Genomic DNA, 72,089 nt, shown 5'->3' with positions numbered 1-72,089 from the left:
TGTAATTATACTGCATATTGTAATTTTATGGCTATATTTACTGTAAAGTGTTGTTTATTTTTTACAATTTGTAGTTTGCTATTTTATGATAGTTTGCAGTTCATTGACTACATGTACAATTGGTCACAAAAAAATTGCTATTGCATTATGCAACATACTTTTACAATTGCAATTACATATTTCAAATAGATACTTGATGGTTGCAAATTGATGTTTATTGTTCGCTACTTCATTTTACAACATTCTTTTACCATATTTACACATTTTAATGTGAGTTGTTGTTTGCATTTTACAGTTACATGTCCCTATTTGTAAGAAAAAAAATTCTACATTGAAAATAAACAAAACAATAAAGTACGAAAAAATAGAACTATAAATTTGAAGTGCAAGCATTAACATAAAATCAACAAATCGATCGATTAGGAAAACCAATGGAATGTCTGAAATGAAATAAGCAAAAAATCTCCTTAAGTTATACAAATTATATCAATTCGTGCACGACTTTCTATTATGCTTACAAAATTTATTACATTAACTGCATCTTATTTTCGTTTATATCTTCACCACAACCGATATTTTCTTTAGTTTTGGTCCAGCGCAATGCGATTTAAATTCGAGAGGGTCAACACAAATTTCATCATCACCTGCACTCACACCTGACAAACGAATAAATTTATGGAAAATTTTACCAAAAAGATCCTAAACTCATCTCCTCATCTCTGAAATGATTGTCCCATGTCCGATATTTAAATACAACAACAAAATGAAAAAAAAATTTACTCTTCACATATAAAAATAATAATTGTTAGAATCTAATTGGATTCTAATAAACAAGGGATGAGTAAAGACTTGTGCAACAAGTCATGTGTACCGTGAAACACAAAAGGGGAGTCTCCTTGTTTACTTAAATTCTTTAATTTGTCATTAATTGTTTCTTTTATATAGGAAACTATTTTATTAATCAAAAAGAGTTTATGTGCATCAAAACTATCCAATAGTCATTGTGTGTGCGTATGATTTTTCAAGAAGTAAAAGATTTTCTTAATTATCTTTTATATTTTATTGTCATTAATTGGTTGTATGTTTGCATGGGAATTTCCATTAGATTAGGATGGCAATATTTTAATAAGGCATGGACTCTTCTTATTCCATATCTTTTAAAAAGATAATTCCTTCTACGTCTCTAACTTTGTGTAACCTAATACAGGAGTTTTCCCAGACTATAAAAGAATGAGCATGAACGTAGTTTAGGGTATTCTTTTTATCGAGAGAAGTTCAAGAGAAAATATTTTTTTCCTCTCGTTTTTATTGCTCCGTTGTGATACGTGATTTTCATAGAAAATATATCGGCTTCAAGGCTTTGTGGTGAAGACACCAAGATTCAAGGAGTATCACAAGTTTGCTTCTTCTATACAAAAAGAAGATCGGTTCTTCGGGAGAGGGGCTTAAACAGATCTCGGGAGGAGATCGATCCGCCGACTGAGGGATTCAGCGTTGAAGGGAGTTCAACCGTGCGGAGCAAGGGACGTGCTGCAAATTGAAGATTTATAATTCAGCGTAGTATACAAGAACGGCGTCGACAAAGAGGGAGTCTTTGTATTTCGATTAAGTCCTATTATTGTATTCGTAAAACTAAAAATTAGTAAATTTTATTTGCAGGTCCCCGTGGATGTAGGGTACAATTGTATCCGAACCACATTAAAATTTGTGTCTCGTTTATTTCGGTTTTTACGAACTGCTTCACGAACTGTTGCAACACTTCACGCAACAGTAACGAAAAACTGAATCTGACACAAATAATTTATATCTGCACGAAATAAATTCTAACAATTGGCATCAAGAGCCTGTCACTAGATATACTTAGTGAGATTTTGGGATTTAATTATTTTTTATTTTTTTTGTGCAGACATGAATAATCATCGTGAAGGCGCATTCCTACCACCTCTCTTGGGTGAATTAAACTACTCTGATTGGAAAATAAGGATGAAGATGTTCATCAAATCTATTGATGAATGGGCCTGGCGCGCGATTCTAATTGGTTGGACACCTCCTACCTCAATGAATGAGTCACACGAGATCATTCAAACGCCAAAAGAGAAGTGGAGTGATGAAGAAGTACGAAAAGCAGATTATAATTCCAAGGCAACCAATGCTATCTTGAGTTGTATCGATGAAGACCAATTCAAATTGATATCAATGTGCAAATCAGCAAAGGAGGCATGGGATGTTCTACAAGAGGCCTACGAAGGAACTACTCAGATAAGCGAGTGCAAACAGACTGTCGCTGAAACAGTTGCAACAGTTGGACAGACTGTTCAGACAGAACTTAGGTATGATAAGTTGCACTCAATACCTGATAAAAGATTAACTCCGTTAAATCTTGCAGGTGACGATGGGGATTCAGAAAGCAACAGCGATGATGACGAGGCAACCTTGAAAGAATTAATGACGAGCTACGAAAGGATGTACGAAAAATTTCTTCGGGTATGCGAGTCGAATAAATTCTTAGAAAAAGAGAAGCTTGTTCTAATTCAGGAAAACAAAGTGTTGAAGGTAAGAATTTCTACTCTTGAACAAAATGCTATTTCTGCTAGTAGAGAAACTGATAGTTTGAAGGCTAAATTTGCTAAAACCCAAGATTCTATTTCTAAATTAAATACAGGTAGGGTAAATCTGAATGAAATTTTGAGAACAAATCAGCCGAACTATGGTCATCTAGGTGTAAGGGGTAATAAACTATCTGATGATGCTTTGAAACAGAAAGAAGATCCAATAGGAAAAATTAATTTTGTTAAACAATGCACTGTTTCACAGACTGTTGCGACAGTTGCGCCAAAACAATCATTTCAAAGAAAACGTTTTGTGCCTATTTGTCATTTTTGTCATGTTGCTGGTCATATACGACCCAGATGTTTTAAGTACTTGAAAATGGTTAAAAGAATAATGGCCTGCTCACCACTTTCCGCTAAAATTGATCACACTTTTGTGTCGTCTCAAAAACCCAAGATAAAGGTTGATTTAGTGAATAAAACTCAACAAAAAATCTGGGTAAAGAAGTCTGATATTAATTGCTTACCTGCCATTACTTCTTTAAAATCGTGTGATGATAGTACTAACTGTTCCAACAGTTCTGTTGACAAAATTGGATTGGGGCATAAGAAACTTGATCTTCTGAATTTTGATAATTTGAGTGCGAAAAATAATTTGATGAATCCTATTCAGCATTCAAGAACTAAGCTTACTGATATTTGTCATCATTTCATAAGGGGCTTGGTTGAAAAGGGGGTTGTCTCAATTAATTATGTTGCAACGGAGAATGAATTAACTGATGCTTTTGCAAAAACCCTTGATGCACAGAGATTTGATTCCTTGCGAAAATCGCTGGGAATTTATGTTGTTTAATCTGATGCAGTTGCATGAACTGTTGCAACAGTCTGTGTGTCCAGACTTGCAACTTTTAGTGGTAGGACACTTCATATGTTTTTGCATCTCATATAGGAACTGCATTAAGCATACTGCATATGATTGAGACAAATGTGAATTTGATACTTCGTGTTCTTCTAAACTTTGTGGGGGTAGAACTTCACCAATTCCCAAAATGATTACTTAAAAGGCTCCAACTTATTTATTTCTCTGAATAGTCTTGTCATGGTTGGATGTTTTTATAGGGAAAAGCTGCCTCTTTTAATGAGTGAAAGCTACTCTTGAACTACTGTTACTAATATATATATCTACAACCATTCGGTCAGTGAATAGTTCGAAGCCTTTTTGAGTCGAGTCAGTAAATCACGTGGCCGAAAGCTCGCTACACGGCTCAATTAGAAAGCCCAGGGGACTACACATTGCACGGCCAATATAAATTATACATATGGTCAGTGAATAGTTCGAAGCCTAGTTGAGTCGAGCCAGTAAACCACTTGACCGAACACTCACTACAAGGCTCAATTAGAAAGCCCAGGGGACTACACATTGCACGACCACCATAATCCCATTCCTTTTAATTGCTCTGTTTTTCATGGGAAAAAGCTACCATTAGACGTGTGTGTACGCTACCTAATAAGAGCATCTTTGTGTTTGACTTGGGATTATTAAGTTTATTGGTTGCATTGGCGGTCGGATTTTTGGGAATTGCGCTTATCGTGAATGTGAAGATAAATCCCATATGTTTTGTTTGTCCATGCAGTATCCTATTCACATATGTCTCTTCACTCATGTTTATTTCTCATGTTTACTTCTTGTCTTGCATTAGGCATTATTTAAAAAAAAAAAAAAAAAAAAAAAAAAAAAAAAAAAAAAAGAGACGGGATTTTTGTTTATGTACCGGTTAAATTTAATTTTTTGTTGCAGCCGGATCTATTGAGTTTACTCCTCTCATCTCCACGTTTCTTATGAAGTTTGGCAAAGTCTGTAGTCTTTGTTATTTAATGCTGGATTTGATATCACTATCCTTTTGATTTCGCATTGCAATTATCGTGTGTTATTGAGTGTGTGAGTTTGTGATTTTGTGTTCCCGTCATGTATGGTGATTCTTCTTACTTACTTTCAAAATTCTCTCTACGTTTGATCTTTTTGTTAAGTGTTTGAACAGCTTGCTCGAATCATCAAGATCATTAGTCCATGTTGAGTTATTTATGCATGGTGATTGCCCAGAAAGGGGGAGAAAAGAACAGTAAGGATGGCATGAACACAGGGAGAGTTTCGACAACTATTGCGACAGTGCATCAGACAGTTGCTGGAACAGTGCAGGAATGCAGGGGGAGTTCAGACAACTGTTGAGACAGTGCATCAGACAGTTGCTAGAATAGTGCAGAAATACAGGATAAATAATGAGCATTGTGAAGAGATGTTGTTCCTGCTACCGCATATCCTTTTATCTCGTGCTTATCTGAATGAATTATCTGATTTAATTTTGGAACTGTGGTTTATTTTGCAACAGTTTATATGTGCAGATGTTATTCTGAATTTGCTAACCCGTGTTCATGCAGGTATCATATATTTAGGGGGAGTAAATATTCTGACCAATCAATGCCAAAGGGGGAGAGTGTTAGAATCTCGGTGGGATTCTAAGTCCACAACATCAAGTGGAATTCTATGGAGATGTGTATCAAATTGAGAAACACTTTTTCCTTAGTTATCTCATTAGATAACTGGAGAAGAAATAAATCATCTCCCCATATTAATCACCTGAACGTGTATCTCCAATATAGAAGGAATTTCACATTTTTAATATTGTGTTTATTGTCATTAATTGGTTTAGGTCTTCACAAGAATATAAAAGGAGGAGCTAATGCTGACGTTATTTGCTGAGTGTTTTATCACGTGGATGATTTACCACGTCGCCCTCCACTGCCCTCCAAGTCTACCAAGCCATGTAAGCAAAGGGGAAGAATGAAGTCATTTACAAGAGGAGATGCCTAAGGATCATTTACAGAGGGGGAAGCACATGCAGGGGGAGCTGACTCCATTATGAACCACCTGCCCGAAGCCACTACTGTTGGAACAGTTGCTGAAACTGTGGCACTTGCTATTGCAGCAGTTCATGCCACTTTTGTTGTTGAAAGAGATTATGATGATGAACTGTTCTTTTGATGATGAGGATGATCTTTAGTTTTATTGTTTCCTTATATCCTCTATTGTTTTATTTTCAGGCATTTTATTCAGGGGGAGAAAATGATTAGAATCAATCAATGACAAAGGGGGAGATTGTTAGAATCTAATTGGATTCTAATAAACAAGGGATGAGTAAAGACTTGTGCAACAAGTCATGTGTACCGTGAAACACAAAAGGGAAGTCTCCTTGTTTACTTAAATTCTTTAATTTGTCATTAATTGTTTCTTTTATATAGGAAACTATTTTATTAATCAAAAAGAGTTTATGTGCATCAAAACTATCCAATAGTCATTGTGTGTGCGTATGATTTTTCAAGAAGTAAAAGATTTTCTTAATTATCTTTTATATTTTATTGTCATTAATTGGTTGTATGTTTGCATGGGAATTTCCATTAGATTAGGATGGCAATATTTTAATAAGGCATGGACTCTTCTTATTCCATATCTTTTAAAAAGATAATTCCTTCTACGTCTCTAACTTTGTGTAACCTAATACAGGAGTTTTCCCAGACTATAAAAGAATGAGCATGAACGTAGTTTAGGGTATTCTTTTTATCGAGAGAAGTTCAAGAGAAAATATTTTTTTCCTCTCGTTTTTATTGCTCCGTTGTGATACGTGATTTTCATAGAAAATATATCGGCTTCAAGGCTTTGTGGTGAAGACACCAAGATTCAAGGAGTATCACAAGTTTGCTTCTTCTATACAAAAAGAAGATCGGTTCTTCGGGAGAGGGGCTTAAACAGATCTCGGGAGGAGATCGATCCGCCGACTGAGGGATTCAGCGTTGAAGGGAGTTCAACCGTGCGGAGCAAGGGACGTGCTGCAAATTGAAGATTTATAATTCAGCGTAGTATACAAGAACGGCGTCGACAAAGAGGGAGTCTTTGTATTTCGATTAAGTCCTATTATTGTATTCGTAAAACTAAAAATTAGTAAATTTTATTTGCAGGTCCCCGTGGATGTAGGGTACAATTGTATCCGAACCACATTAAAATTTGTGTCTCGTTTATTTCGGTTTTTACGAACTGCTTCACGAACTGTTGCAACACTTCACGCAACAGTAACGAAAAACTGAATCTGACACAAATAATTTATATCTGCACGAAATAAATTCTAACAATAATTGTTGTTATATTAGCTAAAATCAATCGCATTCGTTTGTTGTTTGATGAAAATGAATTCAACAGCAAACAATCACACAGTTAACAGCAAACGAACATGAAAATATGAATGTCAAACATAAAATTTCTTTCAACAAACAACAAATAATAACCAACAATCAAACACATCAAACAAACAACCAACAATAACAACTGCAAATAGAAGTATAACTTGTTAATTTTTTGAAATTCTTCTTCTACCACTCTATCGTCGGAGACGGGGCGCCGTTTAAGAACGACGACAACAGAGGACAAACGACTTGCAACGGTGCAGTGGGTAGCATCATCAGCAGTGAAGTTTGAAGCGCGCGCATCGAAGGAGCGTGCACAGTGGCCAATCGATTAGAAAGACTCATCGAAGATGGGCCCTGTTAAAGAACAACGACAACGGAGGAAAAACGACTTGCAACGATGCAGTGGGTAGCATCATCAACAACGAAGTTTGCAGCGTGCGCATCGGAGGAGCGTGCACAATGGCTAATCGATTAGAGAGAGAGAGGATTGAAAAGAGAGAGATATGTAATCACGTCGTTGGGTAGGGGGATTTGTTTTCCATATAAAGCGATTTATAGTTTGAGGTTATTTATGTCCATATACTTTTAATTTTATTTAATTTCTATTATTTTTTTTTTGGTTAAAGGATCAACACCTATATTCATCTAACAACTTGGATCTCTACCTATATAAGTTTGGATTCAAGGGTGTCTACCCAATTTCCCCATAAGTTAATTGACCGTCTTCCTATGTTTAGTCTATTTATTAGAAAAATATTATATAATAGTAGTACTATAAACTTCTCTATCATCAAAAATTTAATAGAAAATATTAAATAACAAAAAACATTTACATAAAAGAACTAAACAATATTAAAAAAGAATCAATTACAAAATATTTATAAGAATACAAAATGGATGGAATCTTTAATAATTGCAAGTCACCAGGGCCGGCCCTGGGCCGGTGCAAACTGGGCAACCGCCCAGGGCCCATTAGTGCTAGGGGGCTCAATTTTTTATGTAGTTTTCTTATATATATTTATATATACGTATAAATATTTATATTTATTTATATTTTTTCCCCTAAACTTCTCAACCACATTAAACGGCTGCAACTCCAAACATACTAAATCCATAAATCTCTCCATGAATCTCTTTAATTTTGTTCAATTCCAACGTGCACCTTTTAAATTACCGATATTTTTGCTCCCCATCTGTCAATTTAAATGAACTCAATTTCAATTTTTACTCACTTATTTTCTGTCGTTTTACTTAAACTTTTCTCCATCTTCTCTGATTTTCTCCCGTTCCAAGCCATTCTCAAGTTTTTCACATCTTTCTCAAAATCGAGATCCTTGAAATTGGGTGACTGTAGTATTGATTTTATATTATTTGTTTTCAAACCCATGGAGATTATTCTGTGTGTTCAAAGTGCTCAATTCTAAAGCTTGTGTGAATTGTGATTTCATCAATCAATTGGGTAAAGGTAACCAATACCCTCACTGTTTTTATTAATAAAATACACTACTTAATTTATATTTTCTTTTGTTCTTAATATCATTTATGTATTTTTGATTATTTGTTGTATTTTGCAGATTAACATATTCAACAATTGAAAGTGTAAGAAGTTGACTTTATCACAATTCACTGGTTAAATACAAGAAGCTTGCGTATATCAGGTTTTATTGTTCTTTAATTTTATTTTTTTAATAATTTTTTGGTGGTGTCTTTTTTTTCATCTTTCATTCTGTGTGCTTCTTTTGATTGAGTTGTACTGTTTAATTTACTTCTATAAGCATGAAACAAATATCTGGAGCTCAAAAAAAGCAAAGAAAAAAAATACAAGAAAAGATTGCCAAAAGTTTAGAGTATTCTTCGAACAGATATTTTGGTCCTGCAAATTTAGTTCGTGGTCAACAAAATAATTTTGATGCAAATGAAGAATTATTAAATAATGAAGATGCCATAAGTGTTGAATTTGTAGAAAATGAAAATGTTGTGAATGCTGAATTTGTTGAAAATGAGAATACTGTGAATGCGGAATTAGTAGAAAATGAGAATGATGTGAATGAAAATGAAGAAAATAAACATATTGATGAGAATGATGGGAATGAAAATGACCATTTGAAAACAAGCTATGTGTTAGACATTTTTGACCCAAGAGTTTGGGATGGTTTGGATACAAAAATGAAAGATTTACTTGTTGAAAAGGGTCCCAAAAAAGAATATGATCTTAAGTTTCCTTTGGATAAAGAATCTAGACATTTTTCATATACATATTATGTGCAGATGCTACCAAATGGTGAAACTCGGGATATAAAATGGTTGGTTTACTCAAAGGAGTTAGATAAAGTATTTTGTTTTTGTTGCAAGTTGTTTAAAGTAATGCACACTAGAAGTAATTTAGCAAGCGAGGGGGTTAGCGATTGGAAACATTTGGGTGATAAGTTGAAACAAGATGAACATAGTGTTGAACACCTTACTAATTTGAGAGCTTGTGTTGAATTAGAAATGCGATTAAATAAAAATAAGACAATTGATAAAGATTTGCAAGAACAGATTAGAAAAGACACAAAACATTGGAAACATGTTATGTTGAGAATAATTGATGTTGTTAAATGTCTTGCTACACATAATTTGGCATTTCGTGGTACACATGAAAAAATTTATGAAGATAGTAATGGTAATTTTTTAGGCATGCTTGGAATGATTGCGGATTTTGATCCAATAATGCAAGAGCATTTTCGCCTAATTGGTAATAAAAAGATACATTATCACTATCTCAGTCATAAAATTCAAGATGAGTTGATATCTATCTTATCTTATAAGGTGAAAACTGCAATAATTAGAAAGATCAAAGAAGCAAAGTATTTTTCAGTGATTCTTGATTGTACACCAGATGCAAGTCATAAAGAACAAATGACTCTGATATTGAGATGTGTAGTTGTCTCATCTTCTCCAATTAAAATAGAAGAGTACTTTCTAGAATTTTTAAATGTTGACGATACAACGGGATTAAGACTTTTTAATGAATTACAAGTTGTCTTACAATCTTTAGGACTTGATATTGACAATGTGAGGGGGCAAGGGTACGATAATGGATCTAATATGAAAGGTAAAAATCAAGGTTTGCAAAGAAGATTGCTTGATATTAATCCTAGAGCATTTTATATGCCATGTGGTTCTCATTGTCTTTATTTAGTTATTTGTGATATGACAAATTCTTGTACTCGAGCAAAATCATTTTTTGGAGCATGTCAATGTATATATAATGTGTTTGCTAATTCAACAAAGAGATGGAATGTGTTGCTTGATTATATTGATAAATTAACTTTGAAATCATTGTCCATGACAAGATGGGAAAGTCATATTGAATCTGTTAAGGCAATATTGTCTCAAGTCTCCCAAATAAGAGAAGCTTTATTTAAATTAGCAGAAACTAGCGAAGATGCGAAATTAAGTAGGGATGCTTACACTTTGGCCTCCGGTGAACTTTCAAGTTTTGAGTTTATTTTGAGCTTGGTTATTTGGCATGATATATTGCATACAATTAATTTAGTTAGCAAAAAGTTACAATCCGAGGATATGCGTCTTGATATTGCTATAAAACAATAAACTTGGCTTGTTTCTTTTTTTGAAATGTATAAAGAAAATGGATTTTCTTCTGCTATGATTGACGCTAAAAAAATAGCATCTCAAATGGAAATTGAACTAATTTTTTTCGAGAAACGTAGAATTGCTAAAAAGAGACATTTTGATGAGATTTCTAATACCGAAAGGGAAAATCAATCTGCGGAAGAATCTTTTAGGATTGATTATTTTCTTCTAGTAGTGGATATTGATATTGGTCAATTGAGAAGCAGGTTTGAACAAATGCAATGTTTTGAATCAATATTTGGTTTTTTATTTGATGTTGAAAAGTTGATTTCATTGGATGGTAATGAGTTGATGAGTTCTTGTGTGAATCTTGAAAATGCTTTAAGACATGGTGAGGGTTCCGATATTAATGCAAAATATTTATGCTCTGAACTAGAGGTGTTGCAAGTGATGTTATCGAATGAAACATGTGATGCAAATAAGCCATGGACATCTGTTCAAATATTAGAGTTTGTAAAAACAATTGATATGTTTCCAAATGCGATGATTGCTTATAGAATTTTGTTGACAATACCCGTCACTGTGGCATCAGCAGAAGAGAGAAGCTTTTCAAAATTAAAATTATTAAAAAATTATTTACGGACCACAATGTCTCAAGAAAGGTTGAATGGGTTAGCACTTTTAACTATTGAAAAAGATATGTTGGAAAATATTGAGTACGACGATGTCATTGATGACTTTGCCTCTAAAAGTGCAACTCGAAAACATTTTCAATTATTTCACTTATTTTTTTGATATGTAGGTGTTTAGCTATAACATGAGGTGATAATTTCTTTAAAAGCTGGTGATGGAAGATTAGGAGAAAAAACAATTTCATGATAGGATGGGAGTTCAAACATTTTTTTAGTTCATTGTGTTGTGTTAAAATTGTAATGTTATGACAATTTCTTTTTAATATGTGGGTTTTTTCTATTGTTCAGCATTTTATTGATATTTCAATTTCTTTTTTTATAATTTATTATTATTTTATAAAAAAATTTATAGAAAAATAAAATCGAGGGCACAATTTATCTTTTTCGCCCAGGGCATTAAAAGGGTCAGGGCCGGCCCTGCAAGTCACGTAGAATAAATATTGCTCTTAAAAAGAACTAAAAAAAAATTATAATTCTCATCGGCTCGACACATGTAAAGGTTTGGTGTTTATAACAAATGATATAATCGAAGTTGAAAATAGGTAAGTAATAAAAAAATAGGTTGCAAGCCAAATAGAGGATAACTTCTTAGAAAAATATCTAAATATCATCCAAACTTATCCTAACATTGAAGAAAATTAGAGGAAGAGTCGAAAATGAAAACTAAAAAAAAAGATAAAAAAATGTTTTTAACAAAACACAAAAAGTAATTGTGAATTGAATTAGAATACAAAGTACAAATTTGTTAATATATTTTGTTATTAAATAAAATTTGATTCTACAGCAAAAATTTAACAAAGTAACGACATATTTATACATTTTATAAACGTAATAATATTTTTTTAATAAAATAGAGCATGCAAGATACATAATTAAGAAGGACTTATTTCAATTAAGCCTATCATGGGCTACTTATTCAGAAAGAGGTCCAAACCAAAAACATTTTTATAAAAAAAATCAGACAATGTCGAGAGGTGTGCAAAAGACTAAAATACGCCATCACACTTTAATATGTTCCAATTTCACCTTTAATCCAATTTAACCTTAATTTGACCCAAAATTTTACGAATTATTTAATTTTGACACCCAACTCAATTTTGACTCCATTTTCAATTATTGCTGCCTTTGACCGCCGATTTCAGGCGTTGGCTTCTTATTTTTGTGGCGCCGTTGGGGTTGACTTTTTTTTTTTCTTCTTTAAACATTTTTTTCCTGAATATTTTTTTGTCCGGTTAAACAGTATTTATTACCTGATTGACTGTAATATTAACTATATCACTGTTTAACACAGTAATATTGTTATATTACTCTCTAACACAGTAATATCAAGACAACAATCACAATTATTGTGTAATACAATAATATTAATATATTAACGTTCAAGAAAGGCAGACATAATATAAAGCCAAAATAATTAATATTGATGTGGTTGACATTAATATTATTGTTACTGTGACGACAATAATATTACTATCAACCATAGTAATATTATTGTGTTTAGAGTAATTTTATTGTCAACGACAGTAATATTATTACGTTGACTGGTCAACAAATCAAACAAAATAAAAAAACCAAAAAACAAATGATAATATTGATGTGGTTGACAATAATATTATTGTGTTTATAGTAATTGTACTGTTAACGACAATAAGATTATTGTTAGTTGACAGTACAATTATTGTTAACGACAGTACAATTACTATCAACATTCAGCGGCATGCGTAAAAAAAAAATGGATAAAACCATTCGAAAAAAAGAAGTCAACTTTGGTCAACGCCTCAAACCGGCGGCGTTAAAGACAGACATAAAAAAAAATAATCAACGCCGGATACCAGCGGAAAAAAAAAAGTTAAAAAAAAAAGAAAAAGTCAAAATTGGACTTTTGTGGTCAAAATTGATGAACTTGAATTTAAATTGGGATTACAATTTGGAATTGAGTTTAAAGAGTTGAGGTAATTTTGTCATTTACATTAAGTTTGCATTTATTTATAATACATATTAAATGAATGTGCTTATTGGCGAGAGATATATAATCGCTAAACCTAGAATAATAAATATAGTTGGTGAGGGACTTATGCATAAAAACCACAATTACGAAAGACATGGAAAAAATAATACGAGACGTGCACCTTCCTAGTCAACTGCACACCACCACTTCCATTGATAACTATTCAAATTGATCAAATTGTATATAGTGTGTAGTTCAGCATTGATATTAGCCTCAACATCAGAATGGTCATCATGCATGGGTTGGGTTCAATTTTAGCATCACCTACTTACCGTATTCTCTCACCCACTTCCAAAAACTATTCCATAGAATCCTCTGCTGATTCATGTTCAGTCTCACTTTCTGCTAAGTTTTGATATCTCACATAAATTGAAATCACTCTATCCTCATCAAGAAAATTCACGATATTCTTGGCCAGGGGCGGAACCAGGATCAAAATGTAGGTGCACAAAACATTGCAAAAAATAAGTTTATATAACTAATTTTTAATTAAAATATCATATATATATATTATATATATATATCATATTTTAATCATCACAAAAAATTCTAAATTAATTCAAATTATTCTAATAATATACTGCACTTAATATTTCGGAGATTCATGGCACGATCTCGTCTTTTTTTTTAAGGCGTTAGATAAAAAAATTCAAAAATAAGTAATATTCATATTTTTTTTAAAATAATACAAGTTTTAACCATCTTATTTTATATTTTATATTAAATATGATATATTTATCTATAATTTATATAAGATTTGGAGAAAAAACAAAAAAATTAATAGGTCATGATAAATATTTACAAAAACTTTGGGGAACCAAAAGTAATATTCAAAAAATTTAGTACCAAATATCTAATTTTTTTTTTTCTTGGGGGTCAACGGCCCCCTATACCCCTATTAAGTTCCGCCACTGTAATCTTGGCATTCATATAATTTTCCATTAACACTAAATCATTGTAATCATTGATACGCATGCCTCTACTGGATTACTAACGAGACTAACTCACTGTCATGTCTCTTTACTTCAATCTAAAACCTATTAAGAAAGATGTTGGTGTCTTTGATTTAACATGCTACATAGAACAAATTATATGATAAGCAAACGGTAGTTCTTTGTTGCATTTAAACAATCTTGTGTTGAAACTTTATTCATGGAAAAATACAGGTTTTCTTCCAATTCCAATTGGGTTAAAAAATATGCCGCAAATTGACTATACGGATACCTCCTGCAATTTACATTGGATAAAAAAATTAGGATTTTTTGTATAGAGGGGCTAAAAAAAAGCAAATTGACTATATGGATACCTCCAGCAATTTATTTTGGATAAAAAAAACCTGGATAAAAATAATAAACCATAATCTTTTCCAACCATATCGGAATTGAACTCATGACCTCATCCATCTAATTGAGCATCTTTACAACTAAAACAAACTTTATTTTGTTATTTAGGGTGGTGCATGGCATACATGGCCACCCCCTGAATTCGGCCCTGCTCCTACCTATGAGGTAGAAAATTGCGGCAATTATGATGATATCTACCAAGCAATCGGATTAATAGTTCGCAATTACGTGAATTAAGATTACTCTAAGAGTTTACATGTTTGCTCGGTTAGTTTACCAATAAAATCATACTTCTGTTTATACTACTCCACCTCCCTAATGGATGATGGAAATTGATTTAATCGTATAGATATAAGAAATAGTTTAAAAAAAGAAGTATAATAGAGAGCTTTCTAAAGAGTTCCTAAAAACCTTTACATCTTAACATTTGAAATTTCGAAGTTGGACATAGTACTATTTATTTTCATTAAAATCTAACTTGTCTATAATTAGTAAGAAAAAGTATTTTTTTTATGCATTAAAAAATGTGTTTACATGAGTATTTACAATTTTTGGAACATTTTATTTTCACGAGATAAAATCATGTTTATTTTATTTTTCTGAAAATGCATTTACAGGGTGTTTGGCTAATCTTATAAGCTCTTCAAAAGTATTTATTATTTTTTGAAAAGATGTTAAAAATTCAAAAAGTAAGGAGATCTCTTAGATTTAAAAAAAAAAATTACCTATATCCCATATTTTTAGTCAAGATCTTATAATGAGGAAAATAGCGTATAAACTCAGTTTTTTTTTTTTTTGTTCTATTTTTTGATTTTTTTTGTTTTTTAATGTTTAATTTATATTTAATATATTGAATTTAAGTGAAGGACAAATTTACCCATGCAAATCTCACGTGCAACGCACATGATTTTACATTAAGTCCAAAATTGCCGGAAAATTGAGTTTATGAGGCACTGTGTAACGAATTAATGAGTTTAGATAAACTCGTATAAAGGTTTTTTGTTTGGCGGCAAAGTGCAAAACGACCCTTAGTTTAGGGGGCAAACTGTTTTTTACCCTTAAATTATTTCAAAAAATAAGGTGTAACGTAACAGTTTATCAACTCTTCAAACAACTTATCAAATATAAATAGGGTTGGGACTGCGTTGGGTCGGTCGATTACCAGCCTAAAAATTGACCCATCCGACATGCCAATTTTAATTTAAAAAGAAAACTACTGTTGACCCAGCCTTTGCGGGTCGGTTTTTTTTTTTTTGGCCCAAATTTTATTTATTCCATTATATACTTATGAAAGTACAAGGGAACCTCGTTAAAAACCTTGTGGCCCTACACAAGGAAAATAGTACCCCTAAATTGACCAGAATAAAAAGTTTAAATTACACAAGCATTTTTTAAAATCCATTAACGTTCACTTGAAAGTTGATAGGTTTCGACTTTCGAGGTTGAATTTGCTTTTTAGTATGACAATTCACAAGAGTGTCTTTTTTTTTTTTCCTCCAATTAAATCAAACTTTAATTGTGAATTAGAATGTACGTTGTTAGATTATTTATTGTTCGACGGCAAAACAACTTAGTTTATAAGATTAAAAGAGGATCTAATCTGGTAATTACTACTATCAAACATTTTCTTGACGAGCATCATTTAATGTAATAAAGATTTTATTTTTTCCTTTTCTATGCAGATTATTTGCATAAGATGTCTCATTGTTACTTGGAATTTCTTTTCAATCTCTTTTAGTATATCTGCTAAAATCACACACTTGTCTCTATTGTGTTACTTCTACAGTACGTTTAGTTCTAAAATTTAAAGAAATTAAGAAACCATCTAAATATTTAATTGAACCTAGACATATTGCTAGTCATGTTTCAGACACTTTGCTTTAGTTTTTATGTTGAAAAGGCACTTGTCGTTCGTTGGTTATTAGCGGCGTCACGAAAACTTCCGGGGTCGAAATATGGCTTTCAAAATAAGTTCTGAATTAGTGGATGCTGCCTAAGGGAGTGGCGATGCCATAAGCAAAAAGGAAGAGATCGACTCATAAAGTGGTAGAGGCAAATAGAGCTTTTGCACATTTTCGTTAATCCATGAACAAGATCTATACATCTCGATCGGAAAAGAATCAAGGGTGAAAGAAAAAATCGGAAAATAACTGAGAAACTACTTGATTTAGATACGAACTACGTAAAATAAACCAAATTGTATACCTGAATAGTCAGAATAATCCATAATAAATTAATAAAATCATTATATAAAACTCAAATTTTTAAATACATTGATAAATTATATCATATAAAAATTGATTTAAAAAAAGAAAAACGTTTGCTGGATGTGAATTTAGTGAATATTATACTAATTCGTGATCGCGTAGGCAAAATTTTATGTCTTACGAGTTACTTTAGCTTTAGTTCATCATTAAATTATTATCAGTTCTAAATGATTGCACTCAGTTAGAAGATTTAGTTTATTTTCAAAAAGATATAGATAGTCACTAATCGGTGGAATTGGTATGTCTGATTATTTAAAAATGCACCCACTTTAAACTACAACCATATCTCACAAACATTACTTGACTTGATATATTGGATCTATATAAATCACAGTAATCTATTTGAACGTCCATTAGTAACGAGACTAAGGTGGTGTTTGCAAAAGCTTTTTGAAAGTGATTATGAGTTTTTTTCTTCTCATAATCTGTTTTCAGGTGTTTGCAAAATCAACTTCTGCTTTTGCTTCTCTTAAAATAATCTGATTTAAGCTATTTTTCTAAAAACACACATAACCTTTATTTTTCTATTAAAGTACATTTTCCGGAATATTTGCAAACACCCCCAACTTTAAGAAAGAAACACTTAAAACTGACTTAACTCACAATCACTAACTTCTGCTTTTAATTAATCATTTGCAAACACCACCTAACTCACTATCATTCTTTCAACACTGATTATTTGGATCAAAAAATTAGTAATAAAGATCTTGGTCTTTTTAATTTAAAAAGCTATATTGGAGCTAATTGCACAGAACTCTGTATAATCTCAAATGGTCGAAAACTTTATCGTGTTAAAAAAAGTTCTCTCTATATGATGGCGTTTCTCGGCGGTCGTTACTTCGACGGAGGAGGGGAGTTTGGACACCACCGTCGTGAATCCTTCTCCATCGGAGCAGGACGTTGCCGAATGCTTTAAATAATTACATATATTATAATTCTAGCTATAATTACTATTTGAAAGCTAATTGTTGGATCTAGTTTGTTATATACACATGTTCTTTGATAAGGATTAAGACAAGGTTTGTATGTGTGAAGACAATGGAAATAAGGTTTTGGTTTGATTTGGAGAGAGACCGTTTTGAACATGTGATGGATTGAATTGAAAAATATAAAAACTTCATTTTTTTTATTTTAATTTTTTATTTGTGGACAAAAGAAAATACTTTTATTACATGAAGGCACGTAGGGTCTAGTTATAAAAAAAATAGGAAAACGCCGGAGATTACTTTAAATGTATTATGTGAATTACGATTACTTTAAGTGTTTACATGTTTGCTCGGTTAGTTTACCGATGAAATCATATTTCTATTTATACTACTCCACCTCTGTGTGGGTGATAGAGATTGATTTAATCCTATTGATATAAGCTATAAGTAAATATAGTAGAGAGTTTTCTTAGAAGATCCTACAAATCTCTATATCTTAACATTTAAAGCTTTGAATTTGGACATAAACCTGTTTATTTTATTTAAAATTTAACTTATCTATAATAATAAGTAATTTTTTTTTGTTTCTAATGCATTAAAAAAAAATTAGCTGGAGGTCCCTAAAAAATATTTTATAATAGCTAAAGGATATAAACCTTCTATCATTTTGCTAAAAGTTCCTGTGCACTGCCCCTCTAACGGAATTGCTTAGCAAAACCAACAGTAACGACGACGCGATAATTTGGCAAAGTGGTGATTTCCACAGTTTAGTTGCACAACTTAGTTATATTAATAAGCAACATCTTAGTTAAAATACAGTGAGAAAAAACTAAGAGGGTGTTCCGTGCTTGATTAAACTTATTTTAAACATCTCTTACTCTGATAAGATGTTTTAAGAACTGATAAGTTGTTATATCTTATTTTTTGGATTAATTTTTAGAGTGTTTGGATAATAAGTTTATTTTCTATTTTTACTCATTATAAGATCTTAAATAAAAAGATGGTGGTGTAGATGTATTTTTTTAAACATATTTTATTTGCTCTCCAACAGCTTGTTATAAAAAAAAATTAATTTTTTTTTAAAACATTTACCAAACACTTTGGAAGAGCTTATAAGCTCTAAAACATCTTATAAGCTGCCAAACACCCTCTTAAAACAATAATAATGCTTCCCACAACATCTACACAAATTACACAAACAACTTAGTTACACAGCTTAAACATCTTATTGCATAGCTTCAAGGTTGTAAAAAATGGTAATCGGGTCGGAGGCGGTCAGGCACCGACTCACGATTAATCGGTGCGGGTGCGGCGGTGATTAATCGGTGATAAATCGGAAATAAATCGGTTTTTAAAATTTAATATAATATATTTCTAGATATTATTTATAAATACTCAAAACATATATAAATAGATATTTAAACATAGTTATAATCTCCATCATGTATATATCCTAATAACATAATAAAAGTTTAATAATAATAAGATCGTAATACATAAATATCCTTATAAAATAAAAGGCAAATTTTTTTAATCTACATTTATTCTTGAACATTCCTGGCATAATTATTAGTTCTTTAACAATAACAGTTAACATAAACAAAATAAAACATAAACTCATATTTTTTAATCAAAATCCCAACTTTTATTTTGAATTAAAAAAAAAATACCGTTTTTTGACCGATTTTTGCCCCCGAGTTTGACCCACCTTAAATGTTTGACCGCCTCACACCGCCTCGGACCGCCTCAAACCGCCTAAAATCACCTCACGGGCAAAAAACCGATTTTTCAAACCTTTACACTAAAATCGTAAATGTTTTGGACTGCCTCCGCCTCGGAGACCGATTAATCGGCCGCCTCGGCCGATTTTTAGAACACTGCATAGCTTAGTTACACAACTTAACTAAATAAGGTGAAGAAAAAAATATTAAATCTCTGGTGTGTACATCACCACCAACATTACCATCTCCATCACCATCACCAAACAATTCTTCATATTTTTTTCGTTTTTGTTTCCATAATTATTAGGTTTCATCGAAGATGAACGAGTATAACAATGTTGTCACTCCTACAGTTCCGACCAGAACAATGTATTCTTCCACAATTTGTAGATTGTATGTTTTTTTGTACATCGTTTTGTGTTTACTATTTTCCGTTGTGTGAAGCGTTCACAAATCAATACCTATATTGGAATGAATACTGTAGAGTATGTGGCCCAAATGAATTCTTTGAGAATGGCCCATTAAAATTCCACCTTGCAACCCATTTATGAACAGTCCACACACAATTTGAGCCCAAAATTAAAGTCAGCCCAATCTCACTAGGTTTTCCCTTTTTTCCCTCTTTTTTCTCGTTTTTTCTACTCTCGTTTTTTCCAGCAGATTCGTTTTCTAACCTGCCCCTTTTCTCTCAACAAATCTATCGTATTATCCTCAACAAATCTTGGTGATTTGTTACCTGATTCTTCGTGAGTTTGGTGGAGGATTTGGGAGTATAAGTGCACCCTATTCTTTTTCTGTGTAAAAGACGAAAAAATAGAGTCGAGAAAAGTGGAGAAAAGTGGAGAATACTTCGTGTAATTTTGGGAGGAAAAATTAGAGTGAAAGAGAGAACCTTTTTTGAGAAGCAAAGCTCGATTCTTTTGATGAATTCGAGCTTACTTCTTTAGGGATAAACCAGTAAGATTAGGGTTTGAATTTGAGTTTCGTTTTCTTTGTTTTTCGTTGGAGTACACTGTGTGTGTGCGTGTGTGTGGCTGCCGTGAGTGTTTGGAGGCCCCACTTGGATCTTGGATGAGGACTCGGAGATTGAGGGCTGAGCCGGAGAATCGACGACCGCCGGAGCTTCCCCATTGCAGAATTTCTATTCTGCCTACGGTTCCATTTTTTTTTCTTTTTTAAATAGCTGCTAATTCTTTAAATTTGCATGCAACAATTCTCAATTCTCAATTCTGGTTATGATTAATTGTTGGCTTTGAATTGTTTAAATAATTTATATGGCTGCTTATTGTTATTACGTCTGTTACTGATACTTGTCTTTAATAAATTGTTGTCATTAATTTAATTATTAATTAATTGTGTTGATTTATTATATTATATTATATTTTAATTGTTTCTAATAAATATGAGTATTTTGATTTTGTGTGGTTTGTCCTCTCCGGACGGATACCCAACAAATACAATGCAATATATTAAACAGCCTTGACATACATGATGAAGACAAATTAATTGCCGATGTTGCGTTACATTTCCGCGCATTTTCCCACAAATTATGCAAATCTTTCTTTGTGGATTAAGCCAACGATTTGGTTGACTGAGCCTCCTCTGTTGACTCTATTGCTACATAACTTTACTACGAACACGTATGGAATTTATTCACCTGGTTTGAGAAACTTAACGCAATTGTTTTAACGGTGAATCGATTTATTATATATAACCATAGTTACAGAGTTGTATATGGTAATGATAGTAGCACAGTTTTCGTCTCGTGAAGTTCAACATTGATCTTGTTGAGCATCGCAAGAACATCTCCCATATTAGGCCTTTCCTCAGCAATTTCCGAAGTACAATCTATAGCTATTCTCATGATCGATTCTAAGTGCAATGTACTATACTCTTCATCCGTATTTAACAATTGTGCATCGACAATCTGATTTAGCGCATCGGGGAATGACTGAAGCACCCAATTTTTCATAGTCAAATCTCCTATAAACATCTCATTGGTCGGCTTCTTTCTTGTAAATGTTTCCATCAACAAAATCCCATAACTATAAACATCCACCGCTGTCGATACTAATCCCGACGATCCATACTCTACAAATTAAAAATCAGAAACATAACAAATATTATTAAGTAAAGAGGCACACTATATATATATGTATAGAGTTGTATAAACATATATCAATTAGTATTCTTACCGGGTGCCATATAACCAATTGTGCCCAAAGTTTTTGTCTGAACAATTCTCTGGTCTTCACTAAAGAGCTTAGAAATACCAAAGTCTCCAACATGTGCTATCAAATTTTCATCAAGAAGGATATTGCTCGGCTTCAAGTCACAATGTATAATAGGAGACGAATACCCTCGATGCAGATATTCCATTGCGGATGCCACTTCTATCATTATTCTCAATCTTTGAGCAATATCGAAAGTACACTTAGGTGAATAAAGCCACTCGTCGAGACCCCCATTACGCATATATTCCACCACCAAGGCCTTGAAGTCGAGGTTGGAGCAACTAGTGATGACCTTCACAAGATTTCTGTGGCGAAGGCCACACATTATTTGACACTCGGTGTCGAAGCTCTTGAATGCACCTTGCACGTCTAGATTGAAAATTTTAATGGCTGCAGTAGTACGGTTAGAAAATGTTCCCTTGTATACTGACCCAATGCTTCCCTTTCCGATCAAATTTGCTTCGTCGAGGTTTCTCGTGGCTCGAAGAATTTCGTAATACGAAATCCTCTCGTGTGTGAGGCCAATTGCCAAATCGGACTTATCAGATAGAACTGATGATCTTCTACGATAATGCGTGAGCAGCAAGATTATGATTGTTGTTATGACTAACATACAAACTATTGGTATTAGAATATACTTTAGAAGTTTGCTCTTTCCTGATGATGATTTACGGGTAGTGTTGTTGCATGCCTCTACGTTGAAACGAGGTTCTCCACATAGGCCTTTATTACCTTGGAAAAGTTCGGCTGTGAAGTTCGCAAAACGCCCTCCTTGTGGAATTTCTCCACTAAGCTCATTGAACGAAACGTTGAAATAACTAAGATCGGAAAGGGTTTCCAACGACTTGGGAATCGGACCGGAAATGTTGTTACGCGATAAATCCATGTACTGCAATAATTTCAAATTAGCTAAAGATTCGGGTATGGAGCCGTGCAACATGTTATCCGATAATGAAAGATTGACCAAATTCTCAAGTTGTCCTATAGTGGTCGGAATGTCCCCGGAGAGCCGATTTCCGTGCAATTTCAACACGTGCACGCCTTTCAAATTTGCGATTTCTGGAGACAAGGAGCCATTAAATGAATTATTAAATAAGGAAAAGATTTGAATGCGTTGAAGGGACCAAAAACTTGACGGAATGTTCGAGATGAATCCGTTGTCTTCCAAGTAAATTTCTCGTAGTGAAGAGAGGTTTCCGAGGCACGTTGGCAGGTTTCCGGATAAACCATTTCTCCCCAAACTTAAATAATACAAATTTTCGAGGCTGCAAAAACTTTGAGGAATAGATCCATGCAGATTAGTTCCGTAGATTTCGAGTTTCTGCATGTTATTTAAACGACCCAACGTCAATGGAATTTCTCCGGTAAACTCGTTATCGCCGAGGGATAACCAAATTAAACTTTTTAGATTTCCGATTTCCTCTGGGATTTGGCCTTTAAGTCTACAAGAGTATATAACAAACTGCTCAAGAGAAGCCGAGAAATTCCCGGAGCCTATAGACTTTGGTAGCACTCCGGTTATAGGGTTAAGTGGCACTTCCAAGATTGCAAGATTTTCGCAATTTGTGAGTGATGTGATGAATTCTTCTTCAGGGACAGAAAGGTCATTTGTGAATTGGTTCATTCCGAGTCTCAGTACTTGGAGTTGCTCTAAGTTTCCAAGGTTTGTGGGTATGATTCCAGTGAAAGAGTTGTTGTAAACATCGAAAATAGTGAGCTTGGAAAGATTCGAGATCGAATAAGGAATCTTTCCAGAGAACAAATTATTACCGAGATAGAGAAGTCGAAGATTTGGAAGGGTTTTATCGATGGAAATCGGGAGGGTTCCAACAAGATTATTTTTTGGAAGAGAAAGTGTGTCTAATTTAGTGAGGTTGAAAATAGATATCGGTAACTCACCAGTTAGCATATTTTCTCCGAGGCTAATAAAGTTTAAATTCGAAAGTTTTTCGATTTCGGAAGGAATTATTCCATGTAAAAGGTTGACACTCAAGTCCAATATTTCCAAATTTGATAAATTTCCAATTGAGGGTGAAATGGTACCTGGAAAATGAGTATAGTTGTCATGGAGATGTTTATCTTGAAGCAGGGTATAATAGGTACAAGATATAATTCAGGGAGATAAGTGAAGGTTTTGATAGTATGAGGGAGGTAAGCGAAAGTTTCTCATTTTACATATATATCGAATTTATTGGTGGAAAACTAAAACGACCAAAACAATTTACAACTAATTTAATATAATATAATGGTAGAGTAGAGTAAAGGTATAAATGAGTCGAGCCGGCTCGCGAGCTTCGGAGCTTGCTCGAAAAAAGCTCGTACTCGAGCTCGAAAAATCGAGCTCGAGCCTGAGCTTTTCGACGAGTCGAGCTCGAGCTTCATTTCAGTTGTTCGATAGCTCGCGAGCTTTAACTTTTTTTTATATTTTTAATACATATTAATAATATATAATAATGGATATTATTAATAATAAATAAAAAAGAATAATATTAATTTTTTAATTGAATGAAAATTTGATTGTACCGAGCTCGAGCCCGAGCTTGAGCTCGGGCTCGTTTGGTATATGGCTCGAGCTCGAGCTCGAGCTCCTTAGAAACACAATGAGCTCGAGTTCGAGCTGAAAATTATAGGCTCGTCGAGCTCGAGCTCGCGAAATAAAGCGAGCTCGGCTCGTTTACACCCCTATGGTAGAGTGCCTTATACCACAACACCGCACTAAAAAGTAACGGTATACCGAACAATATATGCACCATTAAAAACTAACACCGTTAGCGATGTATTTTTTTTTTTTTAATGTAATAAAGGGATTTGGTGCATATTTTCTACAATACGAGAGACATTTAAGCAAAATTAGATTATCCATTTAAAACTCAAATTCTTAGTTAATTGGAACACATTTATTGATTTACAATATTGAAAAATAGAAGAAGAATAATAGTTAGGTTGAACATTGGAATGAATTTTAAAAATAATATAATCGGCTTTCAATTCAAAACTTTCATTCTTGAAACAATTTTTTTCTCATTTTGTTTCACAAAATTTAAATTTTATTTTTTTCCAAAAATAATATAAAGAAAAATTAAATCAAAAGTCGGGATTAGTTAAATTCTATTAATTTAGCAAAATATTAATTTAATGAAATATTTTTTAGCATGTTGCCTTCGAGTCGGGACCGAGAAAACATATCATTTAAATGAAGTTATTAATTTATCGAGTATTAGTTTATCGAGGTTCTATTGTAGATGCGTACAAATGTTTTTATAAAAAAAAAATTCAAATTTTTATATGACTTCAGATATTTACATTAAAAATCAAATCTCCAAAATGTACATTTAATTTATAATAAAATTAAAATTACTAAGTTCTTGCATAATTTATTCTTGAATTATCATATATCATATGTGAAAAGAATATGCATGATTTAAATTGTGTAAGTTCATCTTATGTTGTAAAAAAGACTTGCATATAATAAGGACAAAAAAAGAGGATTTCATGCCAGAAAAGGAACACAAGGGTTTGGTGCAGGTTTGATGCTGTTTACCCACCAATCCAATCATGCATGTGAATGCATGCTGAGTTTGATTTTCTTTTTTATTAATTTAATAATTATATAGCAACTAAACTTAAAAAACACATGAGATATGCAAATAGGGTTGATACCTGAAAATTGATTTACTGCTAGTGCAAGAATCCGAAGTTGCGGCAAGTTTTCGAAACCGGTTAAGCTCCCGGTGAAATTATTGTAGGAGAACGAAATAATCGTGAGCTGCCTACATCTCGATAAACTCTCTGGTACATCGCCACCGAATTGGTTTAAAGAAATCCGTATCTGCTCCAATCTCGACGCAGCACCGCAGTTAATCTCGATCGGAAAAGCACCCGAAAGCTGGTAATTACGCGTGAAGGCGATCACCTTCAAAGACGAAATATTGAACAAATCTTGCCAAGGAATATTCCCGTTCAGTTTGTTATCAGCCAAATCCAGCATTTCGAGATTTCTTAGAAAACCGAGGCTCGATGGAACTTGACCTTCGAGTTGGTTCTTCGACATTTTCAGCACGCGTAGGCGTGTCAGGTTTCCGATTCGGGCGGGTATTTCTCCGGAGAAGCTGTTGTTGCTGACGTCGAGGAATGTTAGAAACGAGAGGCTCCCGATTTCTTCGGGGATCGTGCCTTCCAATCCCATCCCGGAGAGATTGAGTGATGTAACTCTCGGGTGTCTCCGGCTGCACGTGACTCCGATCCACGTGCAGAACGACGTTTTCTCCGTCCAGTTTGTCGATAGTACGGCGGCACCGGAGTTATTAATAATCCGGGACTTTAGGGTTAGGAGAGAGGACTCATCTGTGGATAATATGAATGTGGGATAGAAACACAGAAGAAATATCAGAATTATTGCCATTTTAATTTGTGTATATTGAAATCTTGAGAGAGAAGACATTGATATTTTGTTGTGTGTGTATGAAGCACAAGAAAACAAAGATGATGGTTAAGTTAATTTATATATCTTTTAAAAATTGGGGTTAATTTCACTTACCACCCCTCAACTATTAAAATCCTCAATTTCACCCCCTAAATTACATGTTATACCAGCTATACCCTTGTCTTCTTAGTTTTCTTAAAGACAAGTATCTATGTTTTATTATTTTACAAACTTGAATCTTTTCAATTTTATAATAAAAAATATTCTAGTGTTGTAATTTTTATCCTCATTTTTATTTTCAATTTTTGCTCGTTTTTGTTTCATGTTTATTGTACTGAACTCTATAATTATCTAACTAATATTTATTCTAAAGATCTCTTCAAAAACAATATGTTATAAAGATAAAGTGTCAAAAGAATCGAAGTGAAAATATTTTTTTCTATTATTTATTTGTTAAATCCTTACAATGATATTTGCCATTTAAATTTTATTATACATCTTATTTTTTTTTAGTGATATATTAATTATTCATGGCGTATTATTTTGATTAAATAAATCTAATAATTAAAACTAGTAATCAAAATTTAATGAATTCTATTATAAAAGATAAAATGTCAACACTTGAGATTAATTAGATGGAAATAAAATCTTTTAAGAGAATTTTTTTCTATAAAATCGAACAAAAATAAAAAGAAATAGAAATTAAAATATAATTATAATAAAAATAATTAAATAAGTATGCATGTAAAATAATGGAAGTTGAAGAGATTATTATTGAAAATAAAAGAGGGAGATATTTAATTTTAAAAGGGATATAATAGGCTCAATATATAATTCAGGGGTGTAAATGAAGTTTTTGATACTACAAGGGAGGTAAATGAAGGTTTCCAATTAATACAAGGAAAATAAATGAATTAAATCTATAAATAATTCCTTCAACTAGCAGAGTTAAAGCCGCCATCATTGATCTGAATTTGTTACAAATACTCTACTAATTAATCTTTAATGTGAAAATAGGAATAAACCACAGCCAATCACGTCTGACTGCAAAAATAAATAATAAGTAAATAAAAACACCAGTGTACGTATATTGTAGGGTAAATTACGAAAATATCCTGAACTAAAGCTAAATAACGAAAAATACCCACACCTATTCGTAATTATCAAAAACTCTCTGAGGTTTGTTTCCCTTACACCAACCCTCTTACAGTGTAACTTCTCACAGATTTTTTTTTATCCCAGAGAATAGAGTTTAAACAATTTCAGATATTTTCATTTATTTCTAACCTAATTTAATGGAAGGTATAATAAACTGTACACATTTTCTGTTAAAAAAACTCGATCAATAGTTAATCAGAAGTGGGTTTTAGTTATTACGGATAAATAGAGATGTTTTTTTTATTATTTGACCTAAGTTCTGAGAGATTTTCGAAATTTACCCTATATCGCATACTAAAAAGACTTCAAACCTCGTGGAAGGGTTAATCTTGAAAAATGTGTAGAAAACGCGACGCGACTATCACATCCATATTACTTAAAAAAACATTTAAAAAAAAGTCACATATATGGTTCAATGAATTAATATATAATATAAATTGAATAGTTGAATTATAAAAATATATAATTTATTATTTTGTTGATTGTTTTTTTTTACACAACTTGTTTGTTATTTCAATGTTCATGCACACCTACTCATTTTATTGAAGCGATTTGGAATATTGTAATCCAAGTGTCAAAGTGAAGCTCACCAGAACCAACCACTGTTTTCTATCCTTACACCTCTTCTTTTCTTTCAACTTGAGTATAGGACAACTAATATTGTTTGAATTTTTCAATTTCATAATTATATACTATTTTTTTATGGCTTAATCCCATTTTAATTTTCCCAATGAATTTTTCAATTTCATAATTATATACTATTTTTTATGGCTTAATCCCATTTTAATTTTCCCAATTATATTGTTTGAATTTTTCAATTTCATAATTATATACTATTTTTTTATGGCTTAATCCCCTTTTAATTTGACCAATTGAAATTGATATACCTAATTCGGTCGAACCAATGAACCCCAATTTATCTAATAATTAGGTCCAACACAAGAAAGCCCAATCACCTACAATTGGGCCCACTACATGAAAGTCCAAGCACCTTCAAAATAAGGCTTGGGCCCAACAAAGTAAGCCCAACCCAATCAACGACATATAAATAGATGTTTTACTCAAGGTACGTTTTATTATCCACCAACAATCTAGAGTTTTATTCTCTCTATTATCTCCACGATCCGTACATCTGACTTGAGCGTCGGAGGGGTTTCCGCCGGATCAACCCCCGGCTTAGTTCGCGTGTGCTCATTTCGCAGGGACCTCAGGATCATCAAGTTGTCAAGCTACTGATCCGCTTTACTCTCCCAGCTCGTTTTCTACACTACCCTAGGTGATCTAAGTAATTAGCATCATCATATTGGCGCCGTATGTGGGAACGATGCAAACCAGATCACGTAGCCAACAAGATCCTCCTGAGGCGTCTGCTCGGAGAGAAAATGACACGGCTAACAACCTCCCCGTCCGTGGAGGATTTGGCTTGCCACCTCCTCCACGTGCCGCGGATCCGCCTCGCGAGATTCAGGTGATCCCCCCTCGGGACCCACCACTCGCCGATCCGCCACTCCCTGCTCCTCGAACGGTTCAAATAACCGAGGATGCGCTCCAACGCATGATAGCAGAAGCCTCAACTCGCGCCGCCACCGAGGCCGTGACCCAATATATCGCCACGATGGGAGCAAACGCTCCCAATGTGATACCAGCGCCAGCTCCACCTGTGGTGCAACCTATGGCACCACCGCCAGTCCAGAAGCAAATAAGTGTCTCCTCTTCCACCTCGGACCCACGGTCTCGAATACAGCTATCCACCAATCACAGGGGGGCACAACCCAGACAGCAACGTCAGCGCTCACCCCCACGGGGGGAAGCGTCTCCACAGAGAGTCCCTCTCTTTAATGAAGGAGAAGACGAGGTAAACAACAAAATGTCTCGCCAAGTTCCTTTCCCCCAAATGAACAATCCAATGGGTGAAAGAATGCCCGTCCCAGTAAGACGCAGCCCTTTCACCATAGACATTCTCAACGAGGTATTACCTCAAGGGACCACCGATCCACAAGAGCATATAGAGAAATTCAACGCCATGGCAGATTTGTATGGCCCGACGGACGCTGCGATGTGCAAAATGTTCCGCACCACTCTTTCCAAGAGAGCTATTAATTGGTTCAACTCTCTACCCACGGGATCGATTGACACCTTCGCTCGACTGTCAACACGGTTCACCAACCAATTCGCCATCAACAAGTAGTATGCCAAGACCCCAGCCCACCTTTTATCTGTAGTACAGAGAGATAACGAAACGCTCCGCAACTACATCAAGCGTTTTGTAGAAGCCGTCCATGAAGTCCCCAGTGTAGGGCAAGACATGCTCTCTGGGATTACGCAACAAAACAAGCCGGGTATGAATGCGTTATTCATTTTTATTTTTCGCTCAATGTCTAGGATTGTCGATTACAGTGGTTAGAAATTTTTAAGAGTTGTGTTGATACTTGATTCTATTAGGTAGAACGTTTTTTAACAAAATTATTCCGTCATATATACATCGTTATTTTTGGCGGATGATGTTTGTTTGGAAGAGGATTGACAGAGTTAGATGAGGATGGTTCACGCATATCGGACCAGAGTTGTTTTATATGAACATCGTAGTTGGTTTACGCATTAATTGAAATAATTGTCCGCTGTCGTGGAGTTCATGAGTCTGATCCCGGTCGATAGTTGGTTTATTTGTTTATAACAGCGGATTTTAGGACGCTGGGTACTACATTAAAATATATTTCGTAGTATTTTTTAAGTTATCGTATTTTTTAAAATATATTTTTCTGCATTTTTAATTTTGTTTCATGATTTTAGGTTTTTTCGATGGCGAATTTCGTACGGATTTTGTTGAGGTTTGGTGGGTTGGTTGCTATAAAGAGGTGTTTACAATGTAATGGCTCGGTAACTTCGGTTAAGTTTTAAACCGTTGTAATACAGTAGTATACTATTATGAATACCGTATGATACTACCATTATCATTTTATTATACTATGATGAGATTATTAATGTACTAGAGTTTTAACTCGACATATTGGTTTGATTGTGTTATGATGTGTTTTATGTATTTTATCAAACCCTAGATTGAAATTATGAGATTATTAATGTACTATTTTATTGGTTATGTTGGAATACTTTACGTTGGTGTTGTTCTCAATGTTCTTGTCATTCAAGTGGTATATTGTTTGTAACACAATTCATATCACTACTATAACCGTAATATACTATCATAGCAGATCAATGTACCATATTGAAATTATTAATATACTATGTGGTTGAATAATACGGGATCCATAGTCGATTAACGAGATCCATAGTCGAATTAGATCAATAAGATAGTCTATTACATGATCTAAGGAAAATTAGCCTAATTGATTAGTATTTCAAACAAACATATTATTCAGTTTCCATATATATTATTATTTTTTCATATACATTATTATTTACCTTAATCGTTTTCATATAATAAGGAAAATTACCCTAATTGATTAGTATTTTCAAACAAACAAATTATTCAGTTTCCATATATATTATTATTTTTCCAATAGTCAATTAACTAAACCCATAGTCGAATTAGATACATGGGATAGTCTATTAAAAGATATGAGATAGTCTATTAATTTTAAAACACAAATCCGCCGCCGTCACTTCTCAAATCTAGGGTTTTGATGATTCTTCGGCCCATAGTCGATTAACGAGATCCATAGTAAAATTATACCAGTGGGATAGTCTATTAAATGATATGGGATAGTATACTAATACAGATGTTATTCGACTATGCATCTCGTTAATCAACTATGGGCCGAAGAATTATCAAAACCCTAGATTTGAGTAACCCTAGATTGGAGCAGTGACGGCGACGACGGTGGCCAACAACGATATCACTTCTGGTGGATGTCCTGCCCATCAATTGTTGCAATATCACTGATTTAGTGCTCGAATTCGGTATGCGATTATAACAGATCTGCAATTACACAAACGTGATAGTCGATTTAGCCAAAACATATCAACAAATCGATGGATGATAGCGATTCAGCGAGTGGCGACGACGTACCTACGACAGCTTGCTCGGAGTGCACGAAAATCGTCGTTTCACGGCAGTGCAGACGTCTTCCCCTTTCAATCGGCCGTACCGGGAAGTTGTTCTGGGAGGTTTTGCAGTTTATTCGATAGTGGGTTTGGGATGATAGTGATTTAACGGGAAAATAGGAAGGGATTTGATTTTATTTCAAAAGGTAAAGTAACGGATTTTGTGGGATTTGATTGAGGGTAATTATGTAATTAGGAAAAGTTTGGGTTGTTATCAAAATGGCAAATATAAATTTGGGTCTACCCCTATTATTTGAATGTTTAAGGGGGTTATATCTAATAGACCCTTTAAAAAAATACCTCTACCCCACCTTTTTATTTAAGATCTTATAATGAGTAAAAATGAGAAATAAGTTCATTATCCAAACACTCTAAAAATTAATCCTAAAAATAAGATGTAACAACTTATCAGCTCTTAAAACATCTTATTAGACGTTAGAGCTTATCAGCTGTTTAAAATAAGCTTAGCCTAATACCCTGTAAGAGGATGTTTGACTAAGCTTATAAGATGTTAAAAGGAGCTTATAAGATGTTTTAGAGCTTATAAGCTCTTCCAAAGTGTTTGGTAATTTTTTAGAAAAATATCTTAATTTTTTTTAAATAAGCTGTTGGAGAGCAAATAAGATCTTTTTTAAAAAGTATCTCTACCCCACCTTTTTATTTAAGATTTTATTATGAGTAAAAATAGGAAATAAGTTCATTATCCAAACACTCTAAAAATTAATCCTAAAAATAAGACATAAGAGCTTATCAACTCTTAAAACGTCTTATCAGACGTAGAAGTTTATCAGTTGTTTAAAATAATCTTAGAATGAGCTTCTAATTATTTCAAAAATTAAAATTTTTCCATAATAAGTGAATAATTAAAATTCTTTAACCGATGAGGGCAGCCATCCCAATTTGTTCTAGGAATTACTCCGTTAAACAACGATAATTCTATATTTTAATATAATTCAAGCATATACCATTATTGAAACTCCTTAAATTAAAAAAATGATGCATTTGTAAGTGGTTTTTTTTTTTTTTTTTTTCTTTCTGGGGGAGGGGCGGCTGCCCCTTTGGGTGGCCTTAGTTACGACCCTACATGCAGTATCAATATTAATATGAACCGTACAAGTTTCTTACACATCAACTTTGGATGATTTAAATATTTGCATGTAAATCTATGGGGTTGACCAGAATACAATTTACTATTTGGGTTAGGCAGATTACAGGTCATTTACCCTAATAATTAATTTCCAATGCAGACTCATCTTTTAATTAATAACTTGTATACATTAGTATATAGTTAGCATTTCATAATACGTCACAAATTTAAATTATTACCCAACTAAACTTCAACTAATCACTTGGAATCCTATTCCACATGAGCTCACATCTCTGCAACGTTAACTTCTCCCAAGTCATTAATTTCTTTTGTTTTATTTTATGTTTCTTTTTCTGTATTATATTATTTGTTAATTTATAATTCCAATTAAACATATATCGTATTTTTCTCAATTGCATAGAACCCAAGGAGGAACATTTATTTGCTCTCCTATCCAAATTCCAAACCAAATTCAGTCCTACAAAAAAGTATATCCCTTGTTTTTTTGTCTAAAACAGCCTTCAAAATATAATTCACAACATTTTCATCCTAATATCTTAATTTAACAATAACTGCACATTGGTACTTTGATTTTGACAAATATATCACATTAACCTCTATTTTCGCATTTTTTTTGAAATTTGTTTATCAGAAAAAAAAATTATCCTGAATTTTTCCAAGACGCTGACCGGCGTTGAATTTTATTTTCTTAACAAAAAAAATATGGATTTTTTTCCCACCAGCATTGCCTTTGACTGTTGGTCTCCTGCGTTAACTTCTTTTTTTTTTCCAATTTTATTTTTGAATTATTTTATTTTTCCGCAGGTGACCGGTTAACAGAGTAACAATAATCTTACTTTTTTACACAGTAATATTATTGTGTTCACAATAACATTAAATACTTTATACCGTTTTTAGAAAATAACAACCAACACAGTAATATTACAGTGTCTGAGACAGTAATCTTGCAGGCCAATAATATTGATGTGTTAACAATAGTATTACTGTTTGAGACAGTAAGTAGTAATATTAATATTACTGTGTTAAGAATAATAATAATGTATGAGACACTAAATCAACAATCCAACACACTGATATTATTTCATATTATTGTTAACATAGTAATATTATTGTGTTAACAGTAACATTATTTTGCGGCGGTAAAAAAGTCAAAAAAGAAAACGAAAAAAAAAATAATAAAGTTAACAACCGTGGAGGAAAAAAAAAAGAAAAAAAACAACACCAGTAGCGGAAAAAAATTCATGAAACAAAATTTCAAAAAAAAAAAAAAAGACAAAGAAAAGGTTATAATCGGAGACCAGCGATTAACATCGCTGGCGGTTAAAACCGAAGTTAAAATTAGTTGATTGGTAAAATTAGGGCTTAATTAGGGTTTACATGATGAAATTGAGAGTGAATTAGGGTTTCAAAGAGTTACAAATAATTTTATATATATATATATTAAAGTTGCTCTCCTAATAAACTCTTAGATTTAAAGACCTCATTGATTTAATAAATTTAACTGAGGCCTCTTATGGGTGATAAAGAAGAAGATTCGTTAAATTTCTACATTAACTAAGATAAGATAAATATAAAACCATATTACATCATAAACATAAAATTAATGTAATAAATATTGTAAAAAAAGTTTATGGGGTGGGGGATTATCATGAATGCATATAGCAAAACCAAAATGAATTGAAACATCAATTTTGTCGTTTAAATTGAATTTTACATTGTATTAATATATATATATTAGACAAACCCCCTCATTACACTCACCCAATTACAATGAGTCCAAAACAATTTCTTATTTTTAAGTTAAATCCAAAGTATTTTTAATTAATAAAAATCAATATAGTTTCACAATTATACCCTTCTTCCTATTTGACATAATTCCATCATTTAATATAAATTTATAAAAGTTCAATTATTTACCCAAACTACCAAATCTTATTCTCTTAATCTATCGTTTATTTTATTTTCTCTTTTTTTCTTCACGCCGCCGTTGCTCCTCTCTTTTCTTTAGGAAGACTTCGTGGGTTATCGGATTTAGGAGTTCGATGCTTCTGATGGATCTAGGGCTTCAAATTGGCGTCTTCTACATGTGCTTCTTGCTTCCATGGATGACGATATCTTTTCAAATTCGCGATAGACCAGGGACAGTCGAGATCCACATCTTCGTCCGAAATCCGATCTGACGTCTATTCCTCTCGCCTATCAATTGTTGATGTTTATTTTTGTATCTCATCTCATCTGTATGAGAGATGAACTCTTCTATCGGGTAAGAATTGGGTTTGGGAGTACATACTTGTCCAACCCTGGTTCATGTTTCGTCAAGTATGGGGAGGACTAATTTATATGTACATGACCCACTTCAATGCAAGAGTGGTTTTTGCACGCAGAGTGGTTTTCGCACGCAGAGTGGTTTTTGCGCGCATAGTGGTTTTCATTAATTTCATAGTCGTTTTCGTTAATGATAAGTCTTTAGTGAATTTTTGTAATGAATTTGTTAATTACATAGCGATTTTCGTTAATTACAGAGTGGTTTTCATTAATTATAGACTGTTTTTTGTCAATTTGATAACTTTTTGTGATTTTTTGTAATGGAATTTGCTAATTACATAGTAATTTTCGTTAATTTACAGAGTGGTTTTCATTAATTAGTGGTTTTTGTTGATTACATAGAGATTTTCGATAAGTTTATAATAGATTTTCGTAATGGGATACTATAATCACATAATGGTTTTTGGTAAGTTTATAGTGATTTTCAATTTGTTAAAAACAATTTATTTATTTTATTTAAATTTGAAAAACAGAAGTATAAAAATTAAAAAACCAAAATTAAAAAAATGAAAAATAATTTTTTTTTAAAACAAAATCAAATTTTCTTATGAAGAAATCGAAAATAAGAAAAGAAATAAAAATGAGATTTTTAGAATTGACTTTGGAGCATTATTTTGGGCATAAATCTGAAGCGTGATTTGGGGGTATAATTTTTGGAGAAGATTTGGGTCTAGATTAAGTGTATAATTTTTTTAATTTGAATAATTATACTAATTAATAATTAGTGGGGCATATATGGTTTTTCTGGCCCATTGAATTTATGTCAAATATCATTTACAAAAATAATTTATCAAGAAGTAAATTTTCAATGGAGGGTGTTTTGGCATATATATATATATATATATATATATATATATATATATATATATATATATATATATATATATATATATATATATATATATATATATATATATATATATATATATATATATATATGCTATATGTTGGCCGGTTCAAAGGGTATTCTTAGTAACAAATAAATATTGAATGAGTTGATATATATACAAGACAAAAAAGTAGGATGCTTCTTTTTTAATTAAGTACCCTTATTATGTACCTTTTCGCAATTTACCCAATAATAATACGAGGAATAATAAAAGGAAATATATCATTTTTCTTAGGGGCTAGCTAAATTCCACACTAAAATTTACTAAATCTCACACATAAATTAAAAACAATTCTCTCTCTACTCAAGTACTCTCTAACTTTTCTCTTAAATAATGTTATCCAAGTCACTCAAAATTCATTTTTTTTACGTGAATAATCATAAAAAAATTAGTTCCATTTTTTTTAATATTTATTCAATTTCATTAAGTATTTTTAATTATTCAAATTCATATCAATTCAAATATTTTCCCGAAATTCCAACTTTATTTTAGTTTGAACATTAAAAGATTTTTGTCAAATTTGAACATGGAATGTTAGGGATGTTTTTAGTGTGTGATTTTGTGAAAAAAATAGGGAAAAATAATAGGGGTGGGAAAGGAGAAGAGAATTTTTTTAGAGAGAAATATTTTTAGTTATGTGCATGATTTGTTAAAAATAGTGTGGAATTTAGCATTTCAGTTTTTCTTATGGATCAATCTATGATACACTAGAGCTTTGTTTGATTCATGGAAAATAGTGTGTAAAAATGAAAAAGTAGCTAAAATGATTTTGTTGTTTGGTTAGAATGTAAAACAAGGTGTAAAGTGATTTAGAGGAAGAAGTTGGAAAACACTGGACTAGCCCAAGGAAAAACTATTTTCTCCAAAATTTTGAGGAAAAGCGAAGGGAAATACCTACACCGAACATTGGACATCGCGATCGGATATCTTTCTCTCATGGTCAGACATCGGTCGCTGTAGGACATCAATGAATCAAGATTTTCATTTTTATTTTTCTTAGAATCCAAACATATTTTATGATTTCAAAAATTCTCCAATTTCATTTCCATTTACATTTTCCGTTTCTTTATATTTTGAAATCCTTGATCCAAATATACCCTAAATCTATATTTAGATCATTGATTTCAAAATGAAGAAATGGAAAGTATAGAAGGAAATGAGGTAGGAGGATTTTCAAAATCATAGAATATGTTTGGTTTCCGTTAACCACTAAGTCGACATCCTACGTCTAGGCGACTGCATCTTTGTCTACCCTCAAAACCGGCTCTACTGTGCCCATAGAAAAAATAAACAAGGTGATGATGCTAGAGTTAGATCACCTTAGAGTGTTGAAGTACGATGAGCTGGAAGAGCAGAGTGGATCATTGACTCACGAGCTTGATGACCTTGAGATACCTGCGATCATAGAACACGTGAACTAGGCCGGGGGTTGATCCGGCGGAAACCCCTCCGACGCTCAACTCAGACGTGCGGATAGTAGAAATAGTCCAGAGAATACCTGTTGAAGTATAGCTCAGATAATAGGACGTACCTTAAGGAATGAGTTCAAATGATTATTTATAGTTTATTGATTGGGCTGAAGTTTAATTAGTTGAGGTTGTCGGGCCAAAACCTTATTTGAAGGTGATTGGGCCTCGGTAGTAGTGGTCTTCAATATTGGGCTCGTGGCCCAGTAGGTAAAGAAATTGTAGGTTTATTGGGTTGGCCCAATTAGGCTTTTTTTTTTTTTTTTTTTCTGACGCGCTTGCCCATGCACGCATCCGCGCTATTGATGCGTATATGCCACGCGCATGTTGTGCACGCGCGTTTTTTTTTTTGTTTTTTTTTTTTGTAATTAGTGGCGCGCGCCCCGAGGCAGGAAAAGGAAGCTCATGTGGGGCTGACGCGCCTTGGACGGCTCGCGGCTTGGGCGGCTTGGAGGAGGCGCGAGCGGCTTGGCTGAGTTTTGGTGTTTTTTTTTTGTGGTTGATGTCCACCCCTTGGGAGATGATGTTCTATTTTTTGAGTAGGGAAGCCATATCCGACTCTTGAGATGGGATGTGAAACCCCTTGGTGTTGAAAGGTAAGTGGATGTACCACCCTTGTGATTAGATACCCAAACTTGGGGTGGGATAGCCCCCAACTTTAGGATGAGGCGATCACGAAACCTTGGGATGAGATGCCTAACACCTTCGGATGGGATAACTCCCAACTTTAGGATGAGGCGATCACGAAACCTTGGGTTGAGATGCCCAACACCTTCGGATGGGATAGCTCCCAACTTTAGGATGAGGCGATCACGAAACCTTGGGATGAGATGCCCCACCTTGGCGATGTATGGTGCCACTGATTCAGTGGCAGCACGAGTTGAATCTTCCGTGATCATACGCTGAAGTTCTTCTTCGGTTATCTGAACCATTCGAGGAGCAAGTAGAAGTTGATCCTGTTGAGGACCCAGTTGGGCCTCACGAGGAGGAGCGTTGGCTTATGCTATGGCGATGTATGGTGCCACTGCTTCAGTGGCCCGAGTTGAAACTTCCGCGATCGTACACTGAAGGTCATCTTCGGTTATCTGAACCGTTCGAGGGGGGCGGAGGTAGGCCTCCAGGGAGTCGATAACCCTTGGCGAACGAAATATTTTGGGGGCACTGTAAACCCCCATGGAGTCGATAACCCTTGGCGAACGAAATATTTTGGGGGGAGAGGTAAGCCCCCAGTGAGTTGATAACCCTTGCTAGCGTTGAAGGGCCTCCTCGGTTGTCTGAACCGATCGAGGGGCGGGAAGAAGTGGATCATGTTGAGGATCTAGTGACATCACGAGGAGGGTCTCGTGGTGGATCCCGAGCATGGGGAGGAGGAACTGGCAAGCCAGAGCCTCCACGAGGTGGGAGGTTGTTAGCAGTGTCACACTCCCCTGAGCAGATGTCTCAAGGCCATCTTGCGCGCTACGTGATCTTGTTTGCCTTCCCACAGACGGCGCCAAAATGATGATTCTAGAGTTAGATCACCTTAGAGTGTTGAAGTAGGATGAGCTGGAAGAGCATAGTGGATCACTGACTCACGAGCTTGATGACCTTGAGATACCTGCGATCATAGAACACGTGAACTAGGCGGAAACCCCTCCGACGCTCAAGTCAGACGTGCGGATAGTAGAAATAGTCCAGAGAATACCTGTTGAAGTATAGCTCAGATAATTGGACGTACCTTAAGGAATGAGTTCAAATGATTATTTATAGTTTATTGATTGGGCTGAAGTTTAATTAGTTGAGGTTGTCGGGCCAAAACATTATTTGAAGGTGATTGGGCCTCGATAGTAGTGGTCTTCAATATTGGGCTCGTGGCCCAGTAAATAAAGAAATTGTAGGCTTATTGGGTTGGCCCAATTAGGCATATCACAAGGTTTAGTATTTTCCGAGCTCCTTCAATAAATATGTATACATAATACCGAGTTTCTTCTTCTTTTATTTTTATATTTCTGAGGAATATATTCCTTAGAGGAAATTTTAGACAACACTTTCTTAATACAGTTGGATTGTAAAATATATTATTAAATAATATAAAAACTAAAGCAAACACTATTTTGATCATTAGTTTTCAGAGCTTAAATATGATTTATCGTTGACGTAATTTATTTAAGTTGTTGTATGTTTTCGCAAAATAGATTTAAAATCAAATGTCCTTTTAAAAATGTACTTCCTCCATTTCAAATTAATCGTCTAATCCATGAATTATTTTTCCCTAAACTAGGTGCTACGTTAGAGTATCAATATTACATCAATTATATTTGTTCCCTTCATATTTAGATTACATGAGACTAAACGGATTCTCTACCGCGACTAATTAATTATTCAATTAGTAAGATGTTTGGTTTATTGAATTAAAACTTGTATTAAAGTTGTTAATTTTTGTTACTATATATGATTTGTCTATAATTATTTTATTCAACAAAAATAATATGTAGTTTGAATGATAAAATTAGGTGTTTGCGCGGGTCATAAACCCGCGGGTTCTAGCAAAATCCACCATCATCCCGTTGACAAACAGTTCTTGATTTTAAGGAACCAAACTTGTGGGTATTCAACGGGCTTAGGATAGGCGAGTCCAATGGTGAGTTTATATAGGACCCAACCTTCACGGGTCCAAACCCTTCAAAATTCAACCATGTTAATTTTTTTTTAATAATTTTTAAGTTTCACGCAAAACTATTTATAAATTAAAATGAATAACCAAGCGTAAAATCTAAATGAAAACCAACGTGAATATTATCAATGATAAATGCCAAGAGTAAATCAAAATTAATATGATTTAACATATATTCATTAAAATAGTAAATAAATTGAAAGATTTATAAGACAAGATTTAAAATAAAAATACATAACTATAGACAAAACGAGACAATATCGTCGCTATAGATATAAGTTTTGACATGTAAGAGATATTTTATTCATGCATGTATTATGTATTATTAATTTATTATACTACCTAATATAATGTCGTTTTGTATGGCGGAGCGAGACGGGTTTCACGGATATTAAAAATATTTGAACCATTCTTAGACCCAAACTCGCGAATCTTCTCAATTTCAGGACTCAATTCTATTGATTGATGTATCCGTCCGGTCCTTGCGGGACGGTTTTTAACGGGTTGATGTGTCCAACCTGCTCACCCCTAGATAAAATAGTCTTTTACTTAGCTTATTTAGTGGTCCCCTATTAAATTAATCTCATAGGGAGAGATGCTACTAATTTAATGAAATAGTCCATTAAAAAACGGACTTTATTTTTTATAGCGGCTTTGAGTATAACTGAATCTCGTCGACCGAACAATTTATTTACACCTACTATTTAATCATTAGAGTCCTATAATGAATTACCGAGTGATTAAATTATATAAAACATTCAATAATACTACAATGTAATTACTATAAGAAAAAAAATAACGGGAAGGATAATTTAGTACTACATTGTATTTTTTTCTTAAAATCAGTTGGGAGCTATTACAAATAAGCTTATGATGGACAACTTATTCCAATATAGGTTCACCGTCAAAGATCTTTTACAAAAAAGGTCAGACAGAGTTCAAAAGTCTGTAAACGACTAAAATATCTCATATTTTGATATACTTCAATTTAGTCCATGTAGTCCCAATTTAACCCCAAATGATCCAAATAACTCATTTTTGACATGTAATCCAATTGACTCCATTTTTTTACCGTCACCGACGTTGACCACATGTCTCTTGTGTTGAGTTTTTCCTTTTTGCCACCGCCAGTGACCAGCGGTCAGCTCCGATCTCCGCAACCTTGATTTTATATTTTTCTTTTGGAAAACTTTTTTTCGCATCTGAAACTTACAAATTAAAAAAAGAAAAAAAGAAAAGAAAAGTTACATCGAAACACAAATAGATTAATTGGTACTAGTGGAGAGTGGTGGGATTAGTATATTAATCTATAGCCTATAGGAGTAGAGTAGGTGACCTCCTGCGATGACCTACTCTTAAATATGACCTCCAGAAACTCAGAAAGCCAACCTTCAATTCATATATATATATATATATATATATATATATATATATATATATATATATATATATATATATATATATATATAAAGTACTAGCACCCGGCCAAGTAAAAATCATAATAACAATGGAAAAAAAGAAAGGAATTGAAACATGCATTCCCATTTCAAGAACCGCCCAATCACAGTACTCGCTGCCGGAGATTTCTCCGTCTTGCACCAGCCGCCGCGGTTTCTAACGACGTACGAAGAAAGAAAAAATAGAGATGGAATATTTTAAGATTAATGTTGATGATGGGATTTGTGACAACTATTCATCAAAATTGGTGTTGGATAACGAGAGAGGCGAGCTGGTTAGGGCGGCGGTGGTGAAGAGTGGCCGAGCAAAGGTTGGTAACGCGGACAAGGCTTTGGTGGCTCTGAGGAATCATAGTCTGGCTGAGAGGCGGCGGAGGGAAAGAATCAACGCTCATTTGGCCACCCTCAGGACTCTTATTCCTGGAACAGTTAAGGTATAACTGTACTCTACTATCTATTACTGATCTGTGCTGCATTGGTGAATCCAGGATTTGATTTTTTTTTAAAGATCATTTACAAATTATAGGAGAATTTCGGACAAAATCGGTGAAATTGCTAAAGATATTGTAAGTAAATAAATTAAAGTTACGAGTACCAAAGTGTGCATTTAATTAGCAACTTACACTTTCAATCTTTCCCTTGTAATTTAACCCTCAAGATTGCAAGAGAAGTTCTCTACCAGTTGAACTACAAGTTACTCTTGTAAAATTATTACATTTTACCAATTATAACACATATATAATATATTTTTTGATTGGTTTGGAATTTTCGAATTCCGTCAATTTCAATTGGAAAATATCCAAATTTGGAGCTGTATTTTTTAAGGGTTATAAATATAGTTTGCACCACTGTACTATTACTACTGTCACATATACCCCTGTACTCCGAAATACGACAAAACAACCCATGCCTTCCATCTATGTTACAAATGTTGTCCCTATCAATAGCTATTGGAAAATTTCTGACCCAAATACCCCTTCGATTGTGTATAAAAGTGTGCATCATTTTTCACTCATTTGTACTCAATTTCCTCCAAATTTCTTCCTAAGTTTCGTTCCCAGCCCTTTCTTTTAACCAAAATTTCTGAACAAATTTTATATTCTAGAAATTAATTTTAATTTCTTTTTAAATTTCTAAATAAATTACTCAGTTTAAAAATGTCTTCCGGTAGTTCAAATTCTCAAAATTCATATTTTAGGTCCAAACACTACATGTCATATTTTTTTCGAACTATTTTTGTTTTTATGCACGTGTTCGAATTTTTTTTGCCCAAGTTACATTGAATTTCTATCAAATAAGAGTAAGGGTAATATGTAACTACACTGCAAAAACTAACACCGTTAGAGTTGACTGGTGGACTGGTAAGGTGAGGGGCTGTTTTGTCGCATTTCATAGTACAGAGAGTATATGTGACAGTGACGATAGTACAGGATGCAAATTGTATTTAATATTTTTTTTTATTTCCGATTTTCGATTCTTCCTAATTTATTCGGAATGGAATTAGAATGGTAAATAAAATTACCGAAAATTCAGATTCCCAATCGGATTTTAGTTCCGAATATTTCTTTGATTGATAAAATAAAATTGTAGTTCTTTAGTATCCGCCAATTAATAAATAATAAAATATTGGATAGGGGGATCCAATAATAAATCATGCTTTTATTAAATTTCAAAATAATGAAGAGAAATAAGGAAAACAATTTGATAATCCTAGCTAATGGGAATTAATGCAGCAAGTTTAATTTAGGCACGATGATCTTTTTATTTACATTTCACACTAGCAGATGGACAAAGCAGCACTATTGGGTGAAGTTGTGAATCGAGTGAAGGAACTGAGACGAAGCATGGTCGAAGCTACTAATGGTGCACTTGTCCCGACAGAAGTGGACGAAGTCATAGTCGATCAACACAAAGACGAAAACCCAAACAATTGTAAACCATCATCCGTTTCCATCCGGGCATCTCTTTGTTGCGATTTTACTCACGAGCTTCTCTCTGATTTAAGACAAGCTCTCGACGAAACCCTACCATTGAATGCGAATATCACTAGGGCTGAGATAGCTACTATGGGGAGTAGAATGGTGAATGTTTTCTTGATTTCAGGACAAAATGACGCTACAAATAATGCTGAAGATATCGGAGATCAAGAAAGCCAACTTCTTATTACTTCCGTGCGTCAGGCGCTTCTGTCTGTTCTCGATAAATATTACGCATCCGAAGAGTTCTCTTCAGGAAATATAGTGCCCACTAAAAGGAGAAGAGTTTCCCCTTTCGATTCTTCGAGTTCATCTTCTTTGGGAGATATGTGGTGAGAGATAAGACGAAGAATTTGGTTGCATATGCCTTGGCAAAAGGGTTGTGCATGCCTTCCTTTATGTTTGAATATCCATCTAATGTATTTAATTTGTGATTTTGTCATGTAAATAATGAACAATTTCTTTTTCATTTGTGATTTTTAAAGTATTAAACTATGGGATAATTACACTTTTCGTCTCTCATGTTTGGCCCGATTCAACTTTTGCTCGCCCTTGTTCCAAAGTGAACAAATTTCACCTCCAAGGTTCAATGTCACATCGAGTACTTCTTCTTATTATTATTACTATTGGTGCATGAGGTCACGGAAGCTGGGATTGAAGGCCAGATGTATTAGAGAATATTATATTAGAACTCTCCTAATATTAGGATTCTAGTATGATTCGGTTACCTAGATTAGTTAGGATTTAGTTACCTAGTCAAACTCTATTACCTTGCAATATTTCTCTATATATATTCCATGTAATCAACCCATAACACAATGGGGGTTTCTATTCTATTACGTTATTATTTCTCTTCTTTCTCCCTATTCTATTCTTCCTATATGGTATCAGAGCACCAGGTTTAGGTTTTTTAACCTAGCCGCCTTCCTTCTCTATGGCTTTTTAACCTAGCCGCCTTCCTTCTCTATGGCGGTGAAAACCTAGCCGCCTTTCTTCTTCATGGCGGTGACCACCCAATCTTCTTCCTCCCCCAGTGGTGGTACTCTAATTTTATCTTTTTCTTTTCTATCTTCTATGAACACCACCCGAATTTTCTCCCTCCTCGGTGGTGCATCTTCTCTATCTCTTTCTTCTTCTTCTTCCTCTTTTCTTCTCCATGGTCTAAATGTGGCTATCTTCTCTATCTCTTTCTTCTTCTTCTTCCTCTTTTCTTCTCAATGGTCTAAAACCTAGCCGCCACCTCTTCTCTTCTCCATGGACGGCGAATACCACCCAATCTTCTTCTCCCCTCTTTCATCTCTTCTCTCTATCTCGATAAAATTCTCCATGGCCGGCGAATACCACCCAATCTTCTTCTCCCCTCTCTCATCTCTTCTATCTATCTCGATAATAAAAAATAAAATAAATAAATAAATAAAAAAAGTTGCTTATTTTTCTATCACCCATAACATAATGGGGGTTTTCTATTAAAAAAAAGAACAAGAATCTCCATGTTATTTTCTTCTTTCTATTAATTTGGCAGATATTTTCACCAAGGACTCGATTTCCCGGGTTTTCTTTCCAGTCTTCACTGTTGGAGTTTATTCGTTCCGACTGCGGGAGCGTGCTAGCAAGTGCTTGTCTAGTCTTCACGTTCGTCATGTTTCGACTGCGGGGGCGTATTAGAGAATATTATATTATAGAACTCTCCTAGTATTAGGATTCTAGTATGATTCGGTTACCTAGATTAGTTATGATTTAGTTACCTAGTCAAACTCTATTACCTTGCAATATTTCTCTATATATATTCCATGTAATCAACCCATAACAGAATGGGGGTTTCTACTCTATTACGTTATTATTTCTCTTCTTTCTCCCTATTCTACTCTTCCTATAAGATGTTTCCTGGAATGGTTGTGTTCGCGTTTCTAGAGGTTTTCTGACCGACTTCTAATGGTGGCATCCTCCAATTTTTCATCCGGCTTCCATTCCAATCGGCCTGCATGCCTCACTTCAAGGATAAGAGTGGCGGATGGCCGATGATTGTGTTCTCCGGTGTATATTGGGTGTTCCTAGTTGTGTTCTTCGTTTTTTATAGCAAATTATCCATCTACTTTGTCCAATGATTGAGGATCCGTGGACATACATCTTTCAAGATCCGTTGATAATCACCATTGTAATTTTATGGACAAAATCTACCAAGGCTTACCGTTTAATAGTGATTTGACGGTGATATATTATGTCGTACTGCCCTAGCTCGATTTTCCATCGTATTACTCGTCCCAGAGCCTGAGGCTACCCAGTGCCTGACGAAGCGGTAGACTAGTATGTATTATGATTGTGTGAGAAATAATGTATGGTCTCAATCGCCGATCCGTCACCACTAGTGCTACGCAATTTTCTCCAACTCAGAATATCTGGTTCATGATTTGTTCTAAATTAGATAACACAAATTAATAAGTAACAGTTTAATCCTTTGTTCGACGGTTTGAATCGTGGACTCTTCCGTTTTATTTTCAAATAAACGATTTTCATGCTTATTTTTTTGCTTAACAAATAACTTAGGAAAACGAGCTAGTTTCTAGGAAAATACGAGTTTGATAAAAATTACTATTTGCATTGGTTCTGAAATTGCTTGATCACACTTCGGAGTATGCACTTCTTTAGAACCGTCGGTTCAAGTTTCAAAACTACAAGTTCTAGAACATAAATATATTGCTAATTCGCTTGTGAATTGGAGGTTCTCGCCGTTTCATGAACCGTCTTCCTGGCCAATTCAAGATTTGTTCTATAAAAAAAAGGGATAATTAGCTATACTCCCCTATTTCAAACTTATATAGGTAGGAGTCCAATCTATTAGATTAATATAGCTACAGGCCATTTGACTAAACAAATTAATTAAATGAAATAAAATCAATATGCATATGGACAGAAACACCCTTAAACAATAAATTATTTATTTATGGAAGTCTTTAATTACGTAAATTGTGGGAATAAATCCCATATATCACGTCATAAGACTTGGAAGGGAGTTATGAACGTGGTTGAAAAAAAAAAACTCATCCTGGAAGGGAGTTTATGAAACGTGGTTGGTTCATCTTTGACAACACTCTTATTTTGTTTCGCAAAATTTCTCGTTTAGATTTCGAGATTTAAATTTGAATTCAGACTTTTGATTCAATTTGGTAGGCATTAAATTAAATTTTGTGATTTTTTAGGGTTGATGGTGCAAGATTGAAGGAGAAAATGACCATACAGAATGTGATTGAACCCGATTCACATATTTTCTCTTTATTTGCTCATCAGGAGAAGATTTCCTTTAGTTTTTTTTTTCTTCGTACAAACCAAAACGAGAACAAAATGGCTCACTCGTTCTCCGCCGCTAAATTGATTCCTTCTTTCATCGCCAGAGCAGTTCCGTATCTAGAGGCTCAAGGACATCGACTAAATCTGATTATCTTGAGACGGAAATTGTGTTTGTTGTTTGCTATTTTTTTTACACTTTGTTGTTATATATTTATTTTTTGTTGTTAGTATGGTACTATTTGCACTTTGCTTTTAATTCTTGCAGTTTACGTATATAATGTGTTTTTTGCTCGAATATATTTTTACACTTTTGATGCTTTTATTTACTGTTTTAAGTTTTTTTTTTTTCATACTTGATTGTCACTGTTAATATCTGTTCTGTAAATATCAAACTTTAAACATCAATTCATAATACAAACATCAAACAGCAAAACATCATTTTATAATGTCCATATCGAACAACAAACATCAAGTTTTTTTTTTCATTTATTAATGTCGATTTGCACATTTTTCCATGTTGGTGGATTTTTGTTTTGCGTTTTGCTATTTCAAGCAGACTATATTTTACACTATGATGTTATATATTTTTTTTGAGTTGTTGGCATGGTATTGTTTGCACTTTTGATTTTTATGTTTGCAGTTTGCATATACGATGTGTTTGTTGCTCGAATATATTTGTGCATGTTAATGTTATATATGATGTAATTTTTTGGTATAATAAATCTACACTTTTGACGCCATATATTTGTTTTTGCAGTTGATAATGTATTATTTGAACTTTGCCTATTCTTTGCAGTTTGCATATAAATTACAACAACAAAATGCAAATTATAACAGCGAATGAGGACTAAAGCTCTGTGAGAATTTTGTTGCAGCAGTGTATAGCATAAAAAAAATCGACTAAAACCTTGTGACACTTTGCCCGTTTTTTTAACAATTTACTGAATTTATAAGAAATTATGAATCGGCAAGCATATACCAATACACAAAATAACTGCATGAATTTGGAATATATTAAAAAATAGTTCATATCAAAATCCAACAAAAATATAATGCCACAAATAAAAAACAAAGTTCTGCTAAACATAAGTAAATGTCATAAAAAATTCTAATTAAACTCAACGGTATACTCGTCGTTCAAGAACTGATAATTAAAAGTTTTTCGAGTGCGATAATCCCACTTGCTGCAGTTTCTCTCACTAATGGTTGTTGCATGCACAACTGCCTTGCCATCTACAAGACAAAAATCCCACAATCAACCAAATATGGTTTTTGTTGAGGCGATGTCGAAACATAATATGGCTTCGTGCTACCGTGCAAATAGATTTGGCTTGATTCATCGTTGCTTTCCTCTTTTTGAAGAGGCAAATGATTCATCTACTTTCCTCATCCCCTTCGTCAAATCAACTGTTCAATTGAAAAAAAGAATTATTGCACAACCATGTCGGTACCTAGAATCCATGTACATCAATTGCACATAACAATATGCAAAGTGCATTTGGTAACATCAAATGCAAATTGTAATTTTGAAAACAATAAAATGCAATTTAAAAAGCACAAGATGACTAAGAATATACCAAAGTTCAAATGAAATATACAATATCAAAGATTACATCATGTATGCAAAATGCAAAATGCAAAATAAACATCAAAGTGCAAAATGCAAAATGCAAAATAAACATCAAAGTGCAAAATACACTACGCTAGAAACAACAAATTGCAAACAAAAAAAAACAACGAAATCGAATATATGTTGCAATCGACACCAGAAAATAACATGAAAAAAAAAAAACAAATGTATCACAAAACAGCAAAATGAAAACACAAAATAATATAACACAAACCAAACAAACAATCAACGAATTTAGGAGGAAAAAGACAAATTCAACAAAATACTCCCAAGGGCCGAAAAGCACAAAAGATGACAAAAAAAAATCGCAATCGAGATCTAAAAAGATGTAACAAAAATGCAAAACAACCGGCAAAATATTGTAACTCGAACAGTAAAATCCAAACAAAAAATAATGTCAAAACAAAACATAAAAAATAAAAATTACATGGGGTTAAAACCTCTATTTGCATCTTTCACTTATGTTATAAAAAATAACCCATGCATTCCGTCAATGAATCGCCATTAAAGACATTTAAAAAACCACAAATCAAATTATCTGTACGTTTCGATTTTGCACTATCCTCTAGGATGTGTTTTTTTTGTTGGCGATTTGCAGAAGTTATAGAGATTCCATTGTTCTCGAGAACAATGATAGGGTTACAGAGATTGCATTGAAGAAAAGGGAGTAGGGAGAAGTTTTGTTTTTCGAGAGATTAACGATGGAAAAATGCAATTTGGGGAGGATTTGCAATTGACGTTTTACAGCACGATTTATGCTAAAACCGATTTTTGTGGAGGATTAATAGGAATATATAAATTTAAGAATACAAATTTTCTATTTTTACTAAAGGGCGAATCAGCCATAAAAAGTAGTTGGAGCTTATAGCAATATTGGACTTATGACTTGAATTTTAACCAATATAATCTAATAATGGAGGGTCTATAAAAAATTACCCCTAAAAAAAATTTAAATTAATTAGTGACCGTTTGGTCGCATGTTGTTTGAATCGTCAATTCAGCTGTTTTATTTTCAAACAGACGATTTCCACACTTAATTATTGACTTAACAAATAATTTTGAGACACATGCTCCTGGATATAAAGTAGGAATAATTATATTTATTTTTCTAAAATTCATTCACATCTATAAATATTTGTAATATTGCATGTAATTTCATAATATTAATATAAGATTGTTGTAATATTTATTTTCAAATTGTAATACTCTCTCTATTCCACACTATATGTCTCTTTTAAGAATTTTTTTTTCTCCATATTATCTGTCACTCTACAATTCCAATGCTGCATTAATTACATATTTTTTAATTATATTCTTATTAACTCTCCAACACTCTTTCTGCATTAATTAGAAAACAGGGGTATTTTGGTCTATCTATATCTACTTTTCTAAAATCAAGACATATTTATTGAGATTCATATTCTTAAGACTTGCGTCAATATGAAAAACGACACATATAGAAACGGAGGGAGTAATATTTTGCATATTATTGTAATGTAATGTTGTTATTAAAAACATGTTTGAAATAAATTATATTTTTTATCATTAATTAAATTTCGCAACGTTGCAATGGAACGACAGTGCCCGCGACGTTTTAGCGAACCATGATTCATTTCAATCTTCAACCAATTGACTTTTATAATGGCTTTTCTGCTGAAACTTTAAACTTTAATCTTGGGTAAATTAGCATCCACCGTCGTACTTAAAAAAAAATACTTATTCGATCAACTTAACGATCTATCCCTTTGATTATTCAATGGTATTAATTAGTAGTAAAATAGAGTTATAATGGTATTCTCAAATTCAATATTTTATAAAGTCCTTAACACATAATACCTTACTATTATATTGAAAAATAATTTAAACTTTTAATTTACCTATTGCACATTCCTCGATTTACAATATGTTGATCAAAGTGGTCTATGACGGGGTTTTTCCTATTTTTAAAAAGAAAAAAAAAGTAAAAAAACAAGGTTTATGTATAATATATAATTAATTCATTGTTAGAGAATTATGAGCCAAATTGTCCCGACAAGTATGTTGTTTAGACAAGTCTACTGTTGAGACAACAACTGTCGAGACAACTCAACTTTTACAACAATCAAGACTCAGAAACCATACATCCTGATTACGTTTAAATGATGATTAAGAATAGAAACAGAATAAAGAAAATAAGAATTAACGTGATTCGGCCAAGAGCAAGGCCTACATCCACCAGGAAAGGGGGCGCTGCTTTTATCAATCAAACATCAACAATTACAAATAATAACAAGCACAAAAGATTTATCCTACACTATCTTCTCCCTAGTGCATCTCTCTTTTGTTTCTCAAGCTTTTCTATTCTCTCTTTCACAATTGTTTCACTATTTTGGGACCAAAGAAAGACTCCTTCTTTGACAAGGCAATTTCCTTCCATGACCCTTTCCAACACTACGCCAAAACGCATTTCAGGCGACGTTTTTTTACGACGTAAAAACCTCGTTTGCGACGGAATTTGTAATTTTGCGACGAAATTCGTCGGGAAAAAAGTCAAAAAAGTGACCGTCGCAAATATGTGCGACGTTTTTCCTTTAAAATCGCAACCGTTTGCGACGATTTACTATAACCGTCGCAATGTTATAATTTTTTCATCTGCTGATTTATTGTGATAAATTTGACAATACGTCGCACATTTTGTCCTCCAACCGCGACACATATATATCGTCGCAAAGTTGTTGCGACTATATTTTCCGAAAAGATTTCGTCACAATTTTTTTTAGCTTTGCATCTTTTTTTTACTAAAAGCCGCACAATTTTTGTTACGACATTGCGACGAATATATAGCTATTGTCGCAAGAAAAGAATTATGCGATTGTGACTAATATTCTAAAAACGTCGCAAATATATAAATATATTTTTTTTAATATTTTACTGATTTTTATTTTAATTGTTATTTAACCTGTAATAATAAACAATTCCAATATAATTAAATACACAAAAACATTAAACAACTCGCTTAAATTAAATAATCCAAAACATTCTTTCAAAACATTCTTCCAAAACATAAAATCAACGAAACATTCCAAAACAGAAAATAATCCAAAAATTCTATCAAAACACATGATAATCCAAATAACAACTTAAATCATTCAAACATGAAATAAAAGTACCCAAAACCAATGTTGTAGAGGAAACTAGTTGCCGTCGCCGGGTGGATTCTGGGGATGGAACTCGACACCTTGAGCCCTAAAATATTCGACCATGGCTTTCATAGTATTCTGCATTTGATTCATCTCGTCCTTTAAAGTCTGATTGTCTTCTTTCAAAGCCGCTATTTCTTCATCTCTAGCAACAAAAGATAAGTTGGACCTCGCCCTTTTCTTCGAACTTGAGCAACCAAGTCCTAGTCTTTTAGTTTTTCCTAGTACTCGTTCGCAAGCTATCGTGTTAGCGGTGCTTTCATCACTCCCAACATTCATACATTCTTGATAGACTCTGTCCAAATCCGCCTGAGTAATATAAAAAAGTGTATTAACACTAATTACTTGATACGAAGTATAAAATAAAATAATAATTCAAATAAAAATATACCAACTAAATTGCTCAACCCAAAGATTTTCAAGTAAACAGAAACACAATAATTCATATATAAAGATCGACCAACTACATTAAACAACCAACATATATAAATACACCAACTACATTGCTCAACACAAAGATGTTCAAGTAAACAAAAGCACAATAATTCATATATAAAGATCGACCAACTACATTAAACAACCAACATATGCTCAACTAGGAAATAAAATAACAATTCAACAAAAATAAACATCAACTTCATTAGAGAATCCAATATACACAATTGCTCAATTCACGTAAAGATCCACCAACTACATTACACAATTCATCGATACCTAAGTACGAATTAAATCCATAATCCATCAACTACAATACAACCCAAATTAAACATGTTCAAAATAGCAAATAAAGTATCGATACAACTAAAATAATAACTTACTGCAATGGCACGTAGTTCGGGCTTGGCTTTCCTCTCTGATCTACTTGTTGCTCACCATCACCCCCACCAATCTCACTATCACTACCATCAACAGGTAAAGGCTCTGATTCCTTTAATGCATCGATGCTCATGTAGCCTTTTCTGAATTTAGCTGCCACGGTAGGAACCTTGCCAAATTTATGAACCTGTATAAATAATATAAAAGTAATCACACCCTTATAATAAATCTTAAAATATATACAATCACACATATACAAGATCACTTACATGTTTGTGAGACCAACCGGTGATACTAGTTCGACCCCAATGGTGTTCGGTTGCAATTGACTTTCGTGCTTCGCGACATTTTTGAGATTTGGACTAATAATAATAACACATAAGTTACTATATTTTGATGCAATGCACAAATCATATAATGATATTAATTAATAAGAATTACAAATTTACCTTCCCATCACTCCCTGACTCATTCATAGCAATAAATTGATCGCACAATTGACCCCATAAATCATCGCTAATAAAGCCCTCCGGACGAGTTTGTCTTGCAGTTTCGGGGTCGGGCATGCGATCAAAATGTGCCTTTAAAACCCTAGATTTGAAGTCCTTCCAACGAGCATTTGCAGTCTTGTTGAACCACTTATTTGTAGCATCATTATCGGGAAGATTATATTTATCCTAAGAAAAATAAAAATAACATTAGGTAATTTGAAACAATAATTTTGTCGATTGTTATACGAGAATTTTAATACCATTTACCTTGAACCGTGCCCAAAATTCACACGTCCATCCTTTTTGTGTGTGGGCCATGAAATATACGGATTGATGTGTGGGCCATGACATACATGAAATAAGCAAAGACATCATCATAAAAGAATGTCGTATTCACATATTTGGTGGTAAGTTGTAAGTCATTTTGAATAACCGGCCACGTGCTACACTTACTACTCAATGATCCAAATGGATTGAATTCATCTATAGCCAAGCCGAGCCTTACATTTCTGGGGTCTGAAGTACTTATAAATCAAGTACTTATAGTGTCTTGTATAAAACCCTAACGGGCTTAAGTTGGACCGGACCTAACAGCTTAAGTTCGTTAGTCCCTTTACTCGCTCGTTTCTCTCAATTCGAGGATCGGAAAATGGTAACAATTAAATTTTCGGAATCATTATAATGTCCTCGTCATTACGAGTGCCAATTCTCAATCTCCAACTTTCTAAAAGTGGAAACCCTAATTCAGTGCACTTTCTAAATTTGGAAACTTCCCGATTTAGAAAGTCCACTAAGATGTTCGCCTATTCTTTTCCTTTTCTTATTCTCATTCATAATTCCAAATTACTAATGTTGGACCCAATCATATTCACTTCCAATCATGCAAAGATAAAGCATTTTTACCTTTGACCGTTCATTCAAAGATTTCATGTGCACGAGCAGTGTGACCCTCGATGGTTCAGGTGTAAGCTAGCCGTGGGCCCACAACCCTTTGTGGTCAAAACTCGTCCCTTAGAGTTACGATTAAGATGAAGCTCGTTTCACCTTAATCACCCAACGAATCAAGATTGGCGTCTAGCAACTACGCGTCATGATTCCCTAGATACAAATGAAGTGCCTGCAATAACCTTTTGATATAGTTAGCGTACAATACGATCCCTTCGATTCATATGTCCCGATTGAACTAGAGGCATTGATTCATCGAGCCCTCCTTAGTAGTACAATGACTGTGCGATCGTTCTAAGTATTGTAATCGTTACGTGCATGACTTAGAGAATCGAATTCTCTAATCATCACTTAGTCAGCTCTGGCCAGAGACTTAGATATTACAAACTATGAGAACACACAGGACATCCAAGACTATTCTAGCGATCGAATCCCCAACTACAATGCACAGACCTCCTACTAGATTTCGGAATGCACAAACACTGGCCCTTGGGGTGGTCCTTGGTGGAAATCAGGGACAGGTCACGATACAGCTGGTCCTCTAGTGAAGTCACGGTGATGTCTAGGTCATAAGAGCTAATGGTGTACAACTATACCATAGATATCTCTACTCGATTATTGAGAACCACTTAGAGATTTCTAGGATGAAGGATTTCAGGGAACTCGTCAACTTACGAGCACCCACTTATGCATGCCGATATCACAATACCGTTTACTGATGAGACGCAATACACATACACTAAGTACAAGTCTCTTAATGGGAAAGGCCGATATCCTCATTGGTGGCGTAACCCTTCGACTAGGAACACGTTTAACAGTTATAATACTAAAGTAAATATCTCACGATCCTAACGATCAATTACTAGTACTTGTACTTGTTAGAGTAGGTGACCAACAAGCCAACATGTGGGTGTGGTCTTTCGTATTTGTTATGGTAATAAACGAACCTTTTTTCGTATTAATGATAAAACACCTTGGCATTCTATATCTTTGTCCCTTTGTCACAAGCATAGATATAGTCCTTACAGTTATTACAAGTACTAGTAATTGATCGTTAGGATCATGAGATATTTACTTAAGTATTATAACTGTTAAACGTGTTCCTAGTCGAAGGGTTACGCCACCAATGAGGATATCAGCCTTTCCCATTAAGAGACTAGCACTTAGTGTATGTGTACTTCATCTCATCAGTAAACGGTATTGTGATATCGGCATGCATAAGTGGGTGCTCATAAGTTGACGAGTTCACTGAACTCCCTCACCCTAGAAATATCTAAGTGGTTCCCAATAATCGAGTAGAGATACATGTGGTATAGTTGCACACCATTAGTCCTTATGACCTAGACATCATTGTGACTTCACTAAAGGACCAGCTGTATCGAGACTTGTCCCTGAGTTCCACCGACGACCATCCCAAGGGCCAGTGTTCGTGCAGTCCGAAATCTTGGGAGGTCTGTGCATTGTAGTCGGGGATTCGATCGGTAGAATAGTCTTGGATGTCCTGTTTCTTAAAGTTTGCAATCTCTCTGAGTCTCTGGCCAGAGCTGACTAAGTGATGATTAGAGAATTCGATTCTCTAAGTCATGCACGTAACGATTACAACACTTAGAACGATCGCATCGTCATTGAACAAATAAAGAGGTCTCGATGAACCAATGCCTCTAGTTCAATCGGGACATATGAATCGAAGGGATCGTACTGTACGCTAACTATATCTGAAGGTTCTTGCAGGCACTTCATTTGTATCTAGGGAATCATGACGCGTAGTTGCTAGACGCCAATCTTGATTCGTTGGGTGATTAAGGTGAAACGAGTTTCATCTTAATCGTAACTCTAAGGGACGAGATTTGACCACAAAGGGTTGTGGGCCCACGGCTAGCTTACAGCTGAACCATCGAGGGTCACACTGCTCGTGCACATGAGATCTTTGAATAAACGGTCAGAGATAAAATGGTTTATCTTTGCATGATTGGAAGTCAATATGATTGGGTCCAACATTCGTAATTTGAAATTATGAATGAGAATAAGAAAAAGAAAAGAATAGGCGAACATCTTAGTGGACTTTCTAAATTGGGAAGTTGCCAAATTTAGAAAGTGCACTGAATTAGGGTTTCCACTTTTGGAAAGTTGGAAATTGAGAATTGGGACTCGTAATGACGAGGACATTATAATGATTCCGAAAATGTAATTGTTACAATTTTCCGATCATCGAATTGAGAGAGACGAGCAAGTAAAAGAACTAACGAACTTAAGCTGTTGGGCCCGGTCCAACTTAAGTCCGTTAGGGTTTTATGCAAGACACTATAAATACTTGATTTATAGGTCTTGCACATATCCAACCCACGAAATAAACCCTAGCCGCTCTCACCTCTCTCGGCCGATCTCAACCCGCGGCCACCACCGCCGCTGTCGCCACCATCTCGCCGGAATCGGCCATCCGTTGGCCGATCCTTTTGGTATTTCTTTCCTTCTTTATGTTCTTCCGTTTTTCTAACTATTACGTGTCTAGTGCCACATATTTAGTAGATCGAAGTATACGAGGTGAAATCCGAGAGGAGGAAGATCGAGGATCGAAGAATCAAGGAGCAGCTACCGAGCCGACGACGCACGCGCCTCCACGCGCCGCCCGAAGTCAGCGCGTGAACCACACGCGCCACCGTAGCTCGGATCTTCGCCGCTGCTGCATCGCCGTTGCTGCCCCAGATTACACGGATTGTTTTCCGTAGCAATCTAGCTTTGCTCAGTGTGCCTACCTCACGCTTCAAGAGGTAAAGTCTCGAATCCATTGTCGTTCGATTCGGTTTCGTTTAAATTAAATATGCATGTTCGTTTTAGTAAGAAACTTGTATGATTTTATGTGACTACATGAAATTGTTTGATTACTGCGAGCATGATTATTTGATTTAAACGCGAGCATGCTAATTGATTTAATTTTGGTTAAATAATTAAGCATGTATGTTGTTTTTAATTTCGCTGGAAGCGCAAAGGTACGCAATTAATTGTTTTCAATTATCGGGCATGTGTTTATGTGTTTTAAATTTGTTTAAATCGCATAAATTTTTTGTTTTCCGTTGCGTACACGTGTCCGATTCCCAACAGTAATAACTGTAAGGACTATATCTATGCTTGTGACAAAGGGACAAAGATACAGAATGCCAAGGTGTTTTATCATTATTACGAAAAAAGTTTGTTTATTACAATTATAAATGGAAAGACCACAGCCACAAGTTGTCTTGTTGGTCACCCACTCTAACAATCTCCCACTTGACCTAAAGCCAACTACCCATGAATCGTAATCCCATCGACTCTCGATGTTTCTCGTGGACCGACCTTGGTAAAGGCTTCATGAAGGGGTCTGCAACGTTCTCTTCCGAGGTGACTTGTTCTACTTTAACTTCACCTCTATCAATGATCTCTCGGATCACATGATACTTCCTCAGAATATGCTTGGATTTCTGATGAGATCTCGGCTCCTTAGCTTGCGCCACGGCTCCGGTGCTATCACAGTACAACGGTACTGGATCATTAGCATTAGGAATGACACCTAACTCTTAGATGAACTTCGTTATCCAAGTCCCTTCTTTTGCAGCTTCGGATGCTGCATTGTATTCAGCTTCGGTAGTGGAATCGGCCGTCGTGCTTTGCTTGGAACTCTTCCAACACACGGCACCACCATTAAGCGTGAATATAAATCCTAAGTTCGACTTTGAGTCATCCACATCCGATTGAAAACTAGAGTCGGTGAAGCCCTCTAATTTCAACTCGGCACCCCCATAGAACAAATATATATCCTTAGTCCTTCGTAAGTACTTGAGGATATCTTTCACGGCCTTCCAGTGAGCTGGGCCGGGGTTAGACTGATATCGACTTGTGACACTCACAGCATACGCGATATCGGGTCTCATACATAGCATGCCATACATTATGCTTCCTATGGCAGAAGCATAAGGCATCATTTTCATCTCCTGGATTTCACAAGGTGTCTTAGGACACATAGATTTCGAGAGACGAACCCCATGGGACATTGGCAAGAATCCCTTCTTGGATTCTTCCATGCTAAACGGTTTCATAACGGTGTCTATGTATAGGCTTTGGGATAAGCCAAGCATCTTTGTTCTATCTCTATAGATGCGTATTTCTAATATATAAGATGCTTCTCCCAAATCTTTCATTGAGAAACGTGTGGACAACCATGCTTTCGTTTGTTGAAACATTCCTACGTCATTCCCAATGAGTAGAATATCACCAACATAAAGCACCAAAAATATTACTGCCCTCCCACTAACCTTCTTGTATACACAAGGTTCCTCCGAGTTCTTCTCAAAATCAAACTCTTTGATAGTTGAGTCGAACCTAATGTTCCAACTACGGGATGCTTGTTTCAATCCATAAATGGATCGCTGGAGCTTGCAAACCTTTTGCTCGCTTCCAGAAGATATGCAGCCTTCCGGCTGCGCCATGTAAATTTCTTCCTCAATGTCTCCATTAAGGAAAGCGGTCTTATCGTAGTCGTACCACGTAGCTATGGCCAGCAAAATCCTAATGGACTTCAGCATCGCGACTGGCGAAAAAGTTTCGTCATAGTCAACACCTTGCCTTTGAGTATATCCTTTCGCTACCAATCTAGCTTTATAGGTCGATACCTTTCCATCCACTCCAATTTTCTTCTTATAGATCCACTTGCAGCCTATGGGAACAATTTCCTTAGGTGGATCTACCAAGGTCCACACCTTGTTGGAGTACATGGAGTCCGTTTTGGATTTCATGGCAGTTAGCCAATGTCCCATGTCCGCATCCGATACGGCCTCATTGTATGTTCTTGGATCTTGTCCAAGATTAACATGATCTTCATCATTTTCGAGGAGGAATAACCTATCCGGCAATTTCCGAACTCTTTCGGATCTATACACCATAGGTTCAGGAGGTATATTAGTGGATTGTTGTATTGATTCGATTACTTGTTCTTGCACTTGAACTTCACTTTGCGGTTCTTGAACTACTTCAAGTTATATCATGCTGCATTTTCTATCGGATAGAAACTCCCTTCCCAAAAAGGTGGCATTTCTCGAAACAAATGTCTTTGCTTCCTTGACATAATAAAATTCGTATCCCATTGAGTCTTCGGGATACCCCACAAAGTAGCATAAGTCGGATTACTATCCAACTTATCTCCCACTAATCGCTTCACATAAGCGGGACAACCCCATATCCTAATATGTTTGAAGTTGGGATTCCGGGAATGCCAAAGTTCATAAGGTGTGGATTTAACTGCTTTGGTGTTAACTCTATTCAGCAAATACGCGGCAGTGCGAAGTGCGTGGCCCCACAAGTATGCCGGTAAGTTGGTGAACCCCATCATAGATCGAACCATATCTAATAAGGTTCGATTCCGACGTTCAGAAACTCCATTAAGTTGAGGAGTTCTAGGTGGATTCCATTGAGATTGTATTCCATTCTCTTTTAGATAGTCAATGAACTCGATGCTCAAGTATTCTCCACCACGATCAGATCGTAGCTTCTTAATACTTCGTCCGAGTTGCTTCTCTACTTCGTGTCTAATATCTTTGAAATTTTCAAATGTTTCGGACTTGTACTTCATAAAGTACATGTACCCATACCTAGAATAATCGTCGGTAAAGGTAGCGAAGTAGTTGTATCCACCCTTCGCACTAACACTTAGTGGACCACATACGTCTGTATGGATCAAATCCAAAAGACCTTCGACTCGTTCCATTTTCCCTTTGTAGGGTGACTTGGTCATTTTCCCTTTAAGGCAATATTCACAAGTTTGTAGTGATTTCACGTCCTCTAAAGGAACAATCCTTCACTAACAAAATTTTTCATCCTTCTCAAAGAGACATGACCTAATCTAGCGTGCCAAAGTTGTGCGGGGTTTTGATCTATCTCCTTACGTTTTGCTGATATAACATTAATAGGTATTTCACTTGGATTTAGTTCATACAAGTTGTTTAATAGTCGTCCCTTGCAAATCAAATTTTCATTCTTTTGTATAATGCAAATTGAATTTCCAAAAACAAAAGTAAAACCTTCAATATCTAATACAGGAATAGAAATAAGGTTTCTAGTGAGAGAAGGAACAAATAAACAATCGTTCAAAACAATAGGAAAACTAGAATCCAAAACATTAAAGTAAATTGTGCCAATGGCTTCAGCAGCAACTCTTGCTCCATTCCCCATCCTTAGGTAGGTCTCACCCGCTCTAAGTTTTCTACTTCTTGTCATTAGCTGCAAATCATTACATAAGTGTGAGCCACAGCCCGTATCCAATACCCAAGAAGAAGAATTGACAGACAAATTTACGTCAATAAAATACGTACCCTTTTCAGAAGGTTTCTGCTTTAGGTAAGCCTTGTAGTTGCGGCGCCAATGTCCTTTCTTTTCACAATGATGGCAAGCATCATCAACTTGTTTGCTGACCTTTGCCTTGGGGCCCCCACTACCTTCACCTACTTCGAACTTGTTGTTTGGAAAGGGAACTATTTTTTTTCTCTTCTTTTGGGAAGAACTCTTCTATCCAGAAGTAGCAGCAATGAGAACAAACTTCTCTTTCTTAATGGTGGACTCGAAACTGACCAACATGTTCATTAACTCATCCAAGGGAGGATCTATTTTGTTCATATTGAAGTTCACTATGAACGATTCATAGGAACTCAGAAGAGACAACAGGATCAAATCCAACGACAGCTCGGCAGGGAGGGTGACATCGAGATTCACTAGCTTTTCAAGGAGAGTGATCATTTTGAGACAGTGCTCGTGGACCGAAGTCCCTTCGCGCAGTCTCGCCGTGATCAACTCATTTGTAGCAGCGTACTTCGATGCCCTAATATTCTCACTATACATGCTATCAAGATGAGCCTTGATATGGAAAATATGTAAGTGAGACTAATATTTTCTCGCAAGCGCGGGCTCCATGGCGGCTATCATATAACACCTAGCATGAGTGTCATCTTTCTTCCATGCTTCATAAATTTCCTTTTCAGCACCAGTCGCTGTGGCAGGTATAGTGGCAGAAAGTCTCTAGAGACGCCCCTCAACGGTTAGCACAAGTTTAAGACTACGCAACCAATCTAGGTAATTAGGGCCATTGAATTTATTGTCGAGGATTGACATTATGGGATTCTTAGACATGATTATGTAAGAGGTATAGAGAAGAGGATTATTAGAGATTCGTATTAAATGATTGTTACAATTAAATGTTTGGACTTATGTTATTTAATTGTTCTCCCACTAATTTTATTGAGTTCCACTTCTCTCTAGTAGACAAACGAGAAAACCGATTTTTCTTTAATGGGCTTTAGGTCCAATAGAAAAATATAACCCGTAGTTAATCTAGCCCGATTATATTTGTCCAAAGGTAGATCACAATCAATCATATCCACAATATGACCCTAAATTAATTTTCCTCACACTTGATAATGACCTAAGTTAATCTCACGAATTCAAAATCGTCGTGTGTCAAGTCTAATATACCAATCAAAGATGCTTATAGAATTTGATTATGCCAAGCTAATGCAGTCCCTAGTTAATCTAGCCGACCACGTTAATCTAGCATAATCCTTTTCTATGGCTACCTTCATCGTTATGTCAATTGAATTACAACTTACTTTACCATAGCACTCCCCGCTAACACGGCTTACTGCACTACAGTGAAGGGCTACACATAACTCAACCGTTGGCAGAAGGAAAGAAAAATTCAACAGATTGGTTTTTCTTTATAGCTTGAAATAATTCGTGATTATATTAAGAATGAGGGATTTTATTAAAAAAAAATTTATCTCATCAGAAGGTTCGGATTGATCTATGTGATTCATACATCTATGTTCTCTAAAGGTACATAGAAGCGCATATTGTCCTAAGAGGAACATACGACCTAACTATATAATTAATTACATTAATTAATTATCGGGTTTTCAAAATAATTATAGAACCTCAACTAGCATAAATCAATCAAATAATGTTGAGGTACTATTAATTAAGTTGAAGTATAATCAATATTATATGTGTGTTCTATTAATCAAGATCAGTTTAACAATTTAAATTAATTAATTAATCTAACACCTATTTACTAAAATAGATGATTGTTGATTCGATTATCTAATTGGGATTAATTGAAAATAATTTTCCGAAAATTAAAATCAATTTGTTTTAAGTTTAATTTTAGAAATCTGAAATAAAATATTTTTTTATTTTTATTTTCAGTGAACCGGTTCGGCCCGACCGGTCTGACCGGTTCGGACCGAAACGGTCCGGTTCCGCCCGGTCCAGTTGGCCCAAATCAGTGGGCCGGGTCAGTCGGACTGAGAACCGGTCTGACCGACCCGAATCCACGTGGATTCGGTCAATTGGATCGTGCACAACCATCGAACCGGCCAGTTCGACCAGTTCGATCCGTACAAATAAAAAAAACGATAATTTTAATTAAATTTCATATCCGATTCTCCAATTTTAAAGCTGGAAAAATTCTAAACAATATTTCAAAAATATATTAGACTTTCGAAAACTCCCAATCACATAATACAACAATCGCTACTTTAATTAATCGAACATGCATCAAAATAATAGCATATTAAACAAAAATTTAAAACAAACATACATGCGAATTATTTAATCGAAATTAAATCAACTAGCATGATCGCATTAAATCAAATAATCATGCTCGCAGCAAATAATTAATTTCATGTAGTCACATAAAATCATACAACATACTTACTAAACGAACATGCATATTTAATGTAAATAAAAACGAATCGAATAAACACGGATTCAAATTATTACCTCTTGAAGCGTGAGGTAGGCGCACGAGTCGAAGCAAGATTGCCACGGAAACCAATCCGGGAGCAGCGGCGGCGACGGCGGCGTGAGCGGCGGTGCAACCGACGGCGGCGATGGTCGAGGGGCAGCTCCTCGATTCTTCGATCTTTCTCCTCTCGGATTTCACCTCGTATAGTTCAATTTACTAAAATGTGGCACTAGACACGCAGTAGTTAGAATAAACGGAAGAATAAACAAAGAAAAGAACTACCACGAATTAATCGGCCAAGGGGAGGCCGATTCCGGCGAGTGGACGGCGACGGCGGCTGTAACAGCCCACATTTTCATAAGCATTTATATATGATTATATGGAACATATAGTAAATACGAATATACGTGCATTTCATGAATCGAGTAGCAATTTATACGTTCTCTATGTGTTTATGTGATTTAGATACATCATAGTATTTTTAGAAGTAGACATTATTATTAATTTAGTAGTTGATTCTAATTATGTGATTTAATGAATTATGTGCTTTAGTTCATGGATTTTAATGATGTGCTTTAGTTGATAATTAATCTATTAGGATAATATGAGATTTAATAAGTTGCGACATGATAACTAATTTCTATTTGGCCTCATATTGAATTTATGTGAATTATATGGGTTAATGCTAATAATTAATAGTTATGTGACCGTATGTTTTGTGTGTGTGAATTATTCCCTAAGTGTATTAATTACTAAAGACGGGCCTCTTCTCTTCTATATTGCTAAGAAGCCCCCAAGGTATGTTTTCCCAAATTGCTAATAAAACCCCAATATCTTTTATATTGAAAATAAGGGCCTCATCTCCCTTATAAATAAACCCCTTCTCTTCACATTCTCTTCACACCAAAACATCAGCCAAAAGGCCCTCTCCTCTCCCTCTCCTCTCCCTCTCCATCGAGCAAAAACAGCCCCAAGAAGAATTCTCTTCTTGCACTTCAAGAAGCTCCCATCAAGCCCCTTCCTCTCTCCTTCCTCTCTTCAATTTCTCTCCAAGAGAAACTCCCTCTTCTTCAATTCTGCTAAAAATCTTCAAGAAACAGCCCCTTAACATCCATCAAACTCAGCCCCAAAGCCATCCAAGAACATCCAAGCCAAACCCGCCGAAAATCCACCGAGCCTTTGGTTTTCTTACTCCTCCATCTTCGATTTCTTGCTCTTGGGTAAGGACCTTTGTCTTTACTGAAATAATAACCTAATTAATATAAATTATATGGGTTTTAATGAATTATATGTTAGTAGTTTTAGTTTTGGGCTTTAGAAGATAAAGTTCTTGATGAACACTACTTGAATTTCAGTTTCGTAGCTTCTGATTGTATTGCATGTCTCATCGGGTAATCCCTGAGATAAAATTATGAAATTTTATGGTAGTCTAGATCTTTCAGTTAGCTTCGAGTGGATATAAATTATGCATAAATCGGATTTGTATTGAGTGAGTTATGAACCTTTTTCTGAATCTGCACAGTTTCGGAGTCATCCACGAATTGTGTGTTGAATACTATTTTATACTCATATTATTGAGTTGATTCCACTTGAATATGATTATAAACTTATGAAACTGACTTTCCACAAACTTTGGTAGTGTTTAAGTAAAGGTATGAATTAATTGGTATTTTTAAAGTTAGTGGATCTGTTCTGAATTTCTGCTTGTGTTACTGCACTAATTTGATTATATCTCTTACAATGATAAGTTTCTTCATAAACTGTTTTAACCCTATAAATTAGACTTAGATATGAACATGTGTTCCAAATTTCATCAGCTTTGGATCTACGGTTTAGGAGATATGAATTTCTGAAGTTATAGTGCCTAAACTGCCAGATCTGTTTTGATCAAAGATGTAGATATAGATCACTAATGAATTTTCAGGTTCTCAGCCTCGGAGTTTACTGCATGTTTCACAGATGCCCTGTTTTCATAAAATCACGAAATTTCATGGGTAACTAGATCTTTCTGTTTTCTTTAAATTGATATATTTTAATCATCAATCTGATTTCAGATGATTAAGATATGAATTATTTACTAAAGCTGCACAGTTTTTGAGTCAGCTGAGAAATTGCTTTTAAAATCAATATTTTCCTAGTTAATTTCTTTGATTCCACTTGGAATGAATTTATAACTTATAAAACCAATTTTCTACAAAGGTGTGCAGTGTTTTAACAAAAGGGTGATTTACTAAGTATTTTTAAAGTGGTTGGTTCTGTTTCTGAAAGTGTGACCATACTACTGTACTGTTTTACTTATTTCTCTTAGGCTACTGCTTTTCTTGGAAAACTGTTTTAAAGGAGTGTTTTACACTGATATAGGAGTATTGTGTTAAAGTTTCAGAATTTTTGAAGTTATGGTCTAAGAGAAATGTATTTTCAAAGTTAAGGTGTCAAAACTGTCCGATTTTCCTAAAAACGAATTTCTTTGAATTAAAGGGGTCCTTTGTGAGCATGATTTAAACTCTTGAGACATGATTTAATATGGTAATGAATATAGATTATAATGTTACATCTAGAGAACCATTATTAGAGTACTTATAAGTAAGATACAAAGACTAGTATATATTTAGAACTATAAGTTGTTCTTGAAACTTTCTATGTCCTAGTACTTCTGCTAGATTTGATTTTCTATAGTCCTTTGAATAGGTATTATGTGAAATATTGAAATTCATGATGATTATTTGAATAATGTGTTTTACTCTTATGAGGTATAAGTATGTATATATAAAAGTATATGTATATGTATATCGATAGTTTAGACCTATGATGTTATAGGCGTACTCCCTTCGGGTTGAGGAAACTTATAGCCCATAGTTATAAATTAGAGTATATACGTATATGTATAAGTATATATATACGTATAAGTACCTATGTGTATATACGTGTAAAAGTATATGTGTCTTTATTACTAATGTTTGATCTATATGTGCTTACTATTGTTTCGGAATTTGCTCCCAATTTATATGATTTGATTATCAAGTTATGTGATTTAACTCCTTTGAAGTTATGTGAATGACGTACTTGAAATTATTACTGTTTATTTGAATGGTGTATTAAGATCTTCAAATTTCGTGCATTCCTCGAGTCATTAAATGGTTGCATGGTCTAGTATAGAAGAGTCAAAACATTAACGTTGCTCCGATGAATAGACACGGGATACGGCGGGCCGGTATCCCAAAACGACAAGTTACTATAGACTGCAGGGTGGGTAGCTCTCACCAAAGACCGGGCTCAGTATAAAAACGTCTATTGTCGATGCTTATGTTAAGGGATCCCGTCATATGCATCTACGCATAAAAAAAATTTTGGAAGAAAAACGATTTTCAAAAGATTTTAAAAGAAATTATGTTTTTTTAAAAGAAAGGGACTTTTTGCCTAAATCGGATTCGCAAGTAAATTGTGAATTAAATTACAAGAATGATTCCCATAACGATTTTTAAGCAGTTTTTGAAACAAAACCATATTTTCGTTGTAAAGCTCTCGATTTCAAGAGAAAATATGTTATGTGCTTATATGTGTATTTATGTGATTGAATATGTGTGCCGTGTTTGTATTTCATTAGTTATGATGATGGATAGAGATAATATAATTAGTTGGAAAGAACATAGACGAATACTTTAGAACTCCCATAGGTCGTGAGAGATACGATGAGAGAGGCGTGAGTTCGTCAGACTAAGACTAATGTCCTTACTGAGCCAGTGTTTGGGCTCATGCTTTTATGCAAATTATCTTTTCAGGTTCTCCAAACTACGTAGGAGGCCGGCGGAGAGGAGTTCGAGGAATCACGAGCCTTGGTGCCTAGCTTATTTTACTCGTATTTTCTACGCAACGTTTTATCAAAAAACTAATCACATAGTATAATCTTATTTTGTACTCTGATTGGAACCCAGTCTATTAAACGGGGGTATCTTAAATAAAGTTTATTTCCTTCCGCTGTCTTACGAGTGTTTTCTAAAACCCCGGTGATGTTTGATGTGGATTATTCCGCCACCTCGAGATTATTTTCAAAATCCCGTTCATGTTATGGTACACTCTCTAAGAAAAATCTTATTTTCTGATTGTGGGTTAGATTTGAAGTAAAGGGAAATGGTTCACTAATTTTAAAGTGGTATTTCTCAAAATTCACATTTGTTCCAAACAGTTTTAATAAAGTCCGTGTATTTCTAAAATTTCTTTTAAATCATTGAGGGTGTTACAGCGGCGGTGTTGGCCGCGGGGGGAGATCGGCCAAGAGAGAGGGAGCGGCTAGGGTTTCGTGTGTTAATTGTGTATTTGTGCAAGACCTATAAATCAAGTATTTATAGTGTCTTGTATAAAACCCTAACGGGCTTAAGTTGGACCGGACCTAACAGCTTAAGTTCGTTAGTCCTTTTACTCGCTCGTTTCTCTCAATTCGATGATCCGAAAATGGTAACAATTACATTTTCGGAATCATTATAATGTCCTCGTCATTACGAGTGCCAATTCTCAATCTCCAACTTTCTAAAAGTGGAAACCCTAATTCAGTGCACTTTCTAAATTTGGAAACTTCCCGATTTAGAAAGTCCACTAAGATGTTCGCCTATTCTTTTCCTTTTCTTATTCTCATTCATAATTCCAAATTACGAATGTTGGACCCAATCATATTCACTTCCAATCATGCAAAGATAAAATCGCGCGGCTAATCACTTCGCATGTGCAGCGCACGCGCCCGCACGCCTCCCAAGGCTGTCAAATCGCGCGGCTAATCACTTCTCCCCTCCATCAAATCGCGCGCCCCACCCCACCCCTTCATCCATTCGCGCGCAACTGCCTATGTGCCCCACCAAATCGCGCGAGGATTCCTACGCACGGGGATTCCTACGCGTGGAATTTAACGCGTTCCACCAAATCGCGCGTGGAATCCAACGCGCTTCACCAAATCGCGCGCGGTTTCCGACGCGCCTTACCCAGTCGCGCGAGCTCTATAACGGATGAATAAAAGTTATTATTGCTCCACGCTACGCCAACGATTAAAAGAACATCACAATACAGATCTACTCTTGACACGATCCGGTACACTTTTCCACTTGGTTCCCACATCGATTCGAGAGTGGGGGCTAATGATATGCTTAATTGGGCCAGCCCAATAAGTTTACAATTTCTCTATCTACTGGGCCACGAACTCAATTTAGAAGAACACTATTACGAAAGCCCTATCACCTTCAAATATGTTTTGGGCTCAACAAATTAACCTCAGCCCAATCGACAAGGTATAAAAAACGATTTAATTCATTTATTAAAGGTACGCCCTATTATATGGACAATTCTACAACTCGTATCATCTGATCTCAACTATTTCTACTATCCGCACGTATGACTTGAGCGTCGAAGGGGTTTCTGCCGGATCAACCCGTGGCCTAGTTCACGTGTTCTCTGTTCGCAGGTATACCAGGATCATCTAGCACATGAGCAGTAATCCACTTTGCTCTCCCGGCTCCTTCTAACTCAACTTCTTAAGGTGATCTATTTATAACATCATCAGATTTCTTCGAACAAAGTTTTTTAATATTTTAATAAATAAATAAAATTCTAATAAATATTCTAAATTTTTTTAATATTCTAATAAATAAATAAAATTTTCTTAAATGAATTTTTTATTATCCATTAATTTTATATATTGAACTGATCAAGCGGATTAAAGTAAATAATTATTTTATTTCATATATACTACTCACAATTCATAAAAACTTATTTGCTCCGTACCTCAATTCATATAGTTACAATAGAAAAATAACATCAATATCAGACAAGCATTCAAGATTCAAAAACTTCTCTTATTTAGTTGTTCTAGTAATTATTCAGGATTCAACATTCATCTTAATCCATTAAATGCGACTTTAATGATGTGTCTAAGAGGGTTTTTGGTTAAACTTATAAGATGATGAAAAGAGCTTATAGTTGTTCCCAAAGTGTTTGGTAATTTAAAAAAGAAAGGTCTTAAGTTTTTTAAATAAGGTGTTGGGGAGTAAATAAAATATTTTCTAAAAAGTACTTGTACGCAACTTTTAATTTAAGATCTTTTAGTAAGTAAAAATAGCTGTTAAGCTCATTATCCAAGCACTTTAAAAATAAGATAACAATGTATCAACTCTTAAAATATTTTATTCGACGTAAGAGCTTATATTTAAAATAATTTTAGCCAAATGGGCGCTAATTAGGCTTTCCCCCAAGTGCCCAAGTAAATCCCTTTGAAGGGAGTCAAGCACAGAGGCTTAAATTAATAATTAAACTGTATGGGCACCTTTGGTTTGGTTGCTAATCCTTGATAATACTAAGGGCCACTTTTGTTTGATTGACTTCATAAAAGGGGTGGGATGGGATACTTAATACTATGATTAAAAACATGATGAATGTTATTAGTCATATCATTTGGTTAGTTGTATTAATTCATGACTAATAATATGTTCACTATTCAGTTTCCATTTTTTTTGCATGATTTAGAGAAATCAGCTGGGATTAAAAACATATTGCCATAAATGCCCTTACAAAAGTCATATAATATTTTAATCTGGACTTTTATTAACTAAATGGTGTAAATCCCCTTTCTCCCAAAAACATCCGTCGAAAACCCTAATTTCACAATCTTTGAAACCACATCATCGATTTCTGTTGTGGAACGGTAGATTTGGAGCATGGATGATACCAGCAGTAGTAGTAGTAAGAGAAGGAGCGAGAGTAGCAATATTTTTTTCTCGAACAACGCCAACCGCGAGCATCCTGCTTTTTGTGACTTTGGCCGGAAGCTTCTTGTGCAAACATCATGGACGCCGGCGAATCCAGGACGTTGATTTCTATCGTGTCCACGGTGGTGGAGGGTAATGATTTATTCTCATTTCCACTGATTTATTGTTAATATATGATGTCATGCGTTTATATATATAGCGAACTGTTTTGTGTAAAACATATGATAATTATTGTTTGTCAATAGAATATTTATGTATAACAACAATTGCATAAGAAAAAGTGTGTAGGAACTTTTTTAACCGTTCGCCTAATTTGTAATGAAACCCATTAAGATGTAATGGGTCATTCATTCTAACCAGCATTTTCAAGCAATCTGTTTAAATTATATATTCATTTATCCAATACTGTGTGCATCCTTTGGTAAATGACATTAAATTAAAATGATTATCAGGGTACTGCTTGTTCGATTTTCTACTGGTATGACCCTGAGATGTGTCAAAGATCAAAAGCGATAATCCCTGGTTTGATCAAGAGAATAAATACATTGGAATCACAAATTCCATTGCAGATTCTAGTTTTGGTAAGCAAAATAACAGATTTGGAATCCCAACTGGAGCTGAAGAGTGAGACTAAGTTGTGAGTAAGTCGTACCATATGTCAACTGGTTCAGCTGTTGCAGTTGTTGTTAGTGTATTAGTTTTGTATGCATTGTTTTCGTAGTAAACTTCGTTTAACTGTATTTTGTAACGAAATGGTGAACCAGCGGTTCTTATGTTGAACACAAGTGTTTTTTTTATTTCCATTCCATTATTCAGCTAAGAGGTTTGTTATATTAGCTATGTCCTACTGTTGAACTGTTATCGGCATGTTGTAACTATGAATTGTAAACCGACCTAACAATGGTTTTGCTTTTAAATTTCTTTAGAGAGCTGCAAGTGTATGTTTAGTAAACATTTCAGTTCATTAATTATGGTTTTGCTTTTATATTTCAATGAAGTGGTACAGATGTTTACTTAAAGTCAAGCATGAGTGTTTTCAACTTTGTATGAATAATTACGTGTAATTTATCTTAGTTTGGGTACATACATTTCCTTAACACAGTAGAGTAGTTACCGAATATATGTTTGCAAAATAATAAGCTATAACTAACTGGAGATACAAGAAATACATAATAGTAGTTCATCATTAATATTCGATTGAAAATTTGGGAACTTACCCTACGAAATTCAGTCCGTACATATGTAAAAATTTGGGAGCTTAGTCCCGAACAAAAGACAAACTTACTAATAACTTATGTAAACATCAACCCACAACAATAACGAAATAAGATTAACTAATGTACATGAAATTCGGGATTAATCGGCACCAACCGATCCATCGGCTTCAGAATTACCATCATCATCATGATGAACGCTGATACTCACAGCTGGTTCATCGTCTTCATTTGTCCCTCCAACGTTTCCAATGTGATTATTTTCAATGTTCGGAACTTCGTGATCCGGGAATACAACGGGCTCGGCATCTACCGAAACGTCGCTTTCATCATCTTCCTCGTCTCCATCAATCACCAGTGGGTTGTTCGGGCTGAATCCCATTATCCCATCAAAGTTTCATGCCGGTGCTTGTTTGCATTCGAAAACAAACTTGCACTCTTCGAACAACGGGAAGCCGTTAACCCTAAACATCCTCTGTTCATCCGTCTCCTATATATTATATGAAAGACAAATTAAATAAATTTTGTAACAGTTTCTTTCAAACAAACGAGTACACTACATTTAAGCACATATATTAATGACTTACTCGCCGATCCCATGGCCATAAATTCCTGTCCAAAGTTATCTTTTTCGAACAACGGTTGAACATCACACTACCGCCGCAATATAACTCTTAAACGACAAAAACTGGTTTCGAAACCAATCCATTTTGCACTTTATTACAATTTCATCGAAGGTTTTTTCAAAATGGAAGTTCATTAACAGATACACTTCGGAGGAGATCTTCATACGCCTCGTTGTTACGCAGAGTTTTCATGGATCGGGCAACTTCGGCAGCTGATTCCATTAAAAAATCATCATATTTGAAGGGCCAGCTGGGAGTGTTAAACCTGGCCATCATCTTCTGATTACGGGTTCTTGGCCTCGACATGATCCTACAAACCTTAAACAAGAAATGACATTAAAAATCTGTAGAATTTACATCCACAAAAAAACACGAAAAATTTGATACTTCTAAAATTGGTACACCTACCGTTAGTTCTTGTCAGACGAAGAGTTTTTAGGGTTAGGCAAGTGAATAATTGAGATTCAAAATAAATTAGCTGAACCACCTCACTATCCTGCATTTATAGTCAAATTAATATTGAAATGATTTGTGTTGTCCAATAGCCGTTCCAACCAACCAACCGGCGCCTGAGGTGCTGCAAATGCACTCCATTAGCCTTCTTTTACACGTAAATTAATGTTGCATATAATGCTTCAGCGGCTTCGTAAACTTAACCACCAATTCGTATTTAATGTTTATAATTATTTCACTACATCCCCTCCCACTTATATGTAGATTTGTTTTTGTACATTTGCAATTGTACCAATGTCATTTGATTTAAACTGTTCCATTACACAATTTAATTATGAAGAAAATTCTCTGCTATATCTGTGTGAAGTGATTTAAAGCATGTGTTGTCAATCCCAACATTAAATTGTATGAGATAATATTTATGAGTGATAAATGTGTTCACATCATAACTCTCCTCAATCAACGCATTTTTATAGGGTTTCATTGCCTTATAAATGACGACCACGTAACTGCCAAATGTAAAAATACATTTACAAATTATTAAATAAAAAATATTTGCATGGCACCAAAGAAAAAACCAACCTTTCGACAAGAAGATTTTTAGTACGAGCTTGAATGGAGTGAAAGAATTGATGATTATTTCATCGAGCTATTATGTATGGAATCATATCTTGGCAATATCAAACGTGAAGAGAAGAATACACTTGCACTTTTCAATTGTCAAGAAGCCATACAGAACAAGTTTAACACATTCTTTTCATACAAACATCTGACTAAGAAGCTCGATTTGCTGCTCAAACGTTTTAAGACGTTCCACTGGATTCTTGCACAAGACGGTGTTGTTTATAATTCGTCAATGAACATCGTTTCTGC

The 72,089-nt window shown here is 34.5% G+C and overlaps 4 protein-coding genes and 3 long non-coding RNA genes across 7 annotated transcripts; 4 read left to right on the top strand and 3 right to left on the bottom strand.

Moving 5' to 3' along the window:
- Positions 1 to 7,877: 7,877 nt before the first annotated feature.
- On the top strand, positions 7,878 to 11,334 carry LOC148765725 (uncharacterized). Its single transcript, XM_088811899.1, has 2 exons — positions 7,878 to 8,250; positions 8,360 to 11,334. The coding sequence occupies exon 2, from the start codon at positions 8,562 to 8,564 to the stop codon at positions 10,377 to 10,379; it is 1,818 nt and encodes a 605-aa protein (XP_088668025.1). The 5' UTR covers positions 7,878 to 8,250; positions 8,360 to 8,561; the 3' UTR covers positions 10,380 to 11,334.
- A 9,667-nt stretch (positions 11,335 to 21,001) lies between these two features.
- Positions 21,002 to 26,016, bottom strand: LOC105953780 (uncharacterized). Its single transcript, XM_088811655.1, has 3 exons — positions 25,213 to 26,016; positions 21,514 to 23,595; positions 21,002 to 21,409 (listed from the first exon to the last, which is right to left on the bottom strand). Exons 1-3 carry the CDS (start codon positions 25,991 to 25,993, stop codon positions 21,039 to 21,041), a joined length of 3,234 nt encoding a protein of 1,077 aa, XP_088667781.1. The 5' UTR covers positions 25,994 to 26,016; the 3' UTR covers positions 21,002 to 21,038.
- Positions 26,017 to 41,120: 15,104 nt separating this feature from the next.
- Positions 41,121 to 43,583, top strand: LOC105953781 (transcription factor bHLH30). The gene is made up of 2 exons (XM_012977460.2): positions 41,121 to 41,528; positions 42,879 to 43,583. Exons 1-2 carry the CDS (start codon positions 41,283 to 41,285, stop codon positions 43,404 to 43,406), a joined length of 774 nt encoding a protein of 257 aa, XP_012832914.2. The 5' UTR covers positions 41,121 to 41,282; the 3' UTR covers positions 43,407 to 43,583.
- A 3,784-nt stretch (positions 43,584 to 47,367) lies between these two features.
- On the bottom strand, positions 47,368 to 48,796 carry LOC148765724 (uncharacterized). Its single transcript, XR_016029224.1, has 2 exons — positions 48,426 to 48,796; positions 47,368 to 47,762 (listed from the first exon to the last, which is right to left on the bottom strand). It is a non-coding gene; the product is annotated as an uncharacterized LOC148765724 (long non-coding RNA).
- A 2,362-nt stretch (positions 48,797 to 51,158) lies between these two features.
- Positions 51,159 to 52,812, bottom strand: LOC148765723 (uncharacterized). The gene is made up of 6 exons (XM_088812317.1): positions 52,739 to 52,812; positions 52,430 to 52,657; positions 52,250 to 52,342; positions 51,994 to 52,167; positions 51,823 to 51,909; positions 51,159 to 51,473 (listed from the first exon to the last, which is right to left on the bottom strand). Exons 1-6 carry the CDS (start codon positions 52,787 to 52,789, stop codon positions 51,159 to 51,161), a joined length of 948 nt encoding a protein of 315 aa, XP_088668443.1. The 5' UTR covers positions 52,790 to 52,812.
- A 10,265-nt stretch (positions 52,813 to 63,077) lies between these two features.
- On the top strand, positions 63,078 to 66,160 carry LOC148765722 (uncharacterized). Its single transcript, XR_016029205.1, has 2 exons — positions 63,078 to 63,397; positions 65,957 to 66,160. It is a non-coding gene; the product is annotated as an uncharacterized LOC148765722 (long non-coding RNA).
- A 2,703-nt stretch (positions 66,161 to 68,863) lies between these two features.
- Positions 68,864 to 69,824, top strand: LOC105951137 (uncharacterized). The gene is made up of 2 exons (XR_016029204.1): positions 68,864 to 69,055; positions 69,376 to 69,824. It is a non-coding gene; the product is annotated as an uncharacterized LOC105951137 (long non-coding RNA).
- Positions 69,825 to 72,089: the final 2,265 nt, after the last annotated feature.

This window comes from Erythranthe guttata, chromosome 13 (assembly GCF_056151865.1).
Source record: "Erythranthe guttata isolate IM_541 chromosome 13, IM_541, whole genome shotgun sequence".
In the NCBI taxonomy this organism is placed as follows: Eukaryota; Viridiplantae; Streptophyta; class Magnoliopsida; order Lamiales; family Phrymaceae; genus Erythranthe; species Erythranthe guttata.
Note: the sequence above shows the minus strand (reverse complement) of the source record. Positions and strands in the feature narration are given on the sequence as shown.

Bases quoted from the DNA above. Each gene is read 5' to 3' on its own strand.
- LOC148765725 (XM_088811899.1), top strand. From the start codon at position 8,562: ATGAAACAAATATCTGGAGCTCAAAAAAAGCAAAGAAAAAAAATACAA.
- LOC105953780 (XM_088811655.1), bottom strand. From the start codon at position 25,993: ATGTCTTCTCTCTCAAGATTTCAATATACACAAATTAAAATGGCAATA. The intron at 23,596-25,212 runs GTATCAACCCTA...CTCATTTTCCAG, and splicing joins AGCAGTAAATCAATTTTCAG to GTACCATTTCACCCTCAATT. The intron at 21,410-21,513 runs GTAAGAATACTA...TTTAATTTGTAG, and splicing joins AATTGGTTATATGGCACCCG to AGTATGGATCGTCGGGATTA.
- LOC105953781 (XM_012977460.2), top strand. From the start codon at position 41,283: ATGGAATATTTTAAGATTAATGTTGATGATGGGATTTGTGACAACTAT. The intron at 41,529-42,878 runs GTATAACTGTAC...TCACACTAGCAG, and splicing joins TTATTCCTGGAACAGTTAAG to ATGGACAAAGCAGCACTATT.
- LOC148765723 (XM_088812317.1), bottom strand. From the start codon at position 52,789: ATGGCCCACACACAAAAAGGATGGACGTGTGAATTTTGGGCACGGTTC. The intron at 52,658-52,738 runs GTAAATGGTATT...TATTTTTCTTAG, and splicing joins AATTTTGGGCACGGTTCAAG to GATAAATATAATCTTCCCGA. The intron at 52,168-52,249 runs GTAAGTGATCTT...TTATTTATACAG, and splicing joins CCGGTTGGTCTCACAAACAT to GTTCATAAATTTGGCAAGGT.